This window comes from Sitophilus oryzae, unplaced genomic scaffold (genome assembly GCF_002938485.1).
Source record: "Sitophilus oryzae breed Bouriz unplaced genomic scaffold, Soryzae_2.0 scaffold_1498_pilon_pilon, whole genome shotgun sequence".
Taxonomy (NCBI): domain Eukaryota; kingdom Metazoa; phylum Arthropoda; class Insecta; order Coleoptera; family Curculionidae; genus Sitophilus; species Sitophilus oryzae.
Window position 1 is genome coordinate 390,480 of NW_022146167.1, and position 68,898 is coordinate 459,377.

At 34.4% G+C, this 68,898-nt stretch overlaps 2 protein-coding genes across 2 annotated transcripts; both read right to left on the minus strand.

Moving 5' to 3' along the window:
* Window positions 1-19,377: 19,377 nt before the first annotated feature.
* LOC115877774 (zinc finger MYM-type protein 1-like) lies at window positions 19,378-31,341 on the minus strand. Its single transcript, XM_030894089.1, has 2 exons — window positions 30,125-31,341; window positions 19,378-19,645 (listed from the first exon to the last, which is right to left on the minus strand). Exons 1-2 carry the CDS (start codon window positions 31,339-31,341, stop codon window positions 19,378-19,380), a joined length of 1,485 nt encoding a protein of 494 aa, XP_030749949.1.
* A 54-nt stretch (window positions 31,342-31,395) lies between these two features.
* Window positions 31,396-31,977, minus strand: LOC115877776. Its single transcript, XM_030894090.1, has one exon. It carries the CDS (start codon window positions 31,975-31,977, stop codon window positions 31,396-31,398), a length of 582 nt encoding a protein of 193 aa, XP_030749950.1.
* Between the last annotated feature and the right edge of the window lie 36,921 nt (window positions 31,978-68,898).

Here is a 68,898-nt window from a genome sequence, read left to right on the forward strand (position 1 = left end):
TACTACGTTTAGCTTACGGTGTGTTTGAAGTCGGAATCAAGTCCGAAGTGAACTTTTCAGTGTTTTTCAGTAGTTTTTGCTTTTGTTTAACGTACTTTTGAATCTACGAATTTTCAATATGGTACGACAGTGTCAAATGTGTGGAAAAATAAGCTCAAATTACCCGAATTTGTCTTTTCACAGGTAGGTATTGTTTCCGCCGCGCCGTAATCGCCGTACATAGGCGTCCCACAAGGGGCCTCTCACAATTAAAATAATTTCTAATTATATTTGTTGAATTTTGAGCTTTTAAAACAAGAACGTAGTAGCCGGTAATTGAATTATAATTCGTCTCAATTACTACTTAACTGTTGTAGATCATAACAAATTTGAATATAAACGTTGCATTTGAAACTTTATTATAAGCCAGAAAGTGACATTTTTTTCTTAAAATTGCGTCATATTTTGGTCATTATATACGATATTCTAAAGGAATTTTGCTCAACAAATAAACAAAGGTGTTTACCCGCCCTTTTTTACATTTTATTGCATTATTATATCTACCCCTTCGGCCTCGTTTAAACAATTTTTTACCACCGTATCTTTTTTTTAGAATGGGACGAACTGTAAATAATTCTTAGGCTACTAGTTTTATACATACCTATATACAGAGTGACCCAGGCCTCCAAAAAAGCTTTTTATCTATTACGTTTTTGGTTTGTAATTTTTATTTCAATTTTTTACATAAGATGGGGGCCATTGTAACGCACATTTTCAAAATATTTTTGTCAACATACAGGGTGATTCTCGGGGTGATTCAAACCGCAATACATATGCTTAATACAGTTCATGAAGATTGGGACATTTAACTAAAATTTGATTGTCTGATAAAGCTACCTTTAAAAGTAATGGATTTGTAAATAAACGTAATATTCATTATTATGCAACAGAAATCCCATATTGTAGCACACAGATTTGATACTTTTAATGAAAAATGCCTTCTATTGAGAGACTAAAAGGTAATTGCCTCGTATCAGAGCCATCATAATACAAGAAGAAGACCGAAAGTCAAATCTTGTCTTATATTTTCAAAAAAACACAATTTTCTCATTAAATATTGATTTTAGGTATAGGAAGTTATTAATAATACAAGATTAAACAACTATTACACAGTACTTTACGGGAAGCTATCGATTGCGAACTAACTAAATCGTTACTAATTACTAATTTTAAAAAGTTCTTTTTAAGATCAAAAAAAGGTAAAACTAAAACCTAAATTATCATTTGAGATTAAACCGGAAGTTCTAAATAATGTTGCCTATTCTAAACAAGAAAAACTTATTTATAAGTTTTATAACATTTCTAATTAAATTTGGACGCAAATAATATTTCTGTTTGCTGTAGGTAATTTTCTCAGGGAAAATACGTAAATAAAAACGACTTTTAAGTAAAAAAAGTCAAAAGGACAAGTTATTCTAAAAAGGACAGGTGGCAACCCTAGGTATTTCTGGAATGGCAATTTAATGGCAAATCTACAACTTTAGTTTGAAAATATGTTCCGGCCACCTATGTTTACAAAATGTCTAAAATGTGCTTTACCATTGCCTCCATATTCTGAAAAAAAAAATTGAAAGAAAAGTCACCAACCACAGACCTAATATAGAACTGTTTCGGAAGCCTGAGTCACCCTGTAAATATTCAAAAGTAACTGAAAGTTTATATAAAATTAACTGAAAGTTTAAATTGAAAATCGACGTTAAATCGAAAATCGACATATCAATCGAGCGATTTTCGAAAACTACCTACTAACGTTTCAACATAAGTATATGTGGGATATTAATTATATTATTATATTAGACCTTATAACAAAACTCATCTGACGAAAAAGTGTTAATGTAGTATATTAATATGGAGTAAACATTTTACTAATTACTTTACTTTTTACTTTACTAATTAAATTCGTTCCAAAAAACGATACGCCTCTGGCCATTAGAACAATCCAAATGCGCCTAGTTGCCGGGGTCGGAAATTTTAGACTTCTCTGTCTCTTCTGTCCTTGTTTGACACATTGGAATGTTTGATACACTACCAACGAGTATTTATGAAGGAGATGTTCGGTCTATATTTATAATGTCTTTGCAATATACCAATTCCGACCGGGTCTCCAACATTAGTCGTCTCACACGACCGAAGTCATCAAACCGGACGACCGGCAATCGTATTATGACGTATATCCAACGTACGCTACGTAACCTCACTTTGCGTATCAATCAAAATGGGCAGCCACTTTTTTAAGCCTAACTTTTATGCACCAGTGTAATGCAGCATCTCTTCCGGATAAAAAGCATTTACGGGTGGAGGCAAGACATCACTACTACTATTATTATTTTGCAAAAGCCTCGACCTCTTTCTGTAAAATGTAGATGAATGTCTAAATGCCTTTTTAGTGTTTTTTTAGGCATAATAAAAACATTAAGTTTGTTTACAAAAACTTTTTATTAGGTTTTATGTTCATGATGTTCATTAGGTCGCAAATGCTACTTAATGGGTTGTATTTACGGACGTAAATAGAGATACGTAAATTAGGTTATAAATATGAACATAAAATACAACAAAATATAATTGGACGTTACTTTAGGGATTATCAGTGAGACGTATTCTATTCGGACAACGGGTAGACGTCGGGCTAGTTCAAGTATATGTACGTCGTGCAAGCCAACGTGGGAACGACGTTGGGAAATTAATAAAAATGGTACGTTGTTATTTTGTACGTCGACAGATCGTTGGATTTACCGACTCGGATCCAACGACGTCGCTTTTAATAGGAAAGCGACGTCACAGGTCGTATCACCAGCACCCGACCTAAATTTGCACAAAGTCTGACGTCGCTTCAGGTCAGATTTAGTTCGAAGTCAGATAGATGCTACTTGGGCATGTAGTTGTAAGACAGCACATCTTCCAGAGTATGGAACGAAATTATTTACATATTTATTTATCGACTCATCTATCATTATAGCAATCTCATGTCGATGATTAGGGTCTTGTTCCTCACTACCAGAGTAATACATCACTGCACCATCTGTTTTAGTTATTCCATTTCCAGGCCATCTGATTTCACTCATGCCTAAGACATCAATCTGAAGTATTTTCATCTCTATTGCTGCATTTCTCAGTTTGCCAGCCTGATATAATGTTCGAACATTCCATTTCGCTAATTTAATGATGTTTTCCTTATGGATCAGTCGCATAGTTTCCGCGCCAGGCCTGTATCCCAACCTAACGTGGCCGTTCGCACATTTCTCACTCTCAGGTCCGGAAATCTGAGAGCGCCGATTGCTAGTCGGATAGCATGGCACACGGGATATACTTTTTCTGGCTTCCATGATGGTTTTCTTGGCATACTCTTGGGATACTCTGCATTAAAGTGCAGTGGTTTCCCATTGCCTTCTGCATCTCCATGCCGTTGACTACTTATTAGTTCATCCGCCTTTGGAACAGATTTCTCTATCCCAGGGCAAGAAAGTGCCCTTTCCTCTTACCAGCTCCTCCACCCGAAGCTGTTGGCTAATAAGAGGGAGACCGCTTATTCCGACAGTCATTCGGTCGACAGAGCCTTGTTAATTATCCAGCAGGGTGCACCACGTGCCCCTTACACCCTTACATTAATATACAGTACAGTTTCCGTTGATTATAACCTATTGCTGATGTATTATTGTTAACATATAATTGCATAAAATCGCTAATATTTGCAAGAAAAACATTTGCAAGTTACATTAAATTGATAAGTAAATACATATTAAAAATAATGTTTATATCTACTCTCCCATGAATGAAATAGTTTTTTATTGCGAACATTACTGATTTTTTGCTATATTATTTTAGCAATAAGTTTTGAAATATAGATACAATATAATTTTACCAATATTGTATTGATGTAAAATTAACAATATTTCTACCTAATACATCTCAAATTAGTGCTTTCTTGAACGTTACATTAGCAACGTTTTAATAATATTATGAAAAAATGTTCTCACGAGGTTGTGACAAGGTTTCAATAAACTTGCACCAACATTTTTTTTTTCAACCTTGCACTGTAATGTTATTTGGCGGAAGATTAAGCTATCCTGCAACCTTGCATATACCTCCCTACAATGAAAAAAGCAATGTTACACCTTGCTTTGCGAAGTTTTAAAGTAAGTAGTGTTGTATAATAAAATTCTGCTTGTTGGGGCCACCTCCTCATATTGAAAAATGCCATCAAAATCTAATGACAATTGAAAAAATTGCAAATTGTTCATAGCAAATTTATTTCGCTCTTAAAAATTAACCAAGGTATGTGTTGTTATACGCCAGAAACATAATGCTTAGAAGACATGGTTCTGATCGAAAAATAATGTTTTAGGAAAATTTGTCCATCAAATTATTGCACAGGGTGTTTAACCTTAGCGTAAAAAAGCAATCCTTCGATTAACCGTGCATAATAAGCCCAATAGCAAAGTTTATTAAAAACAATTAAACTAATTTGACTAAAAAAAAATCCGTTGCTTTTTTGCATTTGCACGTGTATAAAAAGAATTATCTTTATAATCGCTTCAGGGCACTGTTGAATAAAAGTAACAAAAATTATTAAACCGTAACTCTTGACAACAGGAGAGAAACAACAAGAAAAAAATCAATGAACGACGACCAATCCAATCGAGAAACATTTCAATTATTCAGGCTCTTACATTTACATTGTGCCTTCGGTGGTTTCTTTTTGTTTCTGTTGTTTGTTCGTATAGGCTAGCTAACATTTAAGTCGGCGTTACTTTCTAATTTGTTTCTGCACGTCATAGGTTATTATATCGTTCCACAGGCGCAAACGTTACAAAGTCGGCTGCTATTCGATGTGACAGCCATTAGATATACGCGCTCTTTGTTAATGTTAAATCGACAACAAAAGGCGGATCTCCTTTGATTGCGGCCGAAGCTTTGCCAATAAAATTATCGATTGAGATAATAGTTTACGAAAAAAAATTGTTAATTTATCAGATAAATGATGGCCATAAGAACAGGGTAGAGGTGGGCAAAGATTGAACGAGTATTAAAAATGAATCGTGTGATTCGATTCACTGCTTAGAATACGGTTCGTTCAATTGAATCGTAGCCAGCACGGATCCATAAGAGTCGTGAGAATTGATTCATTGCTTACAATACGGTTCGTTCAATTGAATCAGGGCCAGCATGGATCCATAAGATTTGAACGATGAGCCGTAAAAAAGGATCGTGAGTATTGAATCGGATCACAATGCGATCGTTCGTTTCTACGGCGCGACGGTGATATATGCATAGAGTCAGGCATCATTGTTTAGACTTGAACAAAAGCCCTAAACAAACATAATGGGCATAAAATGCAAAAGATAAGAATGTTATTTACAAGAAAAAAACTGATTTATACTGTGCTTAGTACGGGAGTATCTGTAAGATACGAGGTAAGATATTTAATTTTTACGTTAATATTTTTGTTAAAATAATATTACCGACTATAGTCTGTCTAACGACAAGATCCTATATATGACAGTAATAGATGTGTCTGTCATTTTATTTTCAAATTAGTTTATTTTATTTTTCAAAGAATTAAGTTGGTACAATTGGAACGCATAGCAGAAAATTTATTTAAAATTTGAGTGACAAGTGATTACTTCAAAATCAGGGGCGGGAAAGTGAAATAGCAAAAGCGGTTCCACCGTTTCCATGGAAATCTCAAATAAAATAGTTCCAGCCCTAGTCACTAGGTGGTAGTGCAATTAATTTTTAGGTTAAGAAGTTGCTACTAGTTATTGCCAGATGGCGTTAAATCATAATTTTTTTGTAGTTTCCATAGTTTCCAACGTCCATTGTCATATTATTGTCAAATTCTCAAAAAATATTGTCGTTGTCATAGCGCCGATCATAATATCATCAAATAAGTGATTATCAAAACGTTTTTGAAACTATAATTTGTTATATGTGTTTTAATTAGACAATTCCTTTTGTTTGTGGCTCTAAAAATATAATGTAAGTCTTTTATTTTTGCTATCATTTAAGTACCTATTTATATTTACTCCATTTACAAAACTTTGGGCGTATTACATTGGTCTTGTTTTATTATAATAAACGATGTTTAAATATTTGACTTATAAATAAGAACTTTAAATAATAAATAATATTTCACATGTTTGGCTTTAATTTTATTTAATAATTGTATAAATTATACTGTTAAATCTTATTTTTTACTCATCACAACGATACTTGTTATTAGTATTGTTGAATTTGTGTAAAAAATAAGATTTAATAATTAAATTTAATTATTTTAGAGTAAAATTCAATAAATACGCTCATTTAAAAAGCCCGCGCTTAGATCCATTTAAAACAAGCCCTACTCAATAGATGGCGCCACTTCTGTAGGACCATTTTTCACTATGGCAGAGTCCATTCTTTTTCTAGCTAGGTATATTCTTTGTTCAAAATATTGTGAAAAAAACTGTATAAAATTGTGAAAAAATCTTAACGAGTTATTTTATTAAAAACAATTACAGTATGTGTTAATACAAAACAAGCAAGGGTTTATTTAAAAAAAGCACCAAATACCAAACAAGATATAAAAAAGATTTCCGGCTTTCAAGCTCAAGCAACTTCCTGCATTTATTGTTACATTTATCAATATAATATTCAATATGATTATTATTTACCTATCGTGTGCTGCTATTTTACAGACACTCCAGTTTTTGGTATCATAATATACAAGATAGTATACAAACTTTATTTGCGGCTAATACATATTTCTGGCCATAATCTCTGGCAAACTGTCTCTGGCGGTCTCTGAGCACGAATATTAGGAATACCTGTAAACTATGGTCTGGGTCAACACTTACTTTTCCCGCAGTTGTCCTCCACTTATTAAAAAAAAAACACGAAATACACGTAATAACACAGTCCAAAATGCAAAATATTTATCATTTCTATTTGACATAATTTGACACAAAATTATAACCTATAAATTGGCAAGAGTTTGACAACTCTCAAAAATCTTAGGACGAGTTCACACCCATCGGCGTTCGTTTGTCGTTCATCTTTCCGTCAAAGCAATAATATAGAAATATGATCTGTCATTTTTGAAATAAACCAATAAAACTGGTTAAAAACAACAAGAGATGACGCATGACGGATTTATATATAAACCGTTTTTTTTAATTTTTTTTAGTTAAATACCTAAATGAATTGGTATAGACGTCATCTGCTGCCATCGTCTGTCGAAATCTTACATAAGAAAAAAAAAACATAAGCCATTAAATATCGGACTATAAGACGAAATCGTATTTTTATGCAACTCCAAATAAAGTTTTGACCTCTGCTCAATATGATAAAAAAAACGGCGTCAGCGATGGTTATAAAATGAAAATCGCTGTCATTTTATATGTAAAATTATATGGACAATGTCATCGATGTTCATTTCCAAGCCAACTGGATGCCATTCTTTCCGATCATGTGGTATTAAATATTATTTATTATATGCAGTGGCGGACTAAGCCTGTCGGGGGCCCGGGGCGGCGAAGCTAAATGTGGCCCCCCGGCCTGTTTAGATAATGATATACTTCTAATGCACATTTTGTAAAAATTGAATGATGGTTGACAAAATTCAAGTATTTATACAGGGTGTCCCAGGCTGAGCCTGCGTTAGAAGTTTCTAGAGAACTACAATATCTAGATATGAGATTTTGTGCATATCATTGTTTCACAATGAGATCTATCGATTACAAATATTTTCAATATGGCGGTACTTTCGGAAGTACCGGAAGTTGGCAGCAAATTACTTATTTTAAATGAGTGACCCCATTTTTTATTACATACTTAAATTCTCTGTAAAATTTTATGAATTTTGATATTAAACACCTCTATACCTAACGTTAACCGTTTTTGAGAAAAAAAAAATATTTATAATTTTTGGAGAAAAAAAACTGCCTGTCAAAAATATGTATATAGCCTAAACGTTAAATTTAGTGATTGCCACAGCCACTGTACCATAAAGAGACATGGTAGACATGTGGCTAATCTATGTCAAAAATTAAATTTTCCGAATGTCATATAATAATGGCCGCAGCTGTCATAGAATTGAGCGATTAAAAAATTATCATAAATCATTTTTTTCAAATGGAAATCCACTATTTTTATTTCACTCGTGAAAAGAATTTTGTTACTTTCGTTTTTACAATTTGTTGCTTTTTGACTATACATGTTCCTGTATCTAAAAGAAATCGTTTTTAAGTTACTTAAAATTTAGCTTTACAGCGAATATTTTTCTTGATTTTAACCCGTAGCCTATGACTAGGATATTATCGATCATCATTTCCAAGCTAACTTTGCGCTGTTTTTTTTTCGATCGCGTGCGCGCACGCGCGTACGGTATATTATTAAAATATCAACTATTACATATCACTAAAGAACGAAAATACGAGATATATTTATATAAATACACTTTTTAAACTTTTAAGGCAGCTCTATAGTTATAATATAGGAAATTCAAATAAATCATTTTCTGACAGATGGAAATAAATTGTCTGACTATCAAGAAAAATTTACGTTTTCAAACTAAATCTTAAATAACTTAAAAAACGATTTATTTTAGGTATAGGAATATGTCTAGTTAAAACGTAACCAATTGGAAAACCTTTTTACTAGTGAAATAAAAAAAGTGGGTTTCCATTTGAAAAAAAAATTATTTATGATAATTTTTTAATCACTTAATTCCATGACATGTCACAGGGGCTGTGATCAGGGGGGTGACAGTGAAATAGGAAAATTGGAAACAGTCATTAGTGTCATTCCTGTCATCTCCTGACGACAAGTATGGCCGCCTAGACAAGGACAACAATGTTTCTGTCTAACTATTGTCTAACTTCACAGTTTAGAATTGACAGATTTGTTTTAGAACAAATCGAACAAATTTCGACGCCATTTTAATTCTCTCCGTTTAGTTTTGTTTTGTAAATTCAATTTGATATTTCGCCTGAAATTTATAAATATAAAGGTAATAAAGCATATAAAATACATATTACATGAAAAATCCTGGAGAAAAAGACGTTTCTGCAGTACTAGGTATGTCCCATGTATATTAAAAATAGGTAGTAAATAAACACTATTTCCATGTTTTTTAGATGCAAGAAAATTTTGTTATATGTTTATGATCGGCGATTTTATTGAAAATGGAAACAATTTACAGCAAGGTAAGATCATTTTTAACTATAGCCAATATTAGTTATCTCCAGTATGTGCGATTTATTGTCAATAATACACAATAAATCTGTCTGATACAATCTGATTGTTATCCGATTAAAAGTCTCTTTTTACTTCTTTTGGATTCATAAACCAGGTCTCTTTGGGAATAATGGAGCTTTTTTAATTAGTATATTTATATTTTATACCTATATATTGATATTTTTACATTGTTAATTTTAGTATAAAAAATGTGTTTTTCTGTTTTCAGGTTTGGTTTGTTATGGTATAAGGCTCCCGTTTTCATGTTCCTGCCCCCGTTTTCTGTTTCTGAAGGCTGTGAATACGTGTATTTATTTACAAATTATTGTAAGTCATGCTTATACTAATTTACGTTAAAACTGCATATAATTAAGGACATAGAGATACTGGAAAAGATACAGAGGCGCGTGACTAAAATCCCGTTGGAGCTACAAAATATGACCTACACAAAAAGACTGGCTAAATTTAATATAACAACATTAAGAGAAAGAAGACACAGAGGGGATTTGATAGAAACATTTAAAATAACAAGCGGACATTATACATGTGATGTTAAAAATATATTTTCCCAAAATCATAACCCTCAATTACGTGGACACTCGAAGAAAACAAGCAAAGAAAAGACAGCCAAAGTACAGAGGAAAAATTTTCTAACAAATCGTGTTGCATATTCATGGAATGCTTTAACAGAAAATACAGTGACTGCCCCCAGTATAAACGCGTTCAAAAACCGACTAGATAAAGAACTTGAAGAAAATGCAACAAGAATGATTCACTATAGTGCGTAAAAGTGAAAAGTGAAAAGTAATAACTCTTAAACTCTTTGAAAACAGACAATAGCCTCATCGGTTTTACCGCCTGCTATTGGAACATTACATGATTACATGATTAATTAAGGAATTGATATAGAAATCATTCAATTCTTTATTTTTTTATATTTATTTAGTCACGTTGTCTCACATTTCAAATAAATATGTTTCAATAAATTTTTATTTTGTTTTATTTATCATAAGAAAGAGTACAAAATACATTTAAACTGAAAGAGGTGCCCGCCATTGAATAACCGGAAACGGAAATAAAAATGAAGCCATCATGTCAACCTGTCAATTGAAAATTAGTTCTCCAGACGACAACGAAGGCTTTCGGTGGCGTATCGTGTTTCCACGATTTAACACAGGGTTGACACTTCTTTCTAGTTAATTATTTTATGGCTGTGATAATCACTAAATCTGACTTTTAGGCTGTACGAATTTTTTTGACAGGTAGTTTTTTTCGTCCAAAAATTTTAAATATTTTTTTCTTAAAAATGCTTCCACATAAATACCGCGACAAAATATCGCGATTTTGTAAGTCGTCCAAGATCCGAGGGGCCCCATCGCTGTCTCAGGCCCGTAGCACCCGTTATACTAAAGACTTCACTGCTCATCATCAGTAACGAAGCTAGCATACAAGTTATGCTGTGCATTGGTTGTAATTTAAAATGTTTATTCAGTAAAAATAAATAATGAAACCATTGAAAAATAACTTAAAAGCTAAAATAAATAAATTCAGTCTGAAAATATATAAAAAATAATAATTATTCGATATTTTAAACAAAGAAAATTACCCCTTGATTTAATTTCCTATATAGAAAATACCATTGACAATTACTGGGGCCTGATAATTGATAATTAAGTAAATATCTGCTTCCAATTATACTGTTTATAGTTGGTGTATACGTATGGTTTGCATACTCCAACTACAAATTGCTTTATATATAATTACTGAACACATATTGTCCTTGTTTACCAGTTGAATAAAAAATATATATACTTATCAAGATTCGGAGGCCCCCTAAAAGACGGGGTCCGGGGCGGGCCGCCCCTTCCGCCCCCCCCCCCCTTAGTCCACCACTGATTATATGATTATTAAATCGGAATTAAAATATGTCTCAGAAAATATTAAGTTGGTATTAAGAAGTCTTTAATAAATAGTATATATGAATTGGATTGATAATTTAATATTATTTGAAACATAATCAATCCAATTACGCTAGTATCATAAAGTGTTGAAAAACAAATGAAAGAACTTATGAAACGTAAATTGTGTATGTGGTTTCGTTCAAATGAACAAATCGTAGGAGTCGATTCAATATGAGAAATTGAATCGTGTGATTCGATTCACTAAAAAGAATCGTAATACCCATCACTACTTTGAACCCACTACACCAGGGGTAAGGGGTGTCAGTGTTACATCAGTGCGGTTGTGTTAAATTATAAAATTAATTTTAAGTTGTCAGTCCAAGAATATATTATTTTATAATTCACTATTCTCTACCACTGTGACACAAGAATAATTAAATTTTCAAATATTACAAAGAAACTAGTTTTTTCCTATATTCTGGCAAATTATGACAAATTACTGAACTATTATACAACCGTCTGAAACTAATTAACTTATTATAAACAACCATGTTAACTGTCTCCCTTTCGCAATTTTCAATAGCTTAAAGGTCAGTATCTCGGCGTCAAGAAACTAGTTGCTATACAGCAAAATAATCGCGGAATTTATTATAGCAATAATTCAATTAGATATGCAAATGACTTTCATGTCATAATTATGGTAATCCCTTAATTATTTCGCTTAAATAATATTAAAATATCAATCAAAATATTTACCAAATCTTTAGTATATATTTGAATGTTTTATAACTTTTAGCGACAATATTGTCACTGTTATTAGAGCTATAGCTGAGTAATAATTAATTTGTAAATTACAAAGAAATTCACTAACTTTGCAACTTTTGTCTCAAAATACTAACTACTACTCCACAGCAGCTTTATTGGTTGCAAAGCTGCGATTAAAAACTATAACACGATTTTTTCAATATGTTCTTGAAATTTTGGCTTCTGGTTTCTACACTAGTGTAGGTATATTTATTTTTAATTACTATAAAAATAATAATGACTATAGAAATTACCGGTATTTGAAGACGATTTACCGATAATATTTTACCGTGTTTTTGGGACATTTAATTGGTACACAGCTAATTCAAAAATACACCTGCAAAATAAAAACACTAAATCACCACAATACACCAAAACACTTTTACTTTTACACTGGACGCGTGTTTTGCTAACCATGTTAGCATCATCAGCAGATGATTAGAACTCTGAGTAGTAATTTTAATCATCTTTAAATCGTCACTATTGTCGCTTAAAGAGTCTATTACCACAGATTATACAGATTTTCAACTTATCGTTAAGCATTGTTTTTCGTGGTTCGCACATTTTCGGAGTCGCGCACTAGTTCGGTTACTAGTTTGCGCACAAGCACGCCCACTTATGGCCTCTAAAATTGTGCACAGCGCCTGACCGGCCTTGTGACCGCCCCGTTATTACGCTGTTTAAACGGAAGTTGATTTTTGCGCACAAGTAAATTTACTCGTTTGCTCATCGTCATAAAAAACAATTTTCGTACCACGAATTAAGGACAAGATTTTTATCTGTATACTTATTGGATACCTAATCTGTGCTATTACGCTGTACTTTCGGGTGGTCGGGTAAAGCGGGTGTGTTGCCGAAGGAAATATTATATACAGATTGTTAACTGGACGGTTACTTATTGGGGAACAAAAGGGCAACTCAGCCTACATTCCAAATGAGTACTAAGCTAAGCTGCCGACTCGTCCCGTCGCGTCGCGTCGTCTCTCGACGAGCGGGCCGAGGTTGCCATATTTCAACCGTAAACCGTAAAGCTCTTGCCGCGAGTAATAAACAATTTAACAACCTGTATAATATTTTAGAAATCTGCCTAAGGCTTAGGCCCCATCCTGTCGTGTTAAGCCACACCCAAAATTCCAAACACACGTGCTTTGATTAAGGCTTGATTAAGGTTTGCAGAGCTTCAGCATTTGCCGTAAAATAACAAGCAATTCGTTAGGATACCATATAAATGATATATCAATAATCACAAAACTTCAATCTATTTCCGTATTGTAACGGAATTTTAAATTATATCTTTATTTTCGAGAAAATTTAGTCCAAACATAAGGAATATTTTGTTGATGTTTGACCATCAAAATCTTAAAAATAAAGAAGTTGTCTAAAAATGTGCTACAATACGGATATAGTATAATCCTTTATCTTTAATTTCCTTCTTCATTTATGTAAAAATGCCTAGCCAGTTTTACATAAAACGTTAAATGCCGAACACTTCTTTTGCTAATTTTTCGAGAAGTGTCTAGCCCTAGCAGTCTACTTTTAAGCTTGACCAATCAGGTTGGTTAGCGTGGTTATTTGAAGGGTGTTAATTCATTTGTGTTTGTCAAAAACTCTAACGTGATTGGTCGGACTTAATAGTTGCCTGCTAGGGCTAGATACAAGTCTTTTTCGGAGTAGTGAAATGGACTCTTAAAGATTTCCGATGTGGAGATTTCGTGCCGGTGGGTGTAAGGTAAACGCAATTTTCTATAGAACTTTTATATGAATATTGCTTTAAAATCGCTCGTTTCAAAATAAAATATTCCATTCTTAATAAAAACGTTGAAATCTATAGTTATAGCTAAAGGCGCTTCATGCTTTTGAACGTGACGATCAAAAAGACCGCTCGGCTATCAGATAACTCGCTTTTTAGGGACTCGAATAGACGACAAAATAGATTTTATTTGATATCGGAGCCCAAGCGACGATGAATGGCTCTGCTTTCGATCGAAAAATCTTTTGATAGCGCCTAGTAAAATCAAACGAGACCTGTGCTTACGTGTATCTATGAGTTTCTTATATAAATCAGTGAAATCGTAGAACGGTACAGCAACTCTATGGGTACAACTGAACAATGAATTTTCTGTGTCTTCATCCATAAAACGACCCAACATATTCATTGTATTATTTAATAATATATTGATTAAGATTGATTCAATTCTCTATTTAATTTTTTACGAAATTATTGGGCAAACCTACAGTAAGATTAGCCATGAAAACATGACTAAAATATACTACTGGGGGTAAAGAAGATTCCCTTCAATGACTCACTTTGATAAAAGCCAGTATCTGAGACGGTTGTATATAGAGGTTACATCTCTATCTCCAATATCAGTCGTACCAAACTTTATAGCACGAATCGTTGCCATCTCAGTGCACTCAGTGATGAGTTGTCCTAGCAGGGGCGGATACAGGAATTTATTATAGGGGGGGGCCAAAAAAAAAAGTGACGTAGAATATGCTTTTTAGGGAGCCATTTTTAACCCAAAAAGCTAATATTTAACCAAATTTACAGATTTTAGGGGGGGCCCGGGCCCCATGCCCCCCCCCCTCTGTATCCGCCACTGTGTCCTAGTGTTTCCATTTTCCTCGCAGAATCTGCATTTGCCGTTGTTTCTTAGCTTCATGGCCGTTTGCACCAATTTGCATTTAAACAGCGTTTAAGTAATCACTGATTATATTTTAATCGATGATTATTTTTATTACATTTTGCACCAGATACAATGAAAGCTTGTTTAGTTAAGCTGCTTGTTTAGTTAGCTGTGGGCTACCTCCGCGGCTGTTCTGGACGAAGCCCACAATCCTGGGCGACTCTGGTTCTTGGCTGCAAATTGGGGCTTTAGGCTCCCGTTTGCTCCTTTTATTTTCCATCTTTTATTTTCGTTTCTTCATCAATTTTGTTTTTCCATCTCCTGGGTTGTACACGGTGCCTCGTTGCATCGTTTGCTTCCTGGTTTTTTTGTGTTTTGGGATCGGTTTCTTCGCTTCCTGATTCCTTACCGTACTGATGAAGCCTGAAGGCAGTTACATCAGTGTGCACTAGTGTAGGTGTGGTTGTGTGAGTGTGCGTGTCTGCACTGGTGTACACTGGTGTATACGGTTACGAGTTGTTGAGGGCTGAGCCGTTTAATCTTTTTTCTCCTTTTAAAATATTATAGTTAATCGCGGTTTAGCCTTTAAACCAAGTTTATACAAATGGTACAAGTATGGGCATCAATCTACTGAGGTGTTCGCTGAGGAGACAGTGTCCTCTTAAAAACCCCGTGACAATTCGAAGATTCTTCTTACTTAAATCAAGGAAAATCTTAAATTTTTCTAGTTCTGATTATACCCCTTCCTTAATATTCTTCAAAGGACCAAATGCGTATTTGCTAAGAGACGCCAACAGACATTTTTTTATAAAGGTTCTCAGGTTGGTTATATCAAAAGATATTTTCGGACCGTACGTAATCGAATACGAAAATATTTAAGGTCGGAGCTGCGGTCGGGACATGCACACGGCATCCATATTCCGTCCGGCCCCGTCAGAACTGTGGCTGCCGCGGCGGCAAAAGCCCGATACATCAAATAGTCAAAGCGATTGACGTTTAAGCACCACAGAGATGAAGATATCGATCGATGAGCGTAACCATCGAGAAGAGAAAGATCTCTTTCAAGCTGCATTACCAGGGAGATCCAAAGAATTTTGATCGGTTCGATAAAAATTAGAGAAGTTTTGACGAGAAGAGTTGTCTAAGGTGTCTCTGTTGCAACTTCTTTTAATACATTCATGTACCGGCGGTACGGCACACAGGTTTCGTTTCCATTAGACATGGTGCGAATTATTGTTGTTCTGTTCACTGCAAGTTTCGTTTTTGCACCAAAATCATGATCGTAAAAAACTTCTTTTAATTTCCAGAATGCTCTTGAGGCGCTGCTAACCCTATGTTGAATTTCAGAGTCGATACCTTTTCCTTTTCCGAAATCAGACTGGCGAGGTATTCGCCACATATTTCAGTAGTGCTTCTCCGATTTTTATAGCATTGTTGTGATTTTCCGGAAGGGTGCACATGATTTTAGTTTTATCGATGTTCAGCTTAAAGCCCAAAGCCTCGTATGTGTGGTCAGCATTTCTTGTATTTGCTGTAACGTTTTTGCAACTAGAGTTGTAATCTTTATATATATTAATCGGTTTAAAACGTTCTACGTTTTCCGGTGCATCTCTCCACGCCTGTCTGTCTCTCCATGTTCCATCTCCGAGAGGTCTTTCCTCCATAAACTTGTCAATCCCTTCCTGCCAACTTCTTCTCAGTCTACCCGGTTTTCTTCTTTCTGTAGGATTCCATTCCATTCCATTCTTTGAACATCCCCGTACCATATGAGTTGTCTGTTCTTTAACTCGTCCACTATTGTATGTTTAACTTCCATAATCTCTCTTATGCGTTCATTAGTTATTCCTTCGAATCTTGATTTGCTTGCTGCGCTCCTCCAAAAATCCATCTCTGTAGCTTCTAGCATTCGTTGTATTGTTTCCTTTATTGGCCACACCTCACAGCTGTATGTGGTTATACTCTGCTGTGATGATGGTATTACATATTAGTGTTTTGTTCCTGTCTGTTTATGCTTCTGTCCCACACTATCTCATTTAATACCGTGATAGCATTCCTCCCAAGTTGGTTTCGTTCTGTATCCAACTATCCATCATTTATGATTTTCATACCCAAATATTTGTATTTTGTGCAGCACTTCTTCCTTCCTTCTTCTAGTATTAGGTCTTGTTGTTCTCCTCCGATACACATATATTCTGTTTTGTTAGCATTGATCTCGAGTCCCCATTTCTGATATTCTTTTACAAGCTTACGTGTCATGTAATTTATACCAGCGTAATCTTGTGCTATGAGAGCATTTGATCGTCTGCGAGGCACAGTGTGTAGAGCATGTTATCAACTATGTGTACCCCCATATTTCTACTCTTTTGCTTCCAACCTTTGAGAACTTGTTCGAGATAGATCTTGAACAATGTTGGTGATATACAGCACCCTTGTTTCAGATCTTATTTTTCAGACCAGCTTAGTTCGTGAACGAACTAGTTCCAATGAACTATTCCGACACCGAAATAAAAGGAACTAGTTTCTGGTTTCTCAAAGAACTAGTTCCTCAGGACCTTCCGTGATCGAGACTGTGACCGATATACAATAATATATAAAAAAACAAAGTAGATATTCTAAATTTTTAGACAAAAACTAAAAGCTTGAAATGAGGAAAAATGCATTTTTTGTAAAATTTTCGTATTATTTGCTCCAATTGATTTGTGATATAATTTTTTAAACTTGAGTTTCTTTTTTAATTTTTTTTATCTGCAATAAAACTTACCTACAGTGTGTCCGTAAAGTAACGGATAAATTCATTTAAAATTCAACCGTTTTTTTTTTGGAAAAACGCTCGGACACGTCAATCTTAATTTTTAGAGGCGCTACTTTTAAACTAATTTGCTGTTATACAGGGTAGCCCAAAAAAAAGATATCACGTGACACTTCAATTTTTTAAATGGAATGCCCCGTATATTTTAATGAATATCGATAGAGCTCATCGAGACGAATTCAACGATATAGGGGTTAATAGGTCTATCTTGAACCGTTTGTTTACAAAAAATAAAAAACTTTACAGCTGTTGCAACGCTCAGCAATTATGATTTATTTTAATGACAGTGCTAAGAAATGGTGATAAGGTAATAACTTATTATTTAATAAAGTGTTCGAATTGAAATCCCTCTTGAGCTTGACAGAAACCTAAGCGGTTAATGAATTCCTCTTGAACCCTGCTTATAGTTTCTCGAGAAATGTTATCGCATTCTCTTCGAATCCTGTTTTTTAGTTCTTCGAGATTATCAGGTTTAGTTTTGAATACGACGTTCTTCAGGTGACCCCAGAGGAAAAAATCAAGGGGTGTGAGGTCAGGTGACCTTGGCGGCCATTCGATACTTCCTCGCCTTCCAATCCACTTCCCTGGAAAAACTTGATCTAGGAAACGTCTCACATAAACTGCATAATGTGGCGGTGCGCCATCTTGTTGATACCACAAATTTTCGTGTGACATTTCAGGATTATTTCTATTTGGAAATAATCCCCTTAGTGTAGGTATAAGATAAGTCTGCAGAAATTGAAGATACCTGATCCCAGTTAGAGTGTCGTCAAAAAAATAAGGCCCAATAATACGATTCTCTACAATGCCCGCCCAAACGTTGATTTTCTGAGGATATTGGGTGTGGCTTTCTCTCATCCACCTAGGGTTTTCGTTGGACCAATATCGTACGTTTTGGCGATTGACTTCTCCGTTTAAAGTAAATGTAGATTCATCTGAGAAGATTATACGTTTTACGAATAATGGATCATTATTGCACCTATCCATCAATATTTGGCAAAACTGCATTCTACGATCTGGATCATCTTCGGATAACTCCTGTACTAACTTCATTTTGTATGGGTGCCACCTCTCCAGTCTTAGCAAGCTGTGAACACAGCTTTTCGAAACATTATATTCTCGACCAACCTGACGGACACTATTATGTGGATTTTCTTCGAAAGATAAAAAAATGTTCGTTTTGGCTTCCTCACTGACAGAAGGACGTCCGCTTTTTGACAAATTATCAACAGAACCGGTTTCTCGGAATTTATTTTCTATTCTACTTACTGTTGATTGAGATATGTTCATTTCAGGATATTTATTATTGAACAAAACGCATACTTCTTTTGTGTGCGTACTCGGTCCCCATATCCAATCATCATTAAAACTTCAATTCTTTGTGTAAGTGATAACGGCATTGTACTTCAAGGCAAAGGAATGTTTAATTGATAACAAAATGCTCTGACACTCAAGTGACAAGGCTAACAATAAGACTGGTGTTTACTTAGCGTGTGCCTACCTGCAGTTAGTCAAAAAAAAAATTAAGATGTTTTTTGATAGTGTAAAGTTTTTTATTTTTTGTAAACAAACGGTTCAAGATAGACCTATTAACCCCTATATCGTTGAATTGGTCTCGATGAGCTCTATCGATATTCATCAAAATATACGGGGCATTCCATTTAAAAAATTGAAGTGTCACGTGATATCTTTTTTTTGAGCCACCCTGTATAACAGCAAATTAGTTTAAAAGTAGCGCCTCTAAAAATTAAGATTGACGTGTCCGAGCGTTTTTCCAAAAAAAAAACGGTTGAATTTTAAATGAATTTATCCGTTACTTTACGGACACACTGTATATGCTTTTAACAAACACAATTACACGTTTCGTTATATTTCGTACATTATAAAAATTATACAGATCATACTGTGAATAGTTCTGACTGACAACGAAACCCATTAGTAAGCGGATGTCAATGTTAGTCGGGAACTATTGTGAACTAAAGAACTATTCCTCGGGAGGAACTAGAACTAATGAACTAGTTCCTCCAGAACTAGAATCCTCACCTCTAGACCAGCTATCTTTAAACAGGCGTAATATTAACGGACTTACCCTTGTAATTGTTGATGGAAGCAGATCCTCTGTCGGTGCGGCGGTACGAGACCGCGCTCCGTTCAGGTATTTATATGGATCTTTTAACGATTGACTGACATTCAAAGGGGCCGCCCCGTTGTTCGCTAAGAGCAGTCCTGACACTGACGGCCGCTCGCTCCAACTTTTTCAGTTACGACTCACTCGCAGCATCTAATCCTCGTATCTCGAAACGCGACGCGAGATCGTCTCTCTCCCAGTAATTAGCGACGCATGCTTGACTTTTTATCTTCGGCAAGCGACCCAATCCGATATGTTTGTTATTCTTACCCCGTCTCGCTCGTCTGTGTCGAGAGTGGTTGTTGTGTTGACACTCTTGTTTTACTATTATTTTAGAATTTAAAGTGTATATGTTACGGTTAAAATCCGATGTCCAGGTTAATGTCTACATTAACACGTTAATGTTTGGGTTTGGTTTTGTTTTTAGTTGTTTTGTTTTGTGTTATTCTCAAGATTAACCGGGTAATGTCGATATTAACCGAATATCGGACCTTAACCGTAACTTATGTATTTAGTTGTAATTTCATTCCAATTTTCATTCTATTTTTTCTTCGTCTTTGGTATACCTATATCTACTTTTTCTGTTTCGTTTCTTGTCGTGTTTTTCGCTATTGGAATCTGAAAAATAAAGAAGTTATTTTTGTGTAAACACCACTGCGTTTAATCCAAACTAGAGATGAGTAGGTTCGGATGGATACGAATCCACGGAAATTTCTCCGGTGCCGGTACTGCTGGATGTAGGTCCTACTGAATATTAACCCCTATCCGCGGAACTGATGAATTGCTGACATAACGACACAGTGAAATAGATGAGTATTAGAGAGTACTGGAATTGCGGTCTTCCGGTATACCGGTACCAGGACGGGTACATTTGAAATATTCCGGTATCGGTATCGCGGTCTTTTACAAAACCGGTACACCGGTACCGGAAGACTGGTTTCAACGGGTACAGAAAAATTGATTCATGATAATATAAAAACCAAAAAACCTGTATAAAACGATTTCGGTACCGGTTTTTGTGCAAAGCTTATTGTATTCTCCTACTATGAAATGAAGATTGCTGTCATTTTATATGTAAAATTATATGGGGAATTTAATCAATGTTCATTTCCAAACCAACTGGACGCTATTTTTTCAATCATTTGGTATAATACGGTCAGGAATACGCAATGTAATTTATTTTGATGTATGTTTAAGTAAGACATTGCTGGTCTAGATTGGTCTAGTAATCTAGTCTTCTTTTTTTAGTACATCTAAAATTCCAGTAAAGCATCTTACTCTACTAATGGATCACTCATATATATTATATAAATTAAAACTCATGCCGATATTCAATAGCGTCTACTCTATTATTTAATATATGTAAAATAGCATCTTATTTCCACTCCATTTATATCTCCAAGAACAACAGCTTCCAATACTTTTTCTAACCGAATATATTAGTAACATATATATACAGGTTGTTAATTTGTTTATTACTCGCGGCAAGAGCTGTATGGTTGAAATATGGCAACCTCGGCCCGCTCGTCGAGGGACAACGCGGCGGCGGGACGAGTCAGCAGCTTAGCTTAGGCAGTGTTGCCATTCTTTTCCCCAATAAGTAACCGTCCAGTTAACAATCTGTATATACTTATATATTATACTTGATTGGATGTAACCTAAAGATCAGAAGAGGACTAAAATAAATCTGAAAATGTTTAATTCATGTACCATTCATTTTTATTCAGTAATTGCCGAAATTTACGATGTTCCGGATAGTTATATCACTCTCCATTATCAAGTAGAAACTTAAACTAAATATCCTAAGCTACGCTATTAAATGTTTATAATTTATATTGTAGTTGCCTAACCGTGAAATTCCCGTTCACCACGGAGATTATGCCAAATTAACGACTTCTGCATTGGATTTCGACGTTTCCTATGCTGTTGGTATTTCAATGCTTCTTTAACGGAAAACGTTGCAATTTTTTGAAATATAAACATTGACTCTTTAAATTTCCTTTTCTCCCAATACCTTCTTGTGGACAACTCTAATCTCTAACTACTTAACGTGTAAGTTAACTTCCTAATGAACTTTCTAAAGTTCCTACTGTGATAACTTGGGTTTAAGGGGTAGTTTTACTCATCAATAAAAAGCAGTCTTCCATTTGAAGTATAAAATAAGCCTATATTTTAAAACATTTAACTAATTACATTCAATAGTAGAAATGCCTCGTTAGCAGAATACATGTTTTGCTTACTATGCTAGACTACCTAATATAATATAATAAATATCTACTTATACTACACTACTTCCGTCCAACGGCATTTTTTTTTCTCATGCATTCTTTCCACTGGTCAAAACACATTTCGGTTTCATCTTTGTTAGGACAGATCTTAGGGTATTGTAAGGATTATTGATATCACAGAAAAAACAATAAAGTATTTTCAAAAATAGTTTTATTGTTGAGAGAAAACACATTTATACAAACATAGTCCAGCTAGGCGGAACTATTATAATCATTTTACTTTAAATATAGATATATTGTTAAAATTGACAACATTTTATTATTCGATTTAAAACAAAACATATTCAGCATTTATTTATATAAAATGATCCCTCTAATTAGATTTAATGTAACTACCTAATAGTTAACGCTAATATTACATATTTTGCAGGGACATTTTAATATCATTGTTGCAAGTAGAGATACTCTTTTTCTATCAAAGCGTTGCTGACATTACAACGATTAGACATATGTATAGTTTAGCACATTTGACCTTGCACCACCCAGAGGTCGAACAAGAGTGAGAAAACACACTAAAAAAAGAAAAACTTTTAACTAGCGAATGTAGTAGTCGAATAGTCGAAACTATAATATTTTTTATGATTGTTTGGTGCCTAGGTAGCCTTGGGTAAACTTTAGTTTAATAAGAAGGAAGAAGAAAATATAAGGTTAATTATTTTATTATATTAAATGTGACACTTTATTTAAACAATAATGAAAATGTATGAAAATTAAATGAAATATAGTGATATATTAAATTAAACCTAAAACTAAATCTGGCCAAGAACAATAAAAACTTAATTTCAAGACATATTCAAATTGCTTCAAACAAGGTTAAGTTCATTCAATATCATAATAATACTTGCAAAAAATACACTCCCATTGAAATCTAATTAATGTTATCGTCAAATGGTGTATTGGAAACCAATGATTTCCTATAGTTAAGACAGTGATAGTGTATATTCCGTAAGCAATAACATGATACATTTTGATTCAAACGCTGTTATGGTCAAGGAATGAGGAAAGTAGTGTATCTTTGTCGTAATGATATTATCTTTGTAGATACGATAGTGTCTTCTCTGTGTACCTGTGATTATACCGTATTCCAATTCGGTGGGTTTTCTCAAAAATATTCTTTACATAAAGAATTCTGCTGAGATAAAATTTTTCTTCCTGGTGGCATAGAAATCACAGTACAAATAACATAACTTTTATTTAAAAAAAATAGAGGAATTTTGAGGTTGTTTGATTTTTTTTTAAAGGCGAAAAAAGGATATTTAAAAAAAGTATAAAACACTAAATATTTATTGGAACCAGAATAAACTTAAAGATTTTTTCTTTATTCCTATTAAAATTATATTCAAACAGCTTAATTTTCTTAGCTGACCACTCATCTGCCTACTCCCATAAATCAAACACCCAGCTCGCGGTCCCAAAAATGAAGTCATCCCGTTGTCATCCAATTGAGCCTCGCAGTCTCCCTATTCCGATAAATTACAATTATCTCGGGGCTCAAAGGGGCCGACGTCGCGCTCCGCGGTGCGATTTGGAGCAGGGGGCGCAGCACATAAACCCGGTGAACCGGTCGTGGCGTCGGGTTAACACTGCACCTAATGGTTGTCGTTTCGAGGAGGATTATGGCAGTAGCTCGTCTCGGTTTGCGAGGAAGGCTTAATTACGGGACGCCCTGCAGGGCACCGAGTAGTGGATGGTGATTTAAATAGGTCATTAGGGTTATTAGTGGCGCGAGGTTTCGCATTAACGTGATCGCGTACCGACTAGAGCTAAAAGTCTTGCTTATAAAGTACGGGTTTATAGCTTTGAAACGTCCAGTAGCAGTAGTAGTAAATATCGTGTTCTAATCAGAACTATTTCTTTGAAATATATTAGAATCTATTTTTAAGTCGGATATCCACTATAATAGTAGCATAAACCAAATTGTGCATGTTTTAAACTTTCTCCTTTTTTAGTCTTCTACAAACCAGTCCTTTTCAATTATAAGGATTGTGTCTTTTTTTTTTATTGGTTGATTTCTACACAATTCCATATCAAAGTCTTCAATAGATTATAGATGTAGACTGTATAGGAGGGGAAAATTAATCACCGCGACATTATAGATCTATTGTGTCCCCTTTTTTATTTTATAACTCATCATACAGCAGAAGGATTTGATAACATGTCTCCATTTCCAATAATAGTTAACAAACTTCCCTTTAATATTGAAAAATGCTCTGTCGTTTCTTACAGTTTAAAACAGCCTCTACATTAAGGTCGCATTTCGTTGCATTTCGATTTATTTCCAGTTGTCTTGACCCACTTCGGTTTGCCTCGACCTACTTTCGATTCTTAAAAGCGCCTGAAAACTACACGTGAGGAGGGCGAGGGTGGATTTTTTTAGCGTTTCTTGTTGCCTCGTTCAATTTTATTTCGTTTTGAGCTATTTCGAAAACGCGGCGGTATCTGTACCCGAGGCAAAGGATTTTTTTTCATAAATCTCAGTAATAAGTAAACCTAGACGTTTCTAAAATGGCTGTTGTTACGATGATATTTCGTTAATTACATCTAGTTTTATGTTGAAATATATTCCACAAAATTAATATTTGAACACGCGTTTATAATATGTAGAGTAGATATTTAAGAACAAAACTTTTCACTCAATCTGCAGGAATATAATTACAATATGGTAGTATTAATTTTATTATAATAAATTAGTACATAAAATTGTATCAGTTACGTTTGTTTACACGGCCTTAATTGATTAATATAATAGTAGTATTGCTTGATGAGTAATACTGGCAACATTATCAATATATCGAGCTGATAGGAAAATTATTGATTGGCCCGATGTTCAATAAAAGATACTGTTATATATACACTGAAAAAAAGGATCTCTCAGTCGAAATGAATATGACTTTGACCCAAAAGATTGGCGCTTTTCAATAGGGCCAAGAACGACGTTTCTTTGCCCAAAGCATTAACTATCTTTTCTTAAGCTTTAAAAAATTACTTTAGGGAATAGAAAAATCTATCTGTCCAAAGTATTTCACTCTTGACCCAAAATTAATAAGCAAAAAAGTTCTTGCTACAAGAACAATAGTCCCTTTGATTCATGCAAAAATTCTTGATTGAAAAGGGACATTTCTTGATTAAAGAGACACTTTTCTTAAACCAATAACGAATACTATTGACTCAACTAAAATTTATTTTGATCTAAGAGAAGTCTATACATCATATACAGGTATATTACGAGGTATATTATTTGCTGAAAATTTTAGGTTTTCCTGGTCTGTAGTAGGTAAAGTGATATTATTTTCCTCGATAGTAGTTATTTCTGCTTCTTCACTCCTTGGTATTTTTTGGGGTGGTTCATCACTCTACAAATTACAAAAAAATGTTACATCCCGATTAATCAAAGTAAAGCAAACAAATTATTAAAATTATAAGCTTTAGTCACATTTTGAATTTTTTAATGCGATGACTTGAAGTTCTAAAATTTTTGTAATTATTTGCATAACAAAATCGATACCTATATATTCTTATGCTATCTATATTTATTATCTAAACAGGTGCATTAGGTAAATGTCTCTTACCTTCAAATATAGCAAATAAATACTCTAATTTCCATTTTTTGAGAAACTCCTTTAAACAATCCATATATCCTAAAATTTGTCCATAAAAAATGACAAATGCATGTTAATAATGATCACTAATATGTTATACGATATGCGTTTAAAAAGCAAATTATGCAAAATTCCAAGCAACAAAACCTGTGCGTACTATGATGTGCGACCTATGAAATGCGACGTACGACTGATCCAAAACCTGATCGGACTGCCGACTGATTGTATATACCGTCCTTCGTCATCGTCTTTGCGTGTCGTTCTTATTTTTCATCAAAAGAGTATTTAGCTATTGGAAAAATGGCCATGTTTCTTGAATGAAGTACTTCCTAGCGTATTTTTGTTATAAAACAAAGTAACTTGCACTTGGTTGATGAAAATAGATTCAAGAGAAATTTTCGAATTTTTCGAGAGAACCAGTTTTCTTGAGTTAAGAGAGTTTTTCTTCAGGCATGTAACGTTTTTAGTTCGTTACATGTCTTTGATTATGATATATGATGTCTGGGCACAACCCTGTTATGGTTTGGCACAACCCTGTTATTGCTCTGTGGGAGCGCGCGCTGTCAACATCGCTTCTGTCAATTCCCTGTGATCTAACTTCACTTTTGGTTAGACTGTTTGACCTGTCAGACGCCATTAGTCCCAGTTTTTGAGAAATGGTGATTATTTAAATCTTGCTGTGTAATCTGAATCAGCTGCCATTTCGAAGCTACAGGTAAAGCTGAGTTATTTTCCTTTTAGATTCGTTATTATTAGCGAATATTTTTAGGGTAGAGTTACGGATGGCCCAACTTGTATTTGTATTTGGCTGGCACGTTGGCGTCCCTTTGCTTTTGGCCTCCAGAATGTCATTTGGAAGAAAGGACAGATTATTTATTATTTATTGAGCCCTCGGAAGTACTTCGAGGTAGGTTCATTTTGTTTATTAGACGGTGTTTGATTTTAAACATGAGTTTCATGTTTTGAGGGTCTTACGGACGGACTATTTACAAGGTACAGGCATTATCCAAGGTCCTAGTATTCCCTTGTGCCACTGTCTTATGGACGGATGTCCCATGGACAAGTGTCCCCTGTAGGATTGATTTGTCTTCACATAGAGTGCCCCAGCGTGGGTGTGGCTTGAGTCCCGTGCTGCTTCACCCCCATTTCTAAGCCTGGATCGCCGACAGACAGTGCAGAGATGCAAGACCTCCTCGCGCTGCTACTGGTTGAAGCAGGGTTGCATTAAAGAACAGCTAAGTGTAATTTTAAGTTCTAGTATCGCATTTAACACCTAAAATGTTTTCAGTCTTAAACAGTAACGTACATTTAAACTATAGCGTACAGACTATATTTAGTGGTTAGATTATTAAGAATATTTATGTCAATGCAGTAGTAAAAGTGTGATTTAGATTTTAGATTTCATAATATCACGCATTGTAATGGTATTACTTTCTATAGACATCATTATTACGCTATACTAATAGATGAATGACGAGATAGATTCTAGAATCTACAGGTTGCAACACATCTGATTGAACACCGTATAAATTTAACAATTTAAATAAAGTAATGCTACTTTTCTTATATTTTCTCTAATGTTACACGCATTGTATTTTCCTTATAGTCTTTACATAGAACGTATTTAATATTATTTACATATATAGTTTTATTCAACAGGTAACCACTATAATAATTATTAAAATTGTACAATGCTATTCACCATCAGAATTCGTCACGAATAAATATAGTCATTAGTTTTAAGTATTATACAATTGTGTTTTCTTTCTCTGTACATGCCTGGCGCCCAATATCTATATATCTTTTGTTTATTATTATTGATTAATTTTCTCTCTAGTGAAATACCTTATCCACGACTGCTCTCCGATGAAAAGCTGCCGTTCGCAGTGGTAGTGGTTTAAAAAACGCTACAGGCAAAATATTTTCTTTTACGCTAAAATAAATTCTCTTGTCACCAAATTTTTTTGTCAAGAACGATGACGACTTTTTTTTCAGCACTTATGATCAAGAAAAATCTTTGATTTTTCTCGACAAACAACAAAAAAACAATAGAAAACCCTAAGAAATCTTAAGAGTTTCAGTAATAAGGCCAAAATAGACTCTAGGAGTAAGTGTGTCGTAATTATACCGGGTGCGTCTCAAAAATGGCTCACCACTATAACTTTTTTATTTTTACAGTTAAAAAGCGAGATTTGGTATGTTAGTATACCTATGACATAAATTAGGATTGATTGACGTATTCAATTGTTTTCGGTCACTTCCTGTTTCACGGGAAATTACTACAATTTTTGATCTTTCAATGGCATCCTGGGTATTTTTCTACTTTAGTTGATAGAAAATAACACTCTGAATAGAATGACATATCATATGTCAACTTTTGATATTTTCGCATATGGTTAATTTAAAATTATAACATGCGGTTCATAACGAAAATTTGACTCAAAATACCAAGTGTGTGGTATCAAACTATTCGTAAAAAAATGCTTTTTCCAAATACGCTAATGAATCACCCTCGTTCCGTTTAAAAATGGAGATATGATTAAAAATACGATTTGGGCATCTTTTAACCGGCCAGGATAAGACACTAAAAACATTAGACGATCAAATCTATTTTTCCAAGACTCCTTGATTAAGAATTAGTGGTTTTAAGATAGCCATAGCACACTAGATTGAAATTTAAAATACGATTTTTTTTAAAGCGAAAATGTCAAAAGTTGACATATATGTCATTCTATTCAGAATGTCATATTCTATCGAATAAAGTAAAAAAATACCGAGGGTGCCATTTAAAAATCAAAAGTAGTCATTTCCAGTGAAACAGGAAGTTACCAAAAACAACTGAATACGTCAATCAATCCTAATTTATGTCATATATTAACATACCAAAAAACTACTTTTATCTAAAAAATAAAAAAGTTATAGGGGTGAGCCGGTTATAGGAGACCCACCCGGTATATATAGCAAACAAGTTTTATGTTATCTACTACTGTCAAAAGTTACACACAGAACTTCTTTACCTATACCGGCAAAAAATTCTGTTTTACGTGTACACTTATAAACTGATCCGACATTTTCCTTTGGTTTGATGCAAATAAAAACAAACCAGAGAGTTTTTCGACAGAAAAAACGTAATCCCTCTAATTAAAAGTCGGTGTTCTCGCCCGATACGGCGACACTTTACACGCCCGATAACGCGCAACACCGAATCCGATTATCTGACGATTCATTACAAAAGAAATTAATAGTGAATTACTGTCGAACGAGAACGATAAGCCCCGAAATAAGATGGAACGAACTGAACTGGACCGCGGCAGCGCCTTGATAGATCGTCGATCTCTTATTTTATCTCAGTTTAAAAAAAAGAGAGTCAACAAACATCCTAAATTTATAAGCTTCAGACTAATAAAAAAATTGTGTGTGCCCTATGTGCGCATATATGAAGTGAAACTTTTTACTAACAGCTATTAGATTGAAGGATTTGAAGGACATGTTTGAGAAAGTGTAGTTTGAAATGTTGAAAAAATAATAACTTAAAAATTAATAAATAATTTAATACTCATTCACAAAATTTGTATTAAAATGTCTGTCTGTCTATTCGGGTACCTCTATCCACATGCCGAGTTTAGTTCTAATAGACCCATAATTAAGAGAAAAATCCTGATGATTTCGTCCATTTAGAGGCATCGGTTCAAAATGTCAAAAGCGTCATCCTCTAGCTCGTCCCCAATTATGTCGAAATCGAGGCACATTTTTCTTCAATATCAAATTCTTAGTCCCACCCTGATGAACATGTAAACGAAACATCGTATCCAACTTTGCGGGGTGACACCATGTGCACCGTCGCTCACATAGCCTACCTACCAAATTTGGTCGCGATCGGTCGACATCAACTTTTGACGTTTCTTACGTTAAAACTAACTGTCCCAGTAATACGTGTCGTACATGTTCAAGTTGGCCCTAGTCCAGTCTATCGACATACCAAATTTCATTTAAATCGGACAATTTTTTTGCCATTGATGATGGGATTTTATAGTGCACGAAACCACTTTTTCGATAGTTACCACTTTTCGTCTCGTTTAGCTGACTTTCGTTCTCACTTAGCTGACTACTAAGCAAAAATCGTTCCCAGTGGCCGATGAAACTTATTTTCGTTTAGTTACCGTTTGTTTTTATATTCTTAGCTTAGTTTAGTTTCGCTCGCAGTGGCCGCCTGCCTTTAAGGCGGGCGGCCACTACGAGCGAAGCAGGGACGTAGCAAGTCGAACCCGGGCCCTGGTGCAAGACCACCAGGGGGTCCTTTTCTTCATTATAAAAAAAACAATGAAAAATGAAATAACACATTTATTGCACAAAAATGTATGGGGAGTAGTAATAAATGTAGTAACAAAATAATAAAACTAAAAAACTATTACTCATTAACTAATTTATAGTTATTTATGCTGAAAAAAATCTACCTTTCTTGCCGTTTGATTGGCAAACAATAAAATTATTCTATTACGATCCAAGTTTCTGGCTGTCTCGTTTTCTATTGATAAAATTGCCAAGCCGGAGAGTCTGTTCTGCGACATTTTATTTCTTAAATAATTCTTAATTAATTTTAATACTGAACATGATCTTTCGGAAATCGCTACCGATACAGGAATTGTTAGAAAAAGGATAAAAGCACAGCAGATTTCTGTGAATGAACTGGAGATCATTTGATCGCAAATAACTAACTTCGCCAAGTCATTAACTGAAATGTCTGCATTTATCTGATCTTTGTAAACTCGCCTGAAACTTACAATTTCTTGCGAAAATGAATATGATAGATCATTGGAATAAAAGCTGATCAGGTTTTCAGATAGGAGGACCAAATCAGCATCAGAATGATCTCTCAAGACCGAAGGAAAAATTACTTTAAATCTTTCAACTACGCTATTTAACCCTTTGAATCGATTTTCAAGTTGAGATATAATAACGTCCAACGTTATATTAAACACCGACACACGGAAGTTTTCTTTAGCGTTGAATAATCGTTCATCACATGATAACTCATCCAATTGTTTTTTCACTTTGCGGATCCTGTGTTCTTTAAAACTTGGATTGATTCCCCAACCACGAGCTAAATCAGCTGCTTCATTAATAACTTCCTCAAAACTGTTCCTCATTTCTGCAATGTCTTTCTTAGCAGTTTCCAAAAGTTTTGACGCTCTTTGAATATCTTGATTTTTACTCTGCAGTGCATTGGACACAAGTTTTGTGATACTTAAGATTTTATGTTCCATCACTATCAATACAACTGTTTCAAAATTTTCCAGTTTTTTCTTTAATCCCAGTGCTTCATTTTGTTCCGTTGCTTTCGAGCTTGTTAGGGTTAGTTTTGTCAAAACTTGTAAAATTTCTCGATAGTGAAACCTTAAGCTATGAAGAGAATCATAACGAGACGACCATCGCGTTGGGCACAATCGTTTTAATGTGTGCTTCTTGGATTCGAACATTTCCGTCAATACTGCCCATCGTTTTATGCTATGTGCAAAAAATGCATAAAGACTTTCTACAAAATCGTAAAAATTTTGTAACTCCCTTGAAATTTTTACAGAGTCATTGATAACTAGGTTTAGATTATGTGCAGCACAGTGTACATATAACGCGTTGGGTTGTTTTTCCAAAATTTTGGCCTGCAGGCCATTGTAGACGCCACTCATGTTAGCCGCACCATCGTAGCCTTGAGCTCGTAGTCTTTCAAAGCTCAAATTATTATTTTCAAAGAATAATAATAATTGTTTCACCATGTCTTCAGCAGATTGCCCCATACATTCTTCAAACCCTAGAAAAACTTCCCTTATAACAACATCACGAATAATGTTTACATTGTCGTTATCCTTGATGAAGTCGGCATATCTCACTACAAAACTCACTTGATCAATTTTTGAAATATCTTGAGTTGTGTCCATTATTACTGAAAAAAATGGAGATTCATTTATTTGACTGATCAATTTAGTTTTACCTCATTGGCTAAAGAGGTTGATAATTTCGTTCTGAATGGTTGGCGACAAATATTTTACACATTTTTTATCTTTTGATAAAAGCTCTTTCAAAACTGGATCATAAATTGACAATAGCTCAATAATATTTAGAAAGTTGCCACGATTGTGATCGCCATCATATAACGATTCATTGTCTCCTCTGAATGATACATTATTTTTAGCCAAAGTCAATATGACGTTAATAACTCGTTCCAAAACTTTAATCCAATATTTAGTTTTAAATTTCAGCGTTTTATCCAAGTCCGTGTCCAATACTTGATCGCTTTTCCATTTGTTATATATCAGGCAAGCAGAAAGGTGATTGTTAGAAGATTCGTGCTTAGTCATACTCCGAGAAATATGACCCCAGTCATTAAATCCATTTACCCAATTTAATGATCCTTGAGTTCTGTCTCCAAAAACCCAGCAAGGTTCGCAGTAAGCTACATTCAATGTTGGTGAGCAACACAGCCAATTTCTTCTGTATACAATTCCTGACTTGGATCGTTGGTTGTAGTACGCCAAACTGAACGATCGACCTTTAGCATTTTTAGGAAATTGCATATTTTCTGGTTGACATGGTCCGTGTTTTGCTATAAATCTTTTATTCGAATCGCTGAGAATACTGCTGAAATTACTCTTTTCGGTACTGAGATGTGACACCGTTGTTTATGAAACAGATACAGATAGGGAAGTTGAAGAAATTGTGGTTGACTCATGGTTTTCTTCTTTTGCAATACTCATTGTAATTGACTTCGGTGATAGAGGTGTTCCGGGGTCATCCTTATCGTATTTATTTTCAGGTTCAGACAATTCAGATAATTCAACTGTATTTTTCTCAACACAAAAAAGGAAGTTAATTTAGGAAGTTTTTCCCTTTCACGTTTTTCAGTTTCTTTCCGTTTTCGCTTTTCAGCTCCCGACAAATGTTTGTATTGACTCATATCGCAGCTGAATGCAAAACTAGACAACTTAAAATTTAGTTATTTTATAGGGTGTCCCATAAGTCACCGATCAAATTTAAACAGGAGATAGGGGAGGTAATTTACAACAAAAAAAAACTATAAACATGTATCCTAAAATACCTGCTGTTTAAGATACAGGGTGTTGAAAGTGAAAAATGACAATTTTATTCAATGAAAAAACGGTACGCCACTGCTTTTTTTCCAAAATAAAAATTATTTTCGTAACCTCTTACTAGTTGCTGTCAAAAATGGTCTCTTGACATTTTTTTGTCCGACGAACGGTTTTTGTGCAAAGAAACAACAATAACCCTGTATCTTGAAAACCAGGCATTTTATAAGGATACATGTTTATAGCACTTTTTTTGTTGGAAATAACCTCCCCTATCTCCTATTTAAATTTGATCCATGACTTATCCATGACTTATCCATGACTTATCCATGACTTATCCTGATCCTGGACACCCTATTCATGACACCAATAATTTTTTTTGTCATTAGATAACTTTTTAACTTAAAAAGTTATCTAATGGCAATTTTCACATAGATTTTATTTTCTTGTAACAGATTAACTAAAAAACACACTACTTTTTAATTTAACGTATTGCGTCCATTTTTCAGACAAGAAATGGGTAAAAAGAACTTAGTTTTATACCAAGTACTACTTTTTTTTAATGTTTTCTCTTCTTTTCGTAAAAATGTGTTTTTTTTATTTTTTAGCCGTAACAAACAAATTGTCAGTTGTAAAGAATTTTAAAGTATTTTGAAAATAGCCACTAATAGTAGTATCATTATTAAACGTCCATCTAAACATTCCGCCGTTTCTATAAAATGACTAAAAATTAATTACCAAGTTACTACAGTCAGGTTTCAGGCTAACCCCTAATGTAATTACACTTAGACTTACACTAATAAATAATATTAAAAACTCACTTCAAAAAGTCAAAAAATATCAATATTACGATTTACCGCGAATCACACCGATATTTGACAGCGCAAGCGTGCGAAATAAAGATTGCACTGATGACGCGGCTTTTTTGTTCTCAAAGAAGAAACTAGGGATGTGACTCAATCGATTTAATAATAGCCATTATTAAAAGATCGCTCTTATAGTAATGTGGTCAAATACCTGAACAGCTAATTGTAATGTAATTTTATTTCATTTCTGCCGATATTCTGAAATAATGTTAAAAGTCAAATTTAGAATCGGGTTGCAAGAGCCAATGCCGCTAGGGCGGCGCCGGGCCCCTCCGGGCCTCGGGCCCTGGTGCGCCGCACCACTTGCACTCCCTGTTGCTACGTCCCTGGAGCGAAGCTAAACTAAGCCAAGCAAAAATAAGATTTGTAAAAATCAGCTCTCATACTTTTAAATGCACCAGCGGCCACTTGAGCGAAACTTAACGAAAATATATGAACGAAGATTCAAATCATAGTTTAGTTTCGCTCGTTTTAGTTCGTGACAGGTTCCAGCGAATTTTTCGCAGCGATTAGTTCTATGATAGCAGAGACATAATACGAAAACGTAGCTAACTTAGCTGACTACTAAGCAAAACTCGTTCCCAGTGACCGATAAAACTTATCTTAGTTTATTTACCATTTCTTTCATATTCATAGCTTAGTTTAGTTTCGCTCGCAGTAGCCGCCTGACGTTATTCAGGCAATACCTCGATTTTGCCTTCCATAATAAGTTGAAGTAGATAGAACCTATTTGCCGTTTTTTAAATATTTAGTTGGTCGCTGGTTTCTCTGTTTTGACGGTGATCAGTTACTCTTCTTGATTTTTCAACGTCTGTAAATTACTCTTTTTCTACAGAAGATATTCTCAAAAAGCGACAGTCTGCAACCTAACCACATTTCAAAAGCATCCAAACAGTATTTTCTGGCTACACAGTTCATCAATTTAGTTTGCACACTCAGACTATTTTTTTTTGTTTTATTTGTCATTAAATTATCAACCCTAATATTTTATTTTTAAAGCTCTTCTATTCGACGATTCAAAATTATTGTTAAGCTGGCATCATTAGTATTGGGGTCTCTGCTGACAATAGTTTTGCTTCCTTTTTCTAAAATATCCAACAAACATATAAATAACAAACAAAATATGTATAAGCTTCAGACTAATGAAATATTGTAAAATTGAGTAAACCAAGAAATTTTCACCCAGATTGTTTTTATGAAAACATTAAAATTTGTGTAGGCTATTAAAATTAAAACTACTGGTCAAATATGACCAAACTGCTATCGAAAGATGCGTACAACTTATCTTTAACTTTTCACTTAAATCAAAGATTTTTCTGGATTTAAGTGAAATGAATCTTCGGATTGTCACGGGGTTTTTAACAGAGGACACTGTCTTATCAATGAGCACCTCAGTAGATGGAAGATAAGAGATAAGAAACAACAGCGAATGAAAAGCATAAAGAAACGTACGAAAAGAACCAGCAACCAGCCTTATTCTAGTTATAAGCAGTGGCTTTACGATTTACGAGTAGAATAGTTCACACGTGAGTAATATACCGGGTAATACCTAATATACCTCAAAAATGGCTCACCCAAATAACTTTTTTATTTTTTTAGTTAAAAAAACGAGATTTGGTACCTATGTAAGTATATATAACATAAATTAGGATTTATTGACGTATTCAATTCTTTTCGGTCCGGAAGTGACTACAACTTTTGATTTTTAAATGACACCCCCGGTATTTTTTACTTTATTCGATAGAAAATGTCACTCTGAATAGAATGACATATCATATGTCAACTTTTGACATTTTCGCATATGGTTTATTTGAAATTATAACTTGCGGTTCGTAACAAAAATTTGACTTGACATACCAAGTGTGTGATATCAAATTATTCGTAAAAAATGCTTTTTCGAAATATGCTAATGAGCCTCGTCCCATTTGGAAAAATTGAGATATGATTAAAAATACGATTTGAGCATTTTCTAACTGGCCAGGACAAGACACTAAAAATATTAGACAATCAATCTATTTTCCCTTGATGAAGAATTAGTGTTTTTAACATAGTCATGGCGCTCTAGATTTAATTTTAAAATACAATTTTTTATTAAGCGAGAATGTCAAAAGTTGGCATATGATATGTCATTCTATTCAGAATGTCATTTTCTATCGAATAAAGTAAGAAAATACTGAGTGTGCCATTTAAAAATCAAAAGTTGTAGCCATTTCCGGTGAAACAGAAAGTGACCAAAAACAATCGAATACACCAATCAATCCTAATTTATCTCATATACTAACACACCAAATTTCGTTTTTTTTATCTGAATAAATAAAAAAGTTATAGAGGTGAGCCACTTTTGAGACGCACCCGGTATAGCCTAAAGGTTGGGTAAAAACTTAATACTGCAGACAATGACTGTCAACATCAGAAAATCACCTTGTCCGAATATAGTATAGATATAAAACTATTTCTAAGGCACTATCATACTACCTTAAAGAACAGCCGAAATTTTATAGAAAGATACAAAATCGTTAAGGCAACATGATGTACAGGATCAGCGAAATCCTTAAAATAGATCAATTTATTTGTGATGCTTACTAATTAATCTATTCGATTTAAGCCACTGTTTATTTTTACACTGAGTGGCATGCATATACCATAGTCCCACCTGCCGTACAAGCCGATAAAATATAAAACTCTGCCGACAGTCGGCAGGTTCATCAATCACAGGCGTAGATCCGACATGGCGATAGTCAATGTTCTTACACAAATATTTTCAGTTTATTAACATTTGAAACGCGGTCCGGCCTTGTTGTAAGACCACTTTACGGATTGGCGAACCGACTACAATTTGAAAAAAAAAGAAAAAGAGAAGTTACACAAATAAAGAACGAACAAGTAAAAAACTGAAAGAATTAAATATTCCTTTATGGAAATTAAACCTGGCCATTCCTTATCTGATGCATAGCTCTGTAAAATACCAAAATGAAGTTTCGTGATACTAGTCTGGATTAATTATTATTATTAAGGAATTTCGGTTATTATATTTCGAAAATGTTTTCGTAAAATATTCGTCGCTCCCCATTATGCTAATCTACTTAATGTAAATTCATTTATGTCAAAAAGTGTTATGTTTTATGCAATCAACAGCGTATAATAAAAAGGGTATGCTTAAAACTGAACTCGCTATTTTTAATGTGTTGCAGAAATGCAGTTTGATGTTTGATGATATAATTATGTTCTTCTTATTATTGTTGTTCTTTTTTTAAAAGCCAAAACTTTCGAAATCAATCAACGTTAACAATGAATAGTAAAAACCAAAGCCATCTAAATAAAGGGAGACAAAACAATTTACATTTTATCGCGATCACGAACCGTGTTCCGTAAAAATCGATGGTGACAGATTTACGCGATATGTGATAGAATACGGTTCGAGTTCCAAATGTTATTATTGTTATTAATATTTTTTGGGTACCTATAGAAACGTTAAACTAAATATTTGTATATGTATATAACTTTAATCAATATACATAAATTGTGCCAGGATTATACCTTCGAAATTATTTTTAGTTTTCTAATTAAATTATATTAGGGAAATTATAATGACAACTAGCAGCATCGCTGTGGATTGATCTTTACTACAAAATTGTCGAAATCTGTAGGAATTACGCTGACATTTGACGTTTTCATTTGTTTTCATTCAGTTTATATTTGACAGCGCGCGGTTGTGAGTTTTCTGCGGTAGTTGAAAGTTTTTGTAGTTTTTGAACAACTTTCTAATAATTATTAGTATAATTGCAAAGAAAACAATTTAAAGTTGTTTTTAACTATCTACGATGGTTCGCCAGTGCATAGTTTGTAAAAAGGTGAACTATTTTAACCTGGAATTGATATTTCGACGGTAAGTGTCATTACGTTTTGTACCTTTAGCGATACTTACAGTAGCGTATTTAGATACTTTTAGTTATAAGTAGATTATTACAAAAATAATAATTATATAAAAATATATGTTTTCTTATTTCTTGGCGCTTTCGATTGTGAAATTAGAGTTACCCTCCGTTGGACCTCAGGCAAAACGTTATAAAAGTTATAATGGAAAATTGGTCTGAGGCAATCCCAATCAATTTTTGATAAAATTTATCCATTTTTGATAAAAAAAAAACATCACGCCACTGGCACTGATAGAGCCAAATGAGACGAAACTCAACCGTGTTGTCATATTTATGTACCCATCCCTTTTTAACTCTCATAAAAGTGTGAAACCATGTATGATTCTAAAAAATTGAGTTTTATGAATGGGGTGTTCTGTCTACCCATTTATATGTCATTGGTAAAAACTCACATTCACTTCTTACTAGTGACATAAGCGGAACTCAAGAACCTTGAAGACTCAATCCATAATCTAGAATAGGATACCTCGAAGAAGTTTATTATTACTTACTTATTACTTTATCTAAAGAAAAAAACATTCGACCAATGTGTACTACCAGTTATGACCTCTGCATGCGAAACCTGGACACTTAAAACGGACATTATATAAGGAAACTGCAGGTCGCATAACGCTCAATGGAACGGAATATGTTCGGAATAACCAAGACAGACCGCAAAAGAATAGAGTAAACCTGAGATGGGACTATGATCTCAGGAAATTAGCAGGGATAATGAATCTTCCAAACAAGCATTCCGCAGGTCTGGATGATATTCCGGTATTTCTGTTAAAACGCATTGCCTCCTTCATATGTACACCTCTTGCAGCACTCATAAACGTATCCTTCTCATCTGGGGTTTTTCCTTCAGCCTTGAAGGTTGCTAAACTTATCCCGATCCTTAAAGGGGGTAATGCTTGTCTCATGAACAACTACCGTCCAGTGTCACTTCTGTCATCTTTTTCAAAAGTGTTTGAGAGGGCTCTTTGTGATAGACTTGCATCTTTTTTGGATCGAAATAGTATATTATCGGATACTCAATATGGGTTTAGGCCAAAAAAGTCATGCCACCTGGCAATATATAATGTGCTGAATTTTATTATTGAAAGGGTCGACAGAGGTGAGAAGGTAGCAGGTATATTCTTTGATTTATCCAAGGCTTTCGACACCTTGAATCATGGCGTCCTGTTAAATAAGTTGAATATATATGGAATAAGGGGAGTTGCCGCGCGGTTGCTCGAATCGTATTTATCTGATCGTCAACAACTAATTTGTATCACTCATGAAAAGTCAAAATACTTCTCTCAGTTCGTCACAGTAAGCCAGGGAGTTCCACAGGGCTCTATATTGGGACCGCTTTTGTTCCTACTGTATGTGAATGATCTTCATGGGGGGTTTGTTTCGGGGCTGGTTTGCCAGTATGCAGACGACACCTCTCTGGTGTTGACAGACCAAGTTTTGCGGGGGCTCTCTGGGGCTTGTTCGCAGGCAGTAGGGACGATGCGGGAGTGGTGTAGGAAAAATAGCCTACAATTGAACACTTCCAAGACTGGACTTCTTACTTTTGGTAAAACCAGAGATAACGAGTCCTTGTATGTCAGCTGTGATAACAAGTCTATACCACTGGCCGATTATGTAAGGTTTCTCGGTGTCTACATTGATCCTACGCTTCACTGGACAAAACACATAGATATTTTGACTTAATTAAACAGTAACTGCGCGATAATACGAAGATTAAGGGACCAATTGTCTCTGGACACCATTCGAACTCTTTACATCGCCACTTCACAATCCTTAATTATGTATAGCGTTATGTTTTGGGGATCTTCGGCTCTAGCCGAGCCGATCTTCAGGGCCCAAAAGAGAATGATCAGGTGTATGTTCGGCTTGCATCCGAGGACATCTTGTAGGCCATATTTTGCAAAAATTCATGTCCTGACTGTGCCCTCTTTATATTTTCTGTCCCTGGTGATGTTCGTTAAAAAGCATTCCGCCCTTTTTGCTACGAACTCGAGTCACTATGGTCCAGATATGGAACGGATTACCAGGGGGCGGGATGATTTAAGCATACCTCTGCATAGCTCGTCTTTTTTTCGGAGGGGCCCAGGCTACAGAGCGGTCAAGGCCTTTGAAATGCTCCCAGCAAATATTAGGGCTGTAGGTAGCGATTACCACTTTAGGGGGTCGGTGTTGGAATTTTTACACGCACGCGGTTTTTACAGCTTTAACTTTGAATTTTAATTATGTCCTTTGTCTGAATATTGTTAAAAATTTTATTATTGTTATATTTGTGTATTTATTACTATGTTTTAATGTTCTAAGATAATATACTCTGTAATGGGATAATATACTCTGTTCTGTGACGTTGCTTTGTGATCGGGAAGATCATTTTGTCGGCAATAAAATATTTGTATTTGTATTTGTATAACTTGGGTCCGCATAGTCAACAATAGACAACAACGGGCCCAACTACAAAGAGATTAGGTATAAATATCTAAATATGTGAGGGAAGCTACACCATGATTGGAAATGGTTGAATAACCTAAAAATGATAATAATCTCACGAACCGCCACTGCCCGATATGTGTAATTGTCTGTTGTAACACGAATTCTATTACACGTGTCGAGTAAACTAGTAATAAAAGAATAATAAAACAATTTAAAAAATGACCGAGACTTCATATTTTAAATTGTTTTTTTACCGCTACGTTTTAGTAAAATAGAATTGCAAATAAATTGATTGCAAGTTAACAAATTATAAAGCGTAAAAACCGATAATATTAATAGTGAATGCAGAATGCTGTTCGATGGTGGCAGTCAAGGGTTGTTGCGGTCGGAGACCAACAAGCTGGGCCATCTATAATTTGTAGACACACGACACAAGGGAGTCTATTGTATTTTCTCCGGCCACACATCTGGGCCGACTCTCACGGTCTGCGATCATACGAACAAACACCCACTAAGGTCGGACATCAACAATTATAGATAATGTTTTTACGTATTCCGACACGAGATCATTAAATATTGACAGGCTTTCATATAGGGGACGTAATAAGAAATTACAATTAAGTATATGTTAGTTTTATAGTTCGTAACGATCTTCAAACTGATAAGTTTATTTATGTATGATTTTTATAGGGTTTCTCGACTAAACTTGTTTATGAAAATATTTTAGGGCCTGATTCCTTATGTTTTTGAACTGAAACTTCTTTACGCGCGATGAAAGTAAAAATTCAAGGTCAACATAGCGTTGGCAGGCCAGTCAGCATGACACACAAACTAGCGAGATGACACGCGAGACGAAAAGCGGTAACGATCGAAAAGGTAAGCCAATGATGAAGTTGAGATGAGCATCGTCATGTAGAGGCAGAAAATGAATGTAGATGATAATTTTTTGCCGACCATACCAACAGGTATGGTAGGCTATTAAGATCGTCAAAAAAAAAGTTTTTTTAATTTCACTCAAAATGAGTTATTTGGGTCATAAATGACCTAAATACAAAATATTTTCATGGTGTCTGTCTATCTGTCTGTCTGTCTGTCCGTGTGTCCGTCTGTAACACGAGCACTCAAAAACCGCTAAATCGATTTTAACCAAATTTGGCACAAAAATACTGTGACACCCGAGAATCCGACTATTAGTTTTTGGTGGAGGTGGGGGGTTGGTAAGGGGGTATAGGAGGGGGTTAAAAATTTTAAAAAATCGTAACTCCAAAATTACAGTAGCTAGCGAAACGCGGTTTTCAATTTAAGATTAGGAATAATATTTGAAACAAAATTTGTAATAACATCAAAATCAGTCAAAGTCGCAATTTTTGAGATAAAAAAATTGTAAAAATTCCTGTACTTTGAAACTAAAAGAACTGCCTACCAACTTTTTATTAACATATTTTAGTATGGGCGGCTATACGTGCCTCCCGGCGCCAATTTTTTCTTCTATGAGCTACCGATGCCCGACGCACTCTTGCCGAACCTTGTATATTTTTATGACTTTTTGCTTAAATTTTTTCGGATTTTGCTTAAAAAATTATTCAGTTAAATGTAAAATTCAACAGTCCAAAAACCAGAACAAATTAAACAAGGATCTTCAATGTTCACACCTTCGACAAAATCCTTTCCTATAAACATACTCCCGCTTTATCCGAACGGGTATCAAAATACGACATACCTCGGTACCATAGTCAAAGGGAACCGACCTCCAGCATAAAGGGCGCCAACAAAGGGCACCACTTCCTCCTAATGGCGTAATTAGATCCTTAAGCGGTTCGGTAACGCGACACCGGACCGAGATCGATGCTGCCGCACCGTTTTGGGTTCGAAACGTCCGAACTGTATAAATATTTTATTGGCGGCGTTCTATAGCGACATCAAAAAATCCGCTCACAATGGGGCACAATGCGGTCCGCCCCGATTTTATTCAATTAAACCCTAGCAAAGGGACGCCGCTGGGTCGGTAATACAGGGCGAATTGAGAAACGGGATAGGCCGCCGGGAATGAATGCGAGTGGGTGGATGGCTCCTCAGTTGGATTATTGCGGGTGTTCGATTACCGGGAGAGTTTGATTTTAAGCGATTCTTAGTGCAAGAATTTAATAAAAAATATATAATAGAATTATTGCGTATCGGTTCTGAAATATATAACAATTGAAAAAACAGGTTTTAGACTACAGAAAAATTACTGCGACCAGGAATTAGCGCTAACATATTTCATAGAGGCTGGTTTTTGCAGGCCTAACAGCGGCGTCACTTTGATCTTTACCGACTCCAGACGGGACATTGAAAAGTCTCCGACTTTTGAAACGAAAAAAAATGAGACAAAAATGTCGCAGAAATGTATTGGATTTGTAGCAATTTTGTCGTAAAACATGAATCTTTCTCTCTTGCCGTTGTTTTGTCTGTCTGGACCCGGCAATAGCTTCAATCTATTTAGGTGTTCAAAAGGCTGATAAAAGAGCCAAGCAAGGCTCATAACCTTTCTGCGGTAAGTAATCAAAGGCAGTCACGAGCCCGAGAATGACCACGGACCACGGAACAACTCTACGGTAGTAGAGGTACGCCGAAATTCACAGGTAGACCTGATAAGCAAGTACAAAAAGACAGTCAAAGCTGTAGTGGGTTAACTAACAGGACATTTGTAAACTGAAGAGACATCTAAAGTTAATGAGATTGACGGACAAAGCTTTGTGTAAGTTCTACCAATCTGAAGAAGAAACGAGAGAACACATTTATGTCGGTGCGATTCTCGGTAATAGGGAGTGATGTCATTGCCAGGGAGCTACATGGTGTGTTCAGTCTCCAAGTTATCCAAAGGATCGGACTGGAGAATGTAACCTAAGGATCAGGAGAGGGCCACAATAGATATGAGTAGGTCGCAGTTGATCAGGCCGAGAGCCACCTCTAGGAATCTATCTATCTGACTTTTAGTTAAATTTCTTTTATTTATTTTTTATATCAATCTCCTGTCGTCAGATTTTTGAGTTCCTACAGCTGCACTTTTTAGGTTTCCCCTTCAAGACCCACTTATCACAAAACACCCGCTATTATTACTACATTATTTCTTATAATTCTGTGTACATCACATAGAAAGAGATAAGTATTGAACAACTGAAAACTAGACAATTCCGAAGTAATTGAGGCGGGTCATCGCGCTTAATAAGACCGCTTGCTAATATATAAGTAAAAATAAGTCGGAGCGCGCTAGAGGGCGGCACCGGTCGATTTTTCGAAAACACCCGTATTCTATTATTTTTCTTTCTTTTCCGCCGTTCCAGCGTTGTGCCCCGTCATCGGCCACAATGAAACGACGAATGCTCCGCCATTATTTCACGCCCGGACCGCCATTGTTGTATGATTTGCGGCTCCGTTTGTTTTCGTAATTATAGAGTTCACACACGGCTCACACCTCAGCCACCCCGTTCGTTTTTGTTCGAAGCCGTCGCGTCGGATGCACTACCGTCGTTTATGACGTCTCAATAACGTCAAAGTTAGCCTCGAATTTTGTTATAGCTCTTTGGATAATCACACTAAAGTTAAATTCTTTATAAACTAACCTTCTTCTTAAATTGGTCTTTTAAATAAAAATGCCGGATGGTGCATCGTTGCGTCGTTGGAAACATAGCAAATCCTATGCAAATTTTGAACTGTTCAAATCTTGGCTCCCCTATTGATTTTTACAGCAAAGTCGTAAATAGATTTTTATCTACGTCAGTGAGGTAAGAAGCTCTTAACTCACGCATTTTCATTACCGCACTCCTTGTTTAGATGTCTACCAAAGAGAAAAATTATTTTGTAAAACATTTATTTTGCACTAAATACCTACTAAATACAAATAAACTGTTCTATTGATAATAATTATAAAAACATGAAAACTTATTTATTATAAATGTTAATGATACAGTTTGAACAATCTTTCAAGTAAAGCCTTGATGATGAAGCATATATTCATTTTAATAGATATCATAGTACATATCAATGAATAGACAGCCCAAAGAGACGAAGTCTTATAAGTAACGGATAAATTGGAAAAATATGTTGTGAGTACCTTTTCATTTCCATAGTGGTGTACTTTTTTTTCGGTGCACCATTTTTCATACCTAGAGTATGTACTCGTATATCCATACTTCTGTTTCGATCTTGCTGGAAGCAATCCAGAAATGGCTCTGAATGCCTCTTCTTCAATGTCAGAGAGAATACTTTCCGAATCGCTCATTTTTTAAACTAGTGATATCAATATTATTTACTGTCATATTGACATTGTCATGCATGGTGTTATTTGAAGAAAGGTAATTGATTTTTAGGATATGTATATAGTTAAGTACAATAATTTTTAAAATTCATTGTGTGTTTTTATAGTTAGACGTAGATAAAATATTGTTCAATACACGCGAGTTAACTCCATTAAGATATTTGTGTGGTTACACAACTCGTGCTACGCATGTTGAGCAACTTTTACACGCTTATCTTAATGATGCTGTTAACTCACTTGTACCGTAAATATCTATTAAAGGTTTATGTATGGTAAATCTATCTATCTATCTATTCAGCCTGTCTGGTCCATCGTTGGACATAGGCCTCCCCCAATCTCTTCCACTCTTCCCTCTCTGTCGCCGTGCTCATCCATCTTGTGCCTGCATGTTTCCTCAGATCGTCCGCGATACCTATTTCCCGCCAGTCTTCTGCATATCATGAGAGCCTTTGTGGCTTTGCTGGTAATGTTCTTAATATGCCTGTTCCAGAGAAGTTTACTATCCAGGGTTATTCCCAGATATTTCACTTCGTGTGATGGCAGTATTTCCTTTCCATCTAGATGGATTCTCGTCAAGTTTTTCAAACTTCGCTTTCTGGTGAATGGCACTACTGCGGTTTTTTCTGAGTTAATACTCAGCCCGACAGTCCTGCACCATCTCTCAGCGATGCGGAGTCCTCTTTGGATAATATCACACAGGGTGCCTTCATGTTTCCCCCGTGCAATGATGACTATGTCATCTGCGTACCCTATGCAGTGTATTCCCGCTAGAGTTAATTCTTCCAGTAGTTCATCCACTACCAAGCTCCACAATAGGGGGAGGTCACTCCACCTTGTGGAGTTCCTTGCGTTGTTTTAACAACTACAGTTTTGGTACCTATCTCAGCCTCTGCTGTTTGTGTTGAGAGCATTTCCTAAAACCAGCGAATTATCGTACTGTTCACCCCTCTTGTTTCAAGAGATCGCTAGACCACCTTGTGAGGTATATTGTCAAACGCCCCTGCAATGTCCAAGAAGGCACAAAGTGCTGTTTCTTTGCTATCCAGGCTTGCCTGTATTAGCTCAGTTAACTGGTACAGAGCAGTTTCTGTGGATCTGCCCGCTCTATATGCATGCTGACTATCATGCAGTGGTTTAACCTGTAGATGATTTACTCTAATATGGTTGTCCACTACTTTCTCCATCGTTTTTAATATGAACGATGTGAGACTAATAGGCCTAAATGATTTGGGGTTAGCCCAGTCAGTTTTGCCTATTTTGGGTATGAAGATGACTTTCGCTCTTCTCCAGATGGTTGGTATATATCCCATCGCTAAGCTGCTTCTTGTAATGTTTAATAGATGGAGTGTAGCTATTTCCCAGTAAAATCCCATCTATTCCTGCTGTTTTATAAGGCTGGAAGGTGTCAATAGCCCATTTCAGTTTTTGTTCTGTTATTACTAGCTTGGCCGTCTACCAGTCTTCACTGCTTCTGGAAAGTGTGTATGAAGTAGGAGGTTAGCTCTCTCTTCATCTCCTTCCGTGTAGTTTCCGTCAGGTTTCTTAAGTGCTATGTTGGGGATGGGCCCACTCTTGGCCATAGCTTTGTGTAGCCTAGCTGCATAAGTAGTTGAGTGATGTTTTCGCAAAAGCATCTGAAGTCAGACCGCTTTGCCCTTCTAATCTCCTTATTATACTCAGTTAATTTCTCGGCGTAGAGCTGCCATTCGCCGCTGGGTTTGGCTCTGTTGAAGAGTCGTCGGACCTTCGATCTAAGATTGGCCAGCTTTTTGTTCCACCAGGGCTTGTTGTTACTTTTTTGTATGCCCTTACTTGTGGGACAACTAGATTCATATGCATCCAATACTGCACCACTGACTTCCTTTGCGTACCATTCTAGATACAGGTGGTTCCTAGCCCTACCTGCATCTATTTGGTCCAGGTTGTCTACGAGATTGGTGTGGTATAGTTCCCAATCGGTTTTTCTTGGATTCCTTCGAATTTCAGTTTGGAGTATGATTCCTCCTAATTTGAACTCGATGATTCTGTGATCTGATAGGGAAGGTTCCGTTGAGACCCTCCAATCTTTCACGTAACTAGTTACACTGGCAATCCCGATTGTTAAATCTAATACTTCCGCCCGCGTTTTTGTCACAAACGTGGGGGTGTTCCCTATATTGAGAACTTCAAGATTGTATGCTAAGAGAAATTCTAGTAAACACTCACCTCTAGTGTTAGTATTAGTGCTTCCCCATACCTCATTGTGCGTATTGGAGTCACATCCCAATAGCAGAGGTAGTCGCCGTTGGCTGCAGAATCGCGCGAGCTCCGCTACTTCCGGAGGCGGTGTTTGCCCATCACCCGAAAAGTATGCAGAGGCAATCACGATATTTTTGCTACAATCCTCGATATTAAGTTGAACCATGATTGGAACAAGATCTCGGGTTGTAAATTCTGAAACACATGTGTAGTTAATGTTGTTTCTTATAAGAATACAGGCTCGGGGAAATTCCTGCCTGTTATCATATATTACACTTGAATTTTTTCCAGACAACCCTTTAATTTGTCCCTGGTACACCCAGGATTCCTGGGCTAGTACCATTACATATTGGTTTTTCTCAAAGAGTCTTGTGATTGTGGCGGAAGATTCTTTTGCATGGTGCAGGTTTATTTGGGATATCCCGTGCATCAGGTTTCTGGGGTAGTCTGTTGTATCCATTCACAATGTCTAAAAAACACAATTAAAATTAATATAATATCCTAGCAACAGCTTTGCGGTAGTCTGTTGTATCCATAGAGAACGCATAATATTTAGCTTATAAAACAAGAAACTTTTGATTTCTAACCAAAAGTTTTCTTGACGGGTGAAAATCAAAGGCCAAAGTGACATTCCTTTCAAATTTTGAAGTAAAATTAGTGGAAAAGTCAAAAATTTGTTACCTTTTTCCAATAATTGAAAATTACTACCACTAATTATGACGTTAAAACATTAAAATTAGGTGAAGGAACTTCTACGGTTAATTGAAACTACTAATTTATTCCACTGATTTCGAGGTTCCGAATGAAGCTTTACTCAAAGTCGACTTGGCCAAAATTGTTCAAATTTGGCATGTGTATTTACCACACAAACCTAGACTTTTAAAAAATCTATTTACGGCTTCGCTATAAAATCAATTGGGGAGCCAATATTTAGACAGTTCAAAATTTGCATGGGATTTTGCATGGGATGTTTCAAATCCTTACCAAGTTTTAATAGAAAAACATACCAATCTAAAAAATGAAGTTAGGTTGCAAATATCTAACTGTAGCAAAACCCGCGATATAATCAAGTATTGGACCGATCGGCTCCATAAAAATGTATTGTTTTCACTTTTGCAACTAAATAGTCGGCCAACTAAAATTTACATGTCAGCGCGTTCCCTAATTATCCTAAAAAAACTCACATGAGAAAGGCAGAAAAATGCATGCTTTATTTAGATATATGTAATAAATACTTTTATTCAAATATGCGACAATTGGTTTTGAGTAGTGTATTTTCTGGAAGCCACGTTTTTGGGATTAGACGGATTTTGCAACTTGACGCCTCATATAGTAAATTGCAGTGTAAAATTTTATAATTTTGGCGATCTGCAATTACCTAAAAGTAAAATTAACATTCATCGCAAAAGAAAGACAAGATGCGTGTTTGAAAATCCCAATGCAACAATTTTAAGAGCCATCTGTTACACATTATAATAAGATATTTTACTCCAGTTTGGACATTCGCTGAAATAAATATATCGAAAAAAAAACAGCCAGCGTTATTTATCGAATTGCCTTTTTTTCCATTCCATATTAAATACGAGCGCATCTGTCGCGAAAAGTGTTGTTTTTATTCCCGATCGGGTGGTTGTATACGAGCCCGAGCCGCGCATACCTGTATCGTGTTCGGTTTATATTAATTCCATGTTAACGTGGCTATAGAAGGGCCCCCCTGGGAAGATGATCCGGCGCCCCGGGGTGCACTCATCCAATCGCCAAACGGTTTCTCCAAGCTACGGACGGATTTGGACTTTATTCTAGTAAATTAAGAAAAATAGTTTTACGGAAAAGTTACAAAAATCTAAATTTATTTTAAGTTAACATCTATCTCAAAAATAGTATATTGTTTTATTAGGAGTAAAAATGATACTTTTTGTGGTGAGGCTATACATTTGACAACGCGAAACACAAAAAGTCATTTTTACTCCGAATAGAATATGCCATTTTTTTCAAACGTCGCAAATAATTTTTTAAACAATTTTATTTGCAGTATCAATTACATTTATATATAAATCCCCCTAAAAAGGAACTGAAAACCCGCCTTAGCGGCCAATCTGCAGTAAAAGCGCCCATTCCTATAGTCTGTCCAACGAAAAAATCCTTGACAGTGATAGATGTGTCTATCATTTTAATTTCAAAGTAGTTTATTTTATTTTACAATAAAATAAGTTGGTACAATTGGACCACATAGCATAAAATTAATATACCTATTTAAAATTTGAGTGGCACTTTACTTCAAAATATTGTGAAAAAAAAACTGTATAAAACTGAGAAAATCTAATCGAGCTAACCTAAACAAAACGCCACATACCAAAAAAAATGTAAAAAAGATTCCTTACTTTCAAGCTCAAGCAGCTTCCTGCATTTATGTACTTAACTGAATTTTATACCTTAAAAGTTGGTTAATTAACTTTAATCTTATTTTTTTAAACAAGTACCCTTTGACATTAGACTCTCTGCAGTACTAAAATTTATTATTTATCTACCTATTGTGTGATTATGTTATTTTATAGATACTCCAGTTTTTGGTATCATATACGAAATGGTATACAAACTTTATTTGTGGCTAATACAACTTTCTGGCCATAGTCTCCGGCAAACTGTGCTGTGTCTCTGGCGGTCTCTGGGACCCGAATATTAACTGTAAATTATGGTCTGGGTCAACACTTAATTTTCCCTCGAGTTTTCCTCCACTTAATTTTAAAAAATACGAAACACTCATAATGACAGACTCCAAAATTCAAAATGCAAAATATTTATCACTTCTATTTGACATAATTTGTAACAAAATCATAACCTATAATTTGGAGTTTGGTTGCGAACTCACAAAAATCTTAAGTCAAGTTCATACGCATCGGCGTCCGTTTGTTGTTGTTCGTTCTGTCAAACCAATAACATTGAAATATGATCTGTCATTTTTGAAATAAACCAATAAAACTGGTAAACAAAGAACAACAAGAGACGACGCATGACGGATTTATAAATAAACCCATCCATAGGGATGGATTAACTTAAAAAGTATTAGAAACTTTTCTCAGCGAAATAAATGGATTGGTATATGGACGTCATCTGCTTTTTTTCTGTCATCGTCTGTCGAAATCTTACCTGAGTAATAAAACAGAGTAGGTATATATAAAATTTACTACAGATTACGTTATTGCAGCAAAATCCGTCTTATCCACTTATATTTGCTTTTTATTGTCATTATTGTTACAGATCCCGCATATTTTCATAAGATTTTTACACAAGTATAATCCTTTCAAATCCTTACTTAATTTTAATAAAATAGTATATTTAATAAATCAAGTTAGGATACAAATACCGTATGATAAAAAAAAAACTGCGTCCAGTTGGCTAGGAAATGACGATCGATGATATTTGCCATAAAAATTTACATATAAAATGATAGCGTTCTTCATGTCATAGCCAATATGCATCATATTGCAACAAAACCAGCCTTATCCAAATTATTTTTGTGTTTTTTTTTCTGTTTAAAATTTAAATATTATTTTTATTCCTAAAAAACGAGTTACATAGCAATGATTCCAGTAAATGGATACGTTTTTTTGTAAATTAACGCTTCAAATATTTGCTAAAACATTTTTTCCTTATTATCTGAAAACAATGTTTGTCGAATAAGAAGGGTTTAGCAATGTGACTCCTCAATTATAAAAAGATCTAGTCCAATTCCCGGGCTTTTTTTAATAATACATACATATACAGGGTGGCGCACCTCATTCGCGTCGGTTGATTATACGAAAACGGAAAGATGTAGAAACAAAATATTTTATGGGTATATGTGGGGAGACAATGTGCACAATTTAAAATTATTTTGAAATATACAGGGTGTTTCAGAACTAAGATCCATACCAAAGTTATATTTTTTTATGGAACACCCGGTATTTTATTTCATTTTTGGATTCTTGGGCCCAAAAAAAGGCATTTATTATAAGGGTTAAATATGTTTAAAATCTTTAGTTTTTGAGATATTTAAAGATATTTAAATTTGCATGCTACAATAGAATAGACTATTAACATCCTGTACATTACTTTTCAGAATTAATTCTTATGCTGAGTTTAAAGGTAGAGAAATACATTTTACTGAAAAATGGTATTGGTTCCTTAAATTTATACAGGGCTATCAAAAGTTGCTGATCTATTTTAAGGATATATTTTATATAAAAACTTCGTTATTTCAAACGCAACACCCTGTATTTTCTTAAATAAATCGAAGCACATTCAAATGCTCTTTCAAACTATATTAGGGTTTCCTATACCTATCTAGCTCAGATTTTGAATAAAAAGCGATTTTTAAATAAAATTGCTATCAAGATGACTGGTGTCGTCATAGCAATTTTCTCGCGACAGTTAGTAACTATTTTCAAAGTCGACATTAGTTTATGGACATTATTATTTATAATTTATAACAGTTTACCTAAATTAACCTACAATATTTTAATAAGTAAATATTCATTATTTTATCATGAAAAATAAAGCAGTATATATGCTGGCGGAACGAATAGATATGTTACTAGTGATATTATTTTGTGAGGAATCAAAGATATCGAAATAGGAATCTTCCTGATATGCGTTTCTTTAAAAAACTTCTTGTCCTATTTCGCAGAGCTGGTGGTGTGGTTTATAAAAAACCTATTAGGCAGAAACTTGTCGTTGGAAGTGAAGAAAATAAATTTGCGGTAATTGCCTCTTTTATAGAAAATCCATATATCTACAAGTCATCGTAAAATTCAAAAAGGACTACTTCTTCGTTTTTCTTGATAGAATAATAAACACATATTTAATAAATATTATTTATTTAACTATTGTAGGTAAATTAAATAAAAGTAAACTGGTATAAATTTAAATAAGTCCATAAACTAATTTCGATTTTGAAAATAGCTTCTAACTGTCACTAGAAACTTGCCACGACAACACTAGCCATCTTGATTACAATTTTATTGAAAAATCGCTTTTTATTCAAAATCTGAGCCAGATAGGTATAGGAAACCCCAATATAGTTTGAAAGAGCATTTAAATCTGCTTCGACTTATTTACAAAAATACAGAGTGTTGCATTTGAAAAAACGAAGTTTTTATGTAAAATAAATATTTAAAATAAGCCAGCAATTTTTGATACCCCTGTATACATTTAAGGAAGGAATAACATTTTTCTGTAAAGTTTATTTCTCTATCTTTCAACTCAGCACAAGAATTAATTTTGAAAAGTAATTTACAGGGTGTTAATAATCTATTCTATTGTAGCATGCAAATTTAAATATCTTTAAATATCTCAAAAACCAAAGATTTTAAACATATTTAACCCTTATAATAAATAACTTTTTTGGACCCAATAATGCAAAAATCAAATAAAATACCGGGTGTTCCATAAGAAAAAATATAACTTTGGTATGGATCTTAGTTCTGAAACACCCTCTACATTTCAAAATAATTTTAAATCGTGCACATTACCTACCCACATATACCCATAAAATATTTTGTTTCTACATCTTTCCGTTTTCGTATAATCAACCGAGGCGATCAATGAGGTGCGCCACCCTGTATAAAGTAAGAATATAAAAATATTTAAAAGTAATATATTTTTTTTAATAATATATAAAGTAAAGAATATAAAAATATTTAAAAGTAATATACCTTGTAAGTAACTATATATCGAGAAACTTACGCTCGTTGAATTGGACAGTTAATGTCAGTTTTATAATATATTTTCGTATACTTTTATGCTTGCTCAGGTGTAAAAGTGCTTTACTTTTAAGCTTTACTTGACGTCTAATATAGTAAAAAAGAATCAATTCAAAGATATTTTCTTTGGTTAATTTATTAGAAAAGTGAAGCTATTGGTTAATTTTCTAGAAAAGTTAACAGAAAAATTTACTTGCAAAAATTAGTAAATTTCTGTTTACAGCAACATTAGAAGAATATTCCGTCAACAACTGCACTGGACCAACAAAGGATTAAAAATTGACGAAGAATATCTTAACCATCATAAGAACTACAAACACAAATTAATTAATTAAATACAGCATTAATATACATAAATATACGTAAATACAAATTAAATATAATCCAAAGTGGATCTCAAAATGAATTTGGCAAAAACTAAAATAATGTACAACAAACTTGAATAAGCTGAAAAGGATGATGATGATGATATTTTACTCATAATCAATTTGAAAAAAATATGATTTAATAATTTTTTTCCTATTTTACCTACCTACTATTACCTACCTCTTGAAAAAAGCAGGGTTCTTCGAGATGAAGAGAGAAAAACTTTTTAGGACCGCTGACTACGTGCAAAATTAAGTGTCAACTGCATGCGGCGCAGCTTATTGATGAGACAAATAAAAGCAAACATGCGCCGGCGTACGATTGTGCCGTCTTCGCGGGATTCTAATATTTATGGACGTCTATTAAGGTTTTTACGTAATAAATCGAGACGGAAAAGGGAGAAAAGAGAGAGGAAGTATAATTGGAAGCTATCGGACTTGTTAGCTCTTCTAAATTATTTCTACGACATGGCGGACGTCTTCCACTTCGACGATCGTTCGTTAAAATAAATAAAATCGAGCTGTTTATCGCCGCTAAATACGATTCCAATCAGTGGAGGATCGGAAAAGGGAAATAAGAGAGCTTGTTTCAAAAAGAATACTTCTCACGACCCCTCTCTTCCCCCATACTTCTCAGATACCTCTTAGTTTTTCAGTAGGCGATTTTTCAATAGTATACGGCGCATGTTAGTTTTATTCATGTATTAACATGTGTTTCCTTGCGATTTTCTTACCATTACATTATATTGACTAAGACTAATACACAGCTCGGGATCTCTACTACCAGGAATTAACAGAAGAATTATGTTAGCATGAAGAAACTTAATCATATTCAAATCTAGAATGCGACTCTATCTAAAGAAGAAAACATTCGTCCAATCATTCGTCACTGCCAGTCATGACCCATGCATGCGAAACCTGGACACTAGTACACAAACGGACTTTAGTAACGGAAACGTAAAAGAATAGAGTAGATACAACAAAAGACCCAGGTAATAGGATCCCCAAAAGACCCCAGTAATAAGATCCATAGAATTAAATCCCTCAAGTGGCAATGGACAGGACACCTGGCAAGAAGGACGGAACCAAACCTAACAGATGGACCACAAAAATTATAGCTTGGTACCAACGAGGAATTAAAAGACTTAGAGGAAGACCGAACCGAGATGAGACCATGATATTAGGAAACTAGCAGGGATAACTTGGGCCCGCATAACCAACAATAGACAACAATGGGCCCAACTACAAAGAGAGTATGTGAGGAAGGCTACACCATAATTGGAAATGGTTGAATAAGCTGAAAATTATGATGATGATGATGATATTATGTTTGTTTCAGTCTCCTATCCTCTGTACCCCGCACCAGCTTGTGCAGGTCCTTGGCAGTAAGAAAGAATTATTCCTCCTTCTAGTAATATCTTGTCATAGATTTAGTTATTTCCAATACTAGTTCTAAACCAACATAGCATTCCGATGATTCCGTTGAATAAGACGCACTTCTCATTCACGTTGATTAACCAACGTGAATGAGAAGTGCGTCTCAATAGAACATTTGTCTTATAACAACAGCATGCAGCATGGCAAAGTTTTTGAAGTAAAATTTCTTTACACTAGCTGGAAGTAAAAAATCAAAGTAGTGGCGCACGAGCTAGCGAGATAACACGCGGAGATGACACGCGGAGTGGTAACGATTGAAAAAGTGGTTAGCCAATGGGGAAGTTAAGATGGGTCTTTGGAGCGTCCGTCGTAACTCAGGCCCTAGCCCAGTCGTAGCCCAGGAAGCTAGGGAGCTAAAACTCGGAATGTGAGGGAACTAAAACTTTTCATGATATTTTGACGACGTTTCGTGCACTATGAAAGCCTATCCATCAATGACAAAAAACCGTGTACGACACATGTCGTGAGATCGCAACCAAATTTGGTGGGTAGGCTATGTGAGCGACGCGACGGTGCACGAACTTGCAAAGTTCGATACGACATTTCGTTTACATCTTCATCAGATTAGGACTAAGAATTTAATATTGAAGAAAAATGTGGATCGATTTTGACATAATTGAGGAGGGGCTACAGGATTACGCCCTCGGCGTTTCGAACCGATGCCGATGTCCCTATGGACGAAATTTCAAGATGATTTTTTTTAATTATGGGTCGATTGGAACCAAACTTGGCACGTGAAAGAGTACCCGAATGTAGTCCTCAGTCGAACAGGCGGCGATTTTCATACAAATTTTATGAAAGTGAATCAAATTATTTATTAATTTTTAATTTTATTACTTTTTCAACATTTCAAACTACACTTTTTCAAACATGTCTTTCAAATCCTTCAATTTAATATCTGTCAGTAAGAAGTTTCACTTCGAATATCGCACATAGTGCACACAATTTTTTTTCATTTCCCATCCGTTTCTCAGACTCTAAAGAAATTTCACTACACAACTGAAGCAAAAAAGAGGACTGTTCGCCGCGCCGCGTCGGTTGCTCAATATTCTTTAATCTTTACCGACATTTTGCATCAGGCATTACAAGCCGCGCGAGTCGTGCCGCCGGCTTTTGATTACACCAACTTTTTAATGATTTCAGTAACCCCACTCGCCGATTTTTGCCATCGTCTCCGGGTTTTCACAGTTTGGTGTGGTAGTACCATCTACTTTATAAAATTAGACAATGTTTTATCTCCTGGAGGAATATCACAATGAGGCCCAATGGAGTTTAAATGCTGCCGTACTTTTAGATTGCACCCTTTCATCGAGCCCTCCATCCAGTAGAACAGGCCAGAAACTAGATATTAAAACTATAAAAAAATCGTTTTGAAAATAGAATATAGAATTAAACTATTAAACTACAAAATTATTTCATTATCCTGCTAAAATATATGTTGCGCCACTGCTATCCATCGAAAATATCGGTATATATTGGACATCCGTAATGAGAAATATCCATTTTAATCAGCTCGGTATCCTTTACTAGATACGTTCGTTATTATTAAACTCAGCATTAAAAGGTTTAATTCGATATTACACAGCAGATGGCCGTTTAAGTATGTTAATTTTAACATAATTTCTCTTATTATTCAACCCCATCTGATTGCAATTAAAATAAAATGTTGTTTAACTGTTGAAAAACTTGTACATGAAACACACACGGCGATTTCACTTCGTTTAATTTTTTTTTTATTACAAATATTATTACATTATAAACATGAATTATTGGAACAGTTATTAATTAATAGTTATTGAAGTGAAATTTCTTTACGCTCGCTGGTAGTAAAAATTCAAGGCCGTGAGATATAAAGGTGGGTATTCACTTGCAACAAAACACTCCGAACGAACCAAACGCGTCGCGCGCGCTGTGACAAATTTGTGTAGTTAGTACGTTACGCCGAACCGAACCGAACGCGCCAAACATTTTCCGAAGCTTGTCGGTAAACGGGATTTGCTCAAAAGAATTTGTTCGTTGGCCGGTGTTCTGTGGATACGGCAGTTTTCAACGTTCGTTGTGTTTGGGGTGTTTTTAAACTGTACCTAGCTATGGAGTGGAACCGAGAAAAGTGTTTAGAGTTAATTGATGAGTTTGAAGGGCGGTCTATTTTATTAAATTAATAATTAATTATTAAATTAATTCAATTCTTCTTATGCATATAATCTAGGTCACTAAGTAAGAGCATATTATATTGACGGCGCAAAAAGAGGCGTCTTGCCCACATTTTTCGTCCTTTCCTTTTTTTCTCCTTTTTGTTACCCGCTAATGCCTCTATAATTAAAAAAGCACCAGCGGCTATGGTAATATCAGATGCATCCTTATCGACAAACACACTAACACTGATTCATACACTGATTACTGGTGGGAACGCAGCGAACACCGCGAACAGTTTGTTGCAGGTCGTTCAGAGCGCTGCGCTCCCAGAAAATGTTTGTTGCAGATTGTTTGGAGTGCGCGGTTTGGTTTGTTCGGAGTGTTTTGTTGCAAGTGAATACGCACCTTAAGATTGGGTCTTTGGAGCGTCGAAACACGGAATGTAAATAGCGCTCAAGTTTTCATGATATTTTGACGACGTTTTGTCGTTTCGTGCAGTACAAAACTCCATTATCAATGGCGAAAAAATCGTCCGATTTAATAGGTTTTTTGAGCGTCGTAACTCGGGCCTTATGTGAGCTAGGGGGCTGAAACTCGAAATGTAGATGACGCTCGAAAAGCCTATTTTTTTTCATAATATTTTGACAACGTTTCGTGCACGATAAAACTCCATCATCAATGGCGAAAAAATCGTCCAATTTAAATGAAATTTAGTATGTCGATAGATTGGATCAATGGCCAACTTGACCATGGACGATGGACGACATGTTGTGTCACTGTGACAGTTAGTTTTGACGTAAGAAACGTCAAAAGTTGATGTCGTCAGATCGCGACCAAATTTGGGTCGATAATTCTAGGTCGATTGAAACCAAACTACACGTAAAAAACTATTTACGTATAAAAAAATTCACAGTCCTTTACAAAGATGCAACCGGGGGGGCATTGAAAATGATGAATAAAAACGTAAAAATATGATTAGTGTTAATATGAGTGTATTACATACATATGTTTAAATAACGAACTTAACAAAAAACAACAGATTTAAAGATTCACTGAAAAAGTAGTAATGTTAAAATTAAGTAAAACATTATCAATAATAATTATGCGATCGCACCTATCCGTAAAACAAGCAAGCAGAAAAAAGAATTCTTACGGAAAGTTACACTTTACGATATAATTTTTTAACTGTTAAAGGCAAACCCCATTTAAACACAAAAATTTTTAATGCCTACTACTGTATTTAAAAGACTTTTTTTTAAATTACTAAATTCTTAGCCACGCTTCTGTTTTTCTTGGCTGTTGTGCGTTACGTCACAGATTAACAGGCCCACGTTTGCACCACAAGGCGATGCTGCAGACCACTAGGTAGACCGGTCGTAGAAATTTATGTTATACAACTTGTAGTCAATCTACGCAAATATTATCAAAAACTTTTTTTCTTTTAAAATGTGTTCAGATTTTGTAAAACGTATAAGCCAAAATCGCAAAACTTAAATTTGATATGAGTTTCTTAGTTTTTAACTAATATAGTGGCGAATTACAAAAATTCCTTTTCAATGAAAATTAATGAGTTAAATAAAATAATTTAATAAATTACTAGCTTTTTCTCGCGACTACGTTCGCGTTACACCTCGAATCGTTTATGCATTGATTTAAATGATTTTTTACTTCTTTATAGAGAGCTAGTGAGCATATAGATGTTTTTTATTTTTCATCTTTTTTTTATTTATTAAGAGCACTAATACTCTCTTTATAGGTTATTTTTTATTCTTTGAAGGATAATTGAGGAAGATATATTTCCTTATGATGTCACTAAATAAACCCTTGTATAAAATTTTATACTGTCTGGTTTATAATGTTATAGTATTGCATTTTCGTACAGCAAACTTTCATTCCCTATTTTACTCCCTAAGGGTATAAATTTCATAAATTCGCTTTACCTTTGTGCCAATTTTTATGTGTATAATCCAGACGTCACCAAGTTTTATATAAATTTTTACTAACTTTACCCATTTGGTTGATGAATTTCAAAAATTTCTTCTAATTCTTTTTGTAGGATTTCATTCTTCTAGACGAAATAGTAAGGAATTTTCATACAACAAACTGTTCCGAGATAATTTTACTCTCTAAGAGGATGAATTTCCTAAAATCGCTTTGTGTAGCTAATTCACTAATGTCGTTTAAACGAACCTTTGTGCTAATATTTATGTATCTAAAGCTGGCGGCATCAACTCACTCTAAAATATCTAAAAACGTAATATATAATCTAACTGACACACCACTGACAATGACAACTAATTTATTTCTGGAGGTATTGTGTGTAGGTGTTTTCAGGTATGTTTTAGTATTTAGTCGTTTTACACAAAGAAATAGCCATTAAGCACTATAAAAATACTTCATAACAAATCTACACATATATACCTTTCATTTAAAAAAAGAATCATCAAGATTGGTAAAGCGCTTTCGGCGGGATGGATGCAACAAAAAAACCCTTTGAGCTTTTATATATGTATGGACTAATTATTTTTCCAACATATTTTACTTTGCAAATTTTTATAAATAGTCAGACTCGCCAATATCGTACTCCGTGTCCAGCCTGTTTAGCCAAACGTAGGCCGATTCCTCTTCGACGGCGTCGTGACCCTGGCCGAAGGAAGAGTCTTGAAGACGCTCATCCGCGCATAGGAATAAGTTGACTGCGTAGCGTATTGCGTATTAATCGATTCTGAAATTTTCTATCTCGTGTATAACATGTTACGCAAGTTTATTATTTTAATCTCGATTTTAATAGATAAATGTGTGAAATGCCACCTGAATATCTTCCGCCATGACATGTTTTTACTTTTTTGTTATGGTAAAGTGGTTTGTATAAACTTTATTCAATAACGTATATTTTCCTCCGTTTGTGATTTTTTAATTTAAAGCGAAAATTAAGTATAACATTTTAGGAAAAAGAAACACTGTAATATTTAAAAGAATAAGAAGAAATTAGTCTTATTTTGAAAGGAAAATATAGAAAAAACTCTTTCTATAGAAAAAGTGTTTATACTAACCAGAATCCGGTGACATATACGCGGTCTCACCGGAAACATTACTTGTTACTTCTTAATTACTACTGTCAGCTAGTTCAGCTACTGTCTAGGTAGAATATACCTAGAGTACCTACACCTACCTATGATGTAGGTAGATTAAAGCGTATTTAGACGTTACCTCGGTGTCACAAGCTGAATTTGTCACAAGCTGAAATTTTTTACCTCGGTGTCACTTCGGTGTCACAAGCTGAATTTTTCAGGGATGGAAGTACAGTACATGATATGGGGACCCTTATTCCGAAAGTAGTATAAAATTAGACCGGGTAAAAGGGCACTATCATCAAAAATCGATATATTAATACCACCGTATAGAGAAAACAAATACTTATTTTTTCATCCAGTACACAATAAAGTCTTCGTAGGGAGTAATTTTTTATAATTATTTACGAAAAACATTTCCATTAGCGCTTATGACCAAAAAAAACTTTAAACATGAATAATCATTTCAATCATGCGAAAATTTGGTTTAAAATAGATTTTTTAATATAACTTTCATTTAACGAAAAACGAAGGCCTAAAATGAAAAAAAGAAACAATTTAAAAGTTTCGCTTATGTCTTGACAAGGTATCAAAGCAAACCCCATATTTTTTGCTTTTAAACTAATAAAGATATATCAATAAACAATTAGCGATGTAATGGTTTTTGCGCGCGCTGGCCGACTGCCGCCGCTGCGCCGAGATTTCCTATACCCTTGTATATATGACGTCATGGTGTGGCAAATGTAGCATTTTAATTCGATTTGGGCTCCCTTATATAGGATAACAGAAACATTTTCAATGTTAAAAAATTTACACGTAAAAACTCTTTTTAGGCGTAAAAAATATTTTTTTAATTTATTAATTTTTCAACATTTCAAACTACACTTTTTCAAACATGTCCTTCAAATCCTTCAATTTAATAGCTGTTTTAAAATACATTTTTAGACACTCTGTATAAGGTAGTATAATTATTATTGCAACTTGCAACACAAAATTTAGTAAATAGAAAATCTTAAATACGCCTAAAGAAACGAAGCATTAAAATTGTTACTGCATTTTCACAAAATCGTAAATATGACGTAAAATCGTAAATATACCCTTTCTTAAAAGTGAAACAGAAATTGTTATTAACTTATTGGTAATTAGTACGTACATGTACCTTTTTCCTACAAGTAACCCAATTAATAAATATACCGTATGATCGAATAAAAACGGCGTCAACGATGGCTATGAAATGAAGATCGCCGTCATTTTATATGTAAAATTATATGGGAAATGTCATCGATCGTCATTTCCAAGCCAACTGGACGCCGTTTTTTTTTCGGTCATACAGTATAATTTAAAAATAAATATAATTTAGAAATCTGCTATTTGTTGTGTCTAGGTACGCCTCTGATCTACAAAGAAAAGGATATAATAATATACCTAACCCTACTTATTTTTTATTTACCGGTGAAAAGTTAAATTTGGATTTAAATGATACACTCTCTTGTATACAATACATGAATGCATCGTATTTTCAAAGTAATGTCCACAGAAGTCCACAAAATCACGCAAAAATACTATAATACTGCAAATAAAGAATACGGAGCTTGAACGGCGGCATAGCAACATCGCAACAGTAGAATCTAGGAATTTTCATTCATCCTCATCCTCGAAATCCGTTGTACTACACTGGCATATTTCTAAAACTGACGTTGCCAAACTGCTTTTTATTATTAAAAGAAACACGACCATGATATTTTTATTCCATTATAAAATTTAAAATAGTTAAGCAGTTAAGCATTAAATGAAAAAATTGACGTTGGCAAATTAATGTATTTGATATATTACAGAAATATAACGAAATTATTTATTACTTCATAATTGGTTGTGGTTTGGTTCGGTTTGAATCGAATACCAATATACAGGGTGCTACAAATTCGAGGTACGAGCATTGGTATCTCAGAAACCGTAATAGATACGAAGATGGTTAAATTGGGGCAAAGTTGCGCCTTGGGCTGTTCACCAAGATGCCATCAAAAAAGTTTTAAAAATTTCAAGGATTGCTGAGTTTTTAGGAAAAAACGGATTTTTTTGAAAACAAATTTTATTTTTTCTTGTCGTTAATTTTTAGAAAATCAAAAAACTAATTACACATTCTCATAGCCACTTTATTAGGGCTATCTGATAGTATTTTTAGATTTTCAAATTAGCTGATAATTTCTAAGATACAGAGGCTCAACAATTTTTTTAAATACGGACCTGCATTTTTTATTTCAAATTTTGAAAGAACTCAGTCTCCTGAGTACAATGGTATGCCACACTTTATACTTTTTTTTTGTTTTTGGGTACCTTAACAGCGACAAAACTATTTAATTATTATTTAAAAAAGTTAAGTCCGACTCTGTTTTTTAAATTATTTAATTGATTTGATTATATTTATCGCAACAATATTGATCAGTACTAATTAACATTGAATAAGGAAAATTGAGCCAATTGAAAGATTCAAATAAATAATATCCAGATCAGCAATTTAAAGATATTATTTTTAACTTTTCTTATTGTTAATTTGAAATTCTCAGTGTACGATTTAATAATTTGCATAATATTAATCTAATGCTTTACATAGTCTACATGTTTGAAAGGGTTACCCCCTATTGCACAAATTTATTTTTCGTTCAATTTTATTTATAGCTTTTGAATAGATCTTCTTATACTTTCCAGTGCATTTTGTACTCTTTATTGGAACTGCCGAGATGTGTTGATTTCACTTTTTTGTAAAATTTGGACCTGTCGAATTACTTGACGTCATCAGACGGTCCAGGTATCTCGCTAGTAGGGCATTCAATCCCGAAAGAAATTTTCAATCCCGGGATTTCGGGATTATAATTTTTCGATCCCGGGATCCCGGTATTGGTCCCGAGATTCACGAAAAAATTAATTACGTTGGAATTATATTACATTTTCTTTCTTTACAAAATTTTATTGAACAAAAAAAACATTAACATAAATTAAACGTCAACCCCATTACAAAACAACATAACATATAAGTTTATTTAACAAAAAAAAACATAAAAGGAACTAAAATATACATTTTTTATTTAATTTACATAACCAATCGAATACAGCATAACACAGGATTACTAAGATACTAAAATAACAACTTATGCAGTAACAAAGATGAGGATCTAAACTTGGTTTCTTTGGTTTTTGAAAAAATTTCTTAAAAAAAACAAGCCGATCAAGAGTATTATCACTCAAACTAGATCTTCATCATCTTCAAACTTGATCAAACATTCAGGGTTGTTTATAAGCGCATATTGTACTATCATGAAAGACTTGTGTACGATTTAAATTAAAGAAAAAATGTAATGATGAATCCCGAAAATCCCGGGATTAAAGAAAAGACAATCCCGGGATTTCGGGATTGAAAAAATATCCGGGATCCCGGGATCCCGGCAAACGGGATCCCGGGATTGAATGCCCTACTCGCTAGCCATTATACTGCTCTACCATTTCCAATCCATCTTCCGGGGAAATGACTTGATTGTTTATATTACATTTTATTTGTATTATTTTTTATTATTTTATTGCATTTGATTTTCCGTATTCGACCCACGTCACTATTAAGTTTGAAAGCTTATCAATATTGTAACGATGAATATATTAAATATTAAAAAAAAACAGAGCCGGACTTGAAATTAGATTAAATACATTGTGTCCAAATTTCCAAAACAAAAAAAATATCAAGTGTGGCATATCTCAGGAGAGCGAGTTCTTTCAAAATCTGAAATAAAAATTGCAGATCCGTATTTAAAAAAAATAAGTTGGCCTCTGAATCTCACAAATTATCAGCTAATTTGAAAATCTAAAAATACTATCAGATAGCCCTAATAAAGTGGCTATGAGAATGTGCAATTAGTTTTTTGATTTTCTAAAAATTAACGACAGGAAAAAATAAAATTTGTTTTCAAAAAAATCCGTTTTTTCCTAAAAACTCAGCAATCCTTGAAATTTTTAAAACTTTTTTGATGGCATCTTGGTGAATATCCCAAAGCGCAACTTTGCCCCAATTTAACCATGTCGTATCTATTACGGTTACCGAGTTACCAATGCTCGTACCTCGAATTTCTAGCACCCTGTATAGGTAAATCTGGCAAATGTTTTCGGTGTAAGAGAGATGGGAAAATAAAGATAGAATAATGGCCGATGTAGGAAAAAGGTAAACAATTGTATCTCTTGAGTTTAAATCAAAGACATTATAAAGATAGACCGAACATCTCATTCATAAATACTCGTTGGTAGTGTATCAAACATTCCAATGTGTCAAACAAGGACAGAAGAGACAGAGAAGTCTAAAATTTCCGACCCCGGCAACTAGGCGCATTTGGGATTGTTCTAATGGCCAGTGGCGTATCGTTTTTTGGAACGAATTTAATTAGTAAAGTAAAAGTAAAGTAATTAGTAAAATTTTTACTCCATATTAATATACTACATTAACACTTTTTCGTCAGATGAGTTTTGTTATAAGGTCTAATATAATAATACAATTAATATCCCACATATACTTATGTTGAAACGTTAGTAGTTTTCGAAAATCACTCAAACGTCGATTTTCAATTTAAACTTTCAGTTACTTCTATATAAACTTTCAGTTACTTTTGAATATTTACAGGGTGACTCAGGCTTCCGAAACAGTTCTATATTAGGTTTGTGGTTGGTGACTTTTCTTTCAATTTTTTTTCAGAATATGGAGGCATTTAGGCACATTTTAGACATTTTTGTAAACATAGGTGGCCGGAACATATTTTCAAATCAAAGTTGTAGATTTGCCATTAAATTTCCATTCCAGAAATACCTAGGGTTGCCACTTGTCCTTTTTTGAAAAGGACAGTCCTTTTTTGGAATAACTTATCCTTTTGACTTTTTTAACTTAAAAAGTCATTTTTATTTACGTATTTTCCCTGAGAAAATTACCTACAGCAAACAGAAATATTCTTATCGCCCAAATTTAATTAGGAATGTTATAAAACTTAACTTATAAATAAATTTTTCTTGTTTAGAATAGGCAACATTATTTAGAACTTCCCGTTTAATCTCAAATGATCGTTTAGGTTTTAGTTTTACCTTTTTTTTATCTTAAAAAGAACTTTTCAAAATTAGTACCTAATTAGTAACGATTTAGTTAGTTCGCAATCGATAGCTTCCTGTGAAGTACTGTGTAATAGTTGTTTAATCTTGTGTTATTAATAACTTCCTATACCTAAAATCAATATTTAATGAGAAAATTGTGTTTTTTTTTGAAAATATAAGACAATATTTGACTTTCGGTCTTCTTCTTGTATTATGATGGCTCTGATACGAGGCAATTGCCTTTTAGTCTCGCAATAGAAGGCATTTATCATTAAAATTATAAAATCTGTGTGCCTATTACGTTTATTTACAAATCCATTACTTTTAAAGGTAGCTTCATCAGATAATCAAATTTTAGTTAAATGTCCTAATCTTCATGAACTGTATTAAGCATATGTATTGCGGTATGAATCACCCTGTATGTTGACAAAAAAATTTTGAAAATGTGCGTTACAATGGCCCCCATCTTAAAAAATTGAAATAAAAATCACAAACCAAAAACGTAATAGGTAAAAAGCTTTTTTTTGATATCGGTATGTATAAAACTAGTAGCCTAAGAATTATTTACAGTTCGTCCCATTCTAAAAAAAGTTAAACACACCGTACAAATAACTCTAGGAAGATGTATTTGTACGGTGGTAAAAAATTGTCTAAACAAGGCCGAAGGGGCAGATATAATAAAGCTAATAAAATGTAAAAAAGGTCGGGTAAACACCTTTGTTTATTTATTAAGCAAAATTCCTTTAGAATATCGTATATAATGACCAAAATAAGACGCAATTTTAAGAAAAAAATGTCACTTTCTGGCTTATAATAAAGTTTCAAATGTAACGTTTATATTCAAATTTTTTATGATCTACAACAGTTAGGTAGTAATTGAGACGAATTATAATTCAATTACCGGCTACTACGTTCTTGTTTTAATAGATCAAAATTCAACAAATATAATTAGAAATTATTTTAATTGTGAAAGGCTCCCTTGTGGGACGCCTATGTACGATTACGGCGCGGCGGAAACAATACCTACCTGTGAAAAGACAAATTCGGGTAATTTGAGCTTATTTGTCCACACATTTGGCACTGTCGTACCATATTGAAAATTCGCAGATTCAAAAGTACATTAAACAAAAACAAAAACTACTGAAAAACACTGAAAAGTTCACTTCGGACTTGATTCCGACTTCAAACACACCGTAAGCTAAACGTAGTACGCTATAACGGACCATTGGCCGTCGCGAGGGGTGGTGGGACGGACGGCTCATTTCATTCTGCAAGACTAGCAGCGACGTTGCCAGTAGTTCTAGACGTTTCAGCACATTAAACAGTAAACATGTCTTTTAATAGTAACGCATATATCCTCTGGTTAATAACATATTATTACGCATGCTTCTTTAAAAATAAACTATTAATTTAATTAAGAAATTGAGATTTATTGATATCCGGTGAAGGTTTTAAAGTCACCTTTTCTGCAAATCAAACTAAGTAGATAGGTAGGCGCAAATTTGATATGTGGCAATGTCGCCTTCTCTATCTCAGTTGATTTTTACAGTAAGTAGTCAACCTCCGAATGTTTGATCGGGTTAAAATGCATAATGTGATATCTGTTCTTCCTAAATCTATGGTTTAAATATATTTGGCTAAAACAGTTTTTGCTATTATCTCGAAACACGTTTGTGGGATAAGACGGGTTTTGCTTGACGCCTCATATGCAAAGATTTTACTCAAAATAATGCACAATATGAAAAAAAAATTCCAGACGACATGAAGATCTCGAGAGATACAGAATTTAATTAAGTATGGTAACAGTATGTGAGTATTGTGAGTATTGTGAGTATTGTTGTATGTGTGGTATAGCATTATTTAAGTAACAAGGTTCGAAACTTTACTAACGCTCCTCGTATTTTAAATTTTCGTCTACTTTGTTCCTAACCGACACATTGTTAAGTTCTTTAAATGCCCCATCAGATATTCAAATTCAAATAGAAATATAGAAACTGTCGTCTATCCCAGCAGCATCTGACCAACGAACGGTTGACATGGAAAAATAAATAGTGGTAGGTCAGGACTAATGGCGATGGGTGACACGAGACCAGACACCAACATCAATCAACCCAGAGATATTAACATACGAAAGTCGCATTTTACATCGAATCGTCGATCAATCATAATGATCGAGGATGGAAGCGATCAATTTCGAGAATACGGTCCATGGAAGAAAGGCAGTTTAGCAACAGTTGAAAAATATTTATCCATCCGAGTGGATCGAACGATATAATCGATAGATTTGAAAGACTGTAATAAACTACAATTTTGTGGCCGGCCGTGGCTTTAGCGGTCATGTGTCTACAGGGGCTTTAAGTGTTTAAATAAAAATATTTATCTAAATATACAGGTACGTATTAATGTACGTCCTAAAAGGCGTGAAGAAGTTTCATTTTTATTTCGATTTTGTCTAAATAATTTATGAAGTAACGTAAATATTTGGATCAAAATTGGTGTCTGGGAGTTTTTTGACATGAGAAATTTGATTTTGATGTCAATATGACTCCTACTTGTAGAGGGCGCCACCTACATTTTTTTAACTGGTTTGAAAAGTAATAACTTTTAGTCCATACCTGTATAAAACTACTGAGTAAAAAAATATACATTTATGACATTTTTTACTACGAGTTTTTGCTACGAATAATGGTTCTCGAGATATTTCGAATCGAAATTATCAATACCTGTCATCATTGACATAAATTAAACAAAAGCTGACTACTAGTTCATAAATTTGAAATTTGAATATTGTTCATAAATTTGAAATGTTTTTGTGCCAAAACTTCAAGGGAACTGTTTTATCATCATTTCTTCGCAGAAAATTGAATGATTAATTTAAAAAAATAAAGATTTCCCGAATTTATTATTTCAGTCAAATAACTATCTGCCCAACGTGTTTTTTTTAATCAATAATGATAGGTACGTATTGACTATTTCCATTCTAAATATCTTGAGAACGGTTACTCGTAGCGATCTTTACCGAGAGACATTTTTTACGTAAAAAAACCACGGAATTGTAGGTATATTTTTTCACTCAATATTTTTATACTACTGAGTGAAGTTACATAAATAAACTCACCCCCTTAGCAGCACTTATAAGGGACATAAGGGTCATTACTGCCGCTTTCTCATTCAAAATATTCTAATAAGGTTTCGATGAGTTTTTTGCAACGGCTATTAAGCTATCTTGTACACTTCGCAAGCGGCTCTAAAAATAACAATGTTCGACTGCAAGGTCTGCCATTAAAAACTTTTGAGCTTAAAGTAACACAACACAATTCATTGAAACCAAAAACTCGTAATATAAGACTAAATGTCAAAAGGATTGATAATGTCAGGAAATAAATAAATCAATGTGGCAACCTGACATTTTTTGCAGCAGAACTACCACCTGAATCCCCAGCGGGAAATTAAAATTCCAGTTAGTCAGCCCGGCGACGAATGTGTTACCATGGTTGGAAACAAAGACATTATAAAGATAGACCGAACATCTCATTCATAAATACTCGTTGGAAGTGTATCAAACATTCCAGTGTGTCAAACAAGGACAGAAGAGACAGAGAAGTCTAAAATTTCCGACCCCGGCAACTAGGCGCATTTGGATTGTTCTAAAGGTCAGTGGCGTATCGTTTTTTGGAAGGAATTTAAGTAGTAAAGTAAAAGCAAAGTAATTAGTAAAATTTTTACACCATATTAATATACTACATTAACACTTTTTCGTCAGATGAGTTTTGTTATAAGGTCTAATATAATAATATAATTTATATCCCATATATACTTATGTTGAAACGTTAGTAGTAGGTAGTTTTCGAAAATCGCTCCAACGTCGATTTTCAATTTAAACTTTCAGTTACTTCTATATAAACTTTCAGTTACTTTTGAATATTTACAGGGTGACTCAAGTTTCTGAAACAGATCTATATTAGGTTTGTGGTTGGTGACTTTTCTTTCAATTTTTTTTTCAGAATATGGAGGCAATGGTAAAGCACATTTTAGACATTTTTGTAAACATAGGTGGCCGGAACATATTTTCAAACTAAAGTTGTAGATTTGCCATTAAATTTCCATTCCAGAAATACCTTGGGTTACCACCTGTCCTTTTTTGAAAAGGACAGTACTTTTTGGAATAACTTGTCCTTTTGACTTTTTTTGACTTAAAAAGTAATTTTTATTTACGTATTTTCCCTGAGAAAATTACCTACAGCAAACAGAAATATTCTTTTGGTCCAAATTTAATTAGAGATGTTATAAAACTTATAAGGGCAATGGAGGACCGTAACTTGGAAGAGGAAGATGTTCTTGATCGTAACAGGTGGCGGTTAGGCGTGGGGATACGACGTTAGTTGCGACAACCCTGGAATATATATATACATAAAATGTATAAATCATTTTTTCTTGTTTAGAATAGGCAACATTATTTAGAACTTCCCGTTTAATCTCAAATGATAGTTTAGGTTTTAGTTTTACCTTTTTTGATCTTAAAAAGAACTTTTCAAAATTAGTAATTAGTAACGATTTAGTTAGTTCGCAATCGATAGCTTCCTGTGAAGTACTGTGTGATAGTTGTTTAATCTTGTATTATTAATAACTTCCTATACCTAAAATCAATATTTAATGAGAAAATTGTGTTTTTTTGAAAATATAAGGCAAGATTTGACTTTCGGTCTTCTCTTGTATTATGATGGCTCTGATACGAGGCAATTACCTTTTAGTCTCTCAATAGAATGCATTTATCATTAAAAGTATC

Excerpts from the sequence above, each read along its gene's own strand:
- LOC115877774 (XM_030894089.1), bottom strand. The coding sequence starts at position 31,341 with ATGGACACAACTCAAGATATTTCAAAAATTGATCAAGTGAGTTTTGTA. Across the intron at positions 19,646-30,124 it reads TCAGTTAATGACTTGGCGAA|TTGGAGCGAGCGGCCGTCAG; the intron begins GTTAGTTATTTG and ends TAACTGAAAAAG.
- LOC115877776 (XM_030894090.1), bottom strand. The coding sequence starts at position 31,977 with ATGCAATTTCCTAAAAATGCTAAAGGTCGATCGTTCAGTTTGGCGTAC.